At 53.9% G+C, this 67751-nt stretch overlaps 3 protein-coding genes across 7 annotated transcripts in view; 1 reads left to right on the top strand and 2 right to left on the bottom strand.

Annotated features, from left to right (window-relative positions):
* Window positions 1–8277: 8277 nt before the first annotated feature.
* On the top strand, window positions 8278–48523 carry PKN1 (protein kinase N1). 3 transcript variants are annotated; one of them, XM_050769919.1, is made up of 22 exons: window positions 8278–8520; window positions 17126–17426; window positions 19474–19625; window positions 22919–23054; window positions 26735–26880; window positions 27264–27477; window positions 28211–28405; window positions 35330–35439; window positions 35534–35677; window positions 41084–41159; window positions 41245–41386; window positions 41477–41570; window positions 44260–44339; window positions 44420–44495; window positions 44582–44673; window positions 46030–46206; window positions 46440–46502; window positions 46601–46677; window positions 46852–46994; window positions 47247–47354; window positions 47443–47523; window positions 48254–48523. In XM_050769919.1, the coding sequence occupies exons 1-22, from the start codon at window positions 8500–8502 to the stop codon at window positions 48455–48457; spliced, it is 2832 nt and encodes a 943-aa protein (XP_050625876.1). In that variant the 5' UTR covers window positions 8278–8499; the 3' UTR covers window positions 48458–48523. The 3 variants fall into 3 exon arrangements, with proteins under 3 accessions (XP_050625876.1, XP_050625875.1, XP_050625877.1); XM_050769918.1 differs by lacking the exon at window positions 8278–8520 and adding an exon at window positions 16242–16318; XM_050769920.1 differs by lacking the exons at window positions 8278–8520; window positions 19474–19625 and having other exon boundaries at window positions 17127–17426.
* A 603-nt stretch (window positions 48524–49126) lies between these two features.
* On the bottom strand, window positions 49127–52009 carry PTGER1 (prostaglandin E receptor 1). The gene is made up of 3 exons (XM_050769948.1): window positions 51936–52009; window positions 50054–51012; window positions 49127–49493 (listed from the first exon to the last, which is right to left on the bottom strand). Exons 2-3 carry the CDS (start codon window positions 50993–50995, stop codon window positions 49227–49229), a joined length of 1209 nt encoding a protein of 402 aa, XP_050625905.1. The 5' UTR covers window positions 50996–51012; window positions 51936–52009; the 3' UTR covers window positions 49127–49226.
* Window positions 52010–54432: 2423 nt separating this feature from the next.
* The window catches only part of GIPC1 (GIPC PDZ domain containing family member 1), an 18498-nt gene continuing 5179 nt past the window's right edge, over window positions 54433–67751 (bottom strand). For 2 of the 3 annotated variants that reach the window (XM_050769960.1, XM_050769961.1), the window contains 6 exons: window positions 59513–59830; window positions 57184–57369; window positions 56896–57076; window positions 56079–56191; window positions 55365–55446; window positions 54433–55240 (listed from right to left, as the gene is read on the bottom strand). In XM_050769960.1, the coding sequence (XP_050625917.1) occupies window positions 55089–55240; window positions 55365–55446; window positions 56079–56191; window positions 56896–57076; window positions 57184–57369; window positions 59513–59800 (1002 nt within the window). In that variant the 5' untranslated portion in view covers window positions 59801–59830 and the 3' untranslated portion in view covers window positions 54433–55088. The remainder of the gene's footprint in view (window positions 55241–55364; window positions 55447–56078; window positions 56192–56895; window positions 57077–57183; window positions 57370–59512; window positions 59831–67751) is intronic. The other variant, XM_050769962.1, reaches the window with a different exon arrangement.

Here is a 67751-nt window from a genome sequence, read left to right as displayed (position 1 = left end):
ACCCAGCCTCCTTTACTTTATACATTTTTTCACTTTATATATATGTGTGTGTGTGTGTGTGTGTGTGTGTGTGATTGATACAAATGGTATCAGACTGCATTATTTTGTTTCTTTCTTTCTCTTTAGTATCATTATTAAAAAATAACTAGAGGGCCGGGCGCGGTGGCTCAAGCCTGTAATCCCAGCACTTTGGGAGGCCGAGACGGGTGGATCACGAGGTCAGGAGATCGAGACCATCCTGGCTAACACGGTGAAACCCCGTCTCTACTAAAAAATACAAAAAACTAGCTGGGCGAGGTGGCGGGCGCCTGTAGTCCCAGCTACTCAGGAGGCTGAGACAGGAGAATGGCCCGAACCCGGGAGGCGGAGCTTGCAGTGAGCTGAGATCCGGCCACTGCACTCCAGCCTGGGCGACAGAGCGAGACTCCGTCTCAAAAAAAAATAAATAAATAAAATAAATAAAAAAAATAACTAGAGGCTGGGCCCAGTGGCTCCTGCCTGTAATCCCAGCACTGTGGGAGGCTGAGGCAGGTGGATCACTTGAGGTCAGGAGCTTGAGACCAGCCTGGCCAACGTGGTGAAACCCCGTCTCTACTAAAAACACAAAAAATTAGGCTGGCGTGGTGGCACACGCCTGTAATCCCAGCTACTCGGGAGGCTGAGACAGGAGAATTGCTTAAACCTGGGAGGCAGAGGTTGCAATGAGCCGAGATCGTGCCATTGCACTTCAGCCTGGGTGACAGAGCAAGATTTTGTCTCAATAATAATAATAACTAGAGATGAGATTCTCTCTATGCTGCCCAGGCTGGTCTGAACTCCTGTCCTTTGCAGTCCTCCCACCTGTGCCTCCCAAAGTACTGGGACTACAGGCCTGAGGCTTTATGCTTAGTCCTTTTTTTTTTTTTTTAAATTATTTATTTATTTATTTATTTTCTGAGACAGAGTCTTGATCTGTCGCCCAGGCTGGAGTGCAGTGGCACTATCTCGGCTCACTGTAACCTCCACCTCCCAGGTTCAAGCGATTCTCCTGCCTCAGCCTCTCTAGTAGCTGGGACTACAGGCGCCCGCCACCACGCCCGACTAATTTTTATATTTTTAGTAGAGACAAGGTTTCATCATATTGGCCAGGCGGCTCTCCAACTCCTGACATTGTGATCCTCCCGTCTCAGTCTCTCAAAGTGCTGGGATTACAGGCGTGAGCCACTGTGTCCGGCCTTTTTTTTTTTTTTTTTTTTTTTTTTGTATTTTTAGTAGAGACAGGGTTTCACCGTGTTAGCCAGGACGATCTCAATCTCCTGGCCTCGTGATCCGCCTGCCTCGGCCTCCCAAAGTGCTGGGATTACAGGCACGAGCCACCGCGCCCAGCCCATCTTGCAATTTTCTAGCTTGTCTTTCCCAATTTTACTCCAGTACCTGCCCTTCAGGGAAGCCTACACTGACTGCTTCCTCTGAAATGAGATGGCTACCCACTCTGGCCTTTGCAGGTCTGGGATACCTTTCACCTGATACCTCAAACTGCGTCCACTCATTCCTTTCACAAAGACCGAAGTAGCACAGGCACTGTGCAATTTCAGGGAAGAGTAACATGCAAAATAATCAAACAGGGCCAAGGGCCCGAAATGACTTGGGTGTGGTCTGGGAAGATTGCTCAGAAGATGTAACATTTAAACAGATAACTAAATGAACAAAAGGGGCCAGCCTTGGAGAGATGTGATAGAAGGGCATCCCAGAACAGATAACAGCCTGTGCAAAGGCCATGTGGTTAGAAGTAAGGTAAGACTATTTGTTTTTGGCTTTTATTGGAGATGGGAGGTTGTTTGCTTTTTTTGTTTCTTTGATCTTACTCTGTTGCCCAGGCTGGAATGCAGTGGCATGATTTTTGTTTTTTTTTTTTGAAACGGAGTCTTGCTGTGTTACCCAGGCTGGAGTGCATGGCACTGTCTCGGCTCACCACAACCTCTGCCTCTTGGGTTCAAACAGTTCTCTGCCTCAGCCACCCAGGTAGCTGGGATTACAGGCACCCGCCACCATGCCCGGATAATTTTTGTATTTTTAGTAGAGATGGGGTTTCACCATCTTGGCCAGGCTGCTCTTGAACTCCTGACCTCGTGATCCACCCGCCTCGGCCTCCCAAAGTGCTGGGATAACAGGTGTCAGCCACCGCACCTGGCCTTTTTTTTTTGTTTTTTGAGATGGAGTCTCACTCTATTGCCCAGGCTGGGGTGCAATGGCATGATCTCAGCTCACTGCAACCTCTGCCTCCCAGGTTTGAGTTATTCTTCTGCCTCAGCCTCCCAAGTAGCTGAGATTACAGGCGAGCACCACCACGCCCAGCTAATGTTTGTATTTTCCATAAAGACGGAGTTTCACTATGTGGGTCACGCTGGTCTCGGACTCCTGACCTCATGACCCGCCTGCCTCAGCCTCCCAAAGTGCTGGGATTACAGGTGTGAGCCAATCGCTGGCCTTTTTTTTTTTTTTTTTTTCTGAGACAGAGTCTTGCTCTATTACCCAGGCTGGAGTGCTGTGGCATGATCTCAGCTCACTGTAACCTCTGTCTCCCTGGTTCAAGTGATTTTCCTGCCTCAGCCTGCTGAGTAGCTGGGATTACAGGCACCTGGCACCACGCCCAGCTAATTTTTTTTTTTTTTAGATGGAGTTTTACTCTTGTTGCCTAGGCTGGAGTGCAATGGCGCGATCTTGACTCACTGCAACCTCCATCTCCCAGGTTCAAGTGACTCTTCTGCCTTGGCCTCCCAAGTAGCTGGGATTACAGGTGCCCACCACCACACCCAGCTAATTTTTTGTATTTAATAGAGACAGGTTTCACCATGTTGGTCAGGCTGGTCTTGAACTCATCTCAGGTGATCCACCTGCTTCTGCCTCTCAAAGTGCTGGGATTACAGGCACGCCTGGCCCAGTGGTGCAATCTTGGCTCACTGCAACCTCCACCTCTTGGGTTCAAGCGATTCTCGAGCCTCCGCCTCCCCAGTAGCTGGGATTATAGGCGTCTGCCACCACAGCTGGCTAATTTTTTTTTTTTTTTTGTATTTTCAGTACAGATGGGGGTTTCACCATGTTGGCCAGACTGGTCTCAAACTCCTGACCTAAGGTGATCCACCTGACCTAGCCTCCCAGAGTCCTGGGATTACAGACATGAGCCACTGCACCTGGCCAAGGTGAGACTGTTTGAAGAACATAGTGAAGGCTAATGTTGCTGGATGGGGGTGAGGAGAGTGAAGTGTTTGGACAGGTAGGCAGAGAAGTCTGACAAGACCATCTTGTAGACCAGGTAAGGAGTATGAAGTTTTTCCTAAGTCTTCTAGGAAACCAGGGGCAGGCATGTTTTCTAGCAGGGAGAAGCAGGGATGGTGATGGTGTGATTTAGGATTTCCAAGGCCCCTGAGTGAATTAGAGAGGGGTAAGAATAGCTGCAAGGATGTGCCGGTGCAGTTATCATGTTTTGTTGAGATTGTACAATTAGTGTGTCTCGCCCCAACGCTTTTTTTTTTTTAGTCTTGTTTTTTTAGTCTAGTACTCCCAGGCTGGAGTACAGTAGCACGATCTTGGCTCATTGCAACCTCCGCCTCCTGGGTTCAAGCGATCTCCTACCTCAGCCTCCTGAGTAGCTGGGATTATAGATGTGTGCCACCACACCCGGCTAATTTTTGTATTTTTAGTAGAGGCGGGGTTTTGCCATGTTGGCCAGGCTGGTCTCGAACTCCTGACCTCAGGTGATCCACCTGCCTCAGCTTCCCAAAGTGCTGGGATTACAGGCGTGAGCCACTGTGCCTGGCAACCACCCCCTACTCCTTTTTTATTTTTAATATTTTTGAGATGGAGTCTTGCTTTGTTGCCCTGTCTGGAGTGCAGTGGCGGGATCTCAGCTCACTGCAACTTCTGCCTCCCACGTTCAAGCAATTCTGGTGCCTTAGCCTCCTTAGTAGCTGGGACTACAGGCATGAGCCACCATGCCAGGCTATGTCTCCCCGCCCCCGTTTTTTTTGTTTGTTTTTTGAGACAGTCTCGCTCTTGTTGCCCAGTCTGGAGTGCAATGGTGCAATCTTGACTTGCTGCAACCTCCGCCTCCCAGATTCAAGTGATTCTTCTGCCTTAGCCTCCCAAGTATCTGGGACTACAGGCGTTCACAACCATGCCCGGCTAATTTTTTTTTTTTTTTTTTTTTTTTTTGAGATGGAGTTTCGCTCTATTGCCCAGGCTGGAATGCAGTGGCGCGATCTCGGCTCACTGCAAGCTCCGCCTCCGGGGTTCACGCCATTCTCCTGCCTCGGCCTCCCAAGTAGCTGGGACTACAGGTGCCCACCAACACGCCCGGCTAATTTTTTGTGTTTTAGTAGAGATAGGGTTTCACCATGTTAGCCAGGATGGTCTTGATCTCCTGACCTCGTGATCCACCTGCCTCGGCCTCCCAAAGTGCTGGGATTACAGGCGTGAACCACAACACCCGGCCTGGCTAATTTTTTTGTATTTTTAGTACAGATGGGGTTTCACCATGTTGGCCAGGCTGATCTCAAACTCCTGATCTCAGGTGATCCACCCACCTCGGCCTTCCGAAGTGCTGGGATTACAGGCTTGAACCACCGGACCGGCTACATCTCCCCTTTTAAATTGCAAAGTGTGGCTGGATGTGGTGGCTCATACCTGTAATCCCAGCATTTTGGGAGGCCGAAGCGGGAGGATCACTTGAGGCCGGGAGTTGAAGACCATCCTGGGCAACACAGTGAGACTTCATCTCTGCAAAAAAAAAAAAAAGAATTAGCCAGGCATGGTAGTGCATGCCTGCAGTCCCAGCTACTCAGGGGACTGAGGTGGGAGGATCACTTGAACCTGGGAGGTTGAGGCTGCGCTGCAGTGAGCTGTGATGTCACCCACTGCACTCCAGCCTGGGTGACAGAATGAGACTTTGTCTCAAAAAAAAAAAAAAAAAAAAAAAAAGCCTGAACTGCAACTTTATTTCCAGTGCCACCAAACTCCCCAGTGGGTCTCCATAAATAATCATTCAGTAAATGAATGCGCGAAGGGTGGAGTGAGAATTTGGCTGTTTTCCCCAGGTCCATCTGGGGAGGCAGCCTGGGACCTCGCAGGCAGGGAAGGGAAGGCCCATCCCTGTGCAAGGTGGTTCCAGACAACCCAATCCCTCGGCCCCCACGAAACCTCACTCTGCCTTGTCCTCCTCATCTGTAGAATGGGGGGGCTGGAGAACCAGAGGGCGCTACTTCGTCTCTCAGGGAAAGAGCCATAGACATCCTGGCTTGATGATTGGAGTAAGGGGCTTCTCAGCTTACTCACTTGCAAAACTGGAGCAAAAGAACTAGTTTGGGCCAAGCGTGATGGCTCATGCCTGTAATCCCAGCGTTTCAGGAGATCAGTGCAGAACTGCTTGAGCCCAGGAGTTCAAGACCAGACTGGGCAATATTATGAGATCCAGTATCTACAAAGAAAAAAAATTGAAAAAACTAACCAGATATGGTGGCGCACACCTGTGGTCCCAGCTACCTGGGAGGCTGAGGCAGGAGGATTGTTTAAGCCTGCAAGGAAGAAGCTGCAGTGAGCTGTGATAGTGCCACTGCACCCCAGCCTGAGTGACAGAGTGAGACTCTGTCTCTAAATAAATAAATATCGGGCCAGGCGCAGTGGCTCACACCTGTAATCCCAGCACTTTGGGAGGCCGAGGTGGGCAGATCGCCTGAGGTTGGGAGTTCGAGACCAGCCTGACCAATGTGGAGAAACCCCATCTCTACTCAAAATACAAAATTAGTCGGCTATGGTGGCGCATGCCTGTAATCCCAGGTACTCGGGAGGCTAAGGGTGGGAATTGCTTGAACCAGGGAGGCAGAAGTTGCGGTGAGTCAAGATCATGCCATCACACTTCAGCCTGGGCAACAAGAGTGAAATTCTGTATAAATAAACAAACAAACAAATAAATAAATATCAACTAACTAGCTTGCAGAGTTGTTTTTTGTTTTGTTTTGTTTTTGTTTGTTTGTTTGTTTGTTTTTTTGAGAGGGAGTCTTGCTCTGTCCCCCAGGCTGGAGTGCAGTGGCGCCATCTAGGCTCACTGCAAGCTCTGCCTCCCGGGTGCACGCCATTCTTCTGCCTCAGCCTCTCGGGTAGCTGGGACTACAGGCGCCCGCCACCACACCCGGCTAGTTTTTTGTATTTTTAGTAGAGATGGGGTTTCACCATGTTAGCCAGGATAGTCCTGACCTCCTGACCTCATGATCCGCCCATCTGGGCCTCCCAAAGTGCTGGGATTACAGGCGTGAGCCACCGCACCCAGCCCACAGAGTTCTTTTCTTTTCTCTTTTCTTTTCTTCCCTTCCCCTCCCTCCCTCCCTCCCTTCTTTCCTTCCTGCCTTTCTGACAAAGTCTTGCTCTGTCACTCAGGGGGTAATGCAGTGGTGCAATCTTGTCTAACTGCAACCTCCGCCTACTGGGTTCATGCCATTCTCCTGCCTCAGCCTCCCAAGTAGCTGGGATTACAGGCACACGCCACCACACTCAGCTAATTTTATATTTTTTAGTAGAGACGGGTTTCACCATATTGGCCAGGCTGGTCTCGAACTCCTGACCTCCAGTGATCCACCCACCACCACCTTGGCCTCCTAAAGGGCTGGGATTATAGGGGTGAGCCACTGCACCCAGACATTTTTTTTTCTTTCTTTTTTTTAGACAAGGTCTCGCTCTGTCACCCAGGCTGGAGTGCAGGGGCATCATGATTGCTCCCCACAGTGATGCATTCTCGGCCTCTTGAGCTCAAGCGATCCTCCTGCCTCAGCCTCCTGGTAGCTGGGACTACAGGCATGCGCTACCATGCCTGGCTGGATGGATTCTAGATCAGAATATTCTCCTCCTTCTCTCTTTCTGTTGTTAATATCCCCCAAAGAGTTGCTCAGATGAAAAAATAAGAGAGAAAACATCGCGCCCTGGTTTCCGGGACGACTGAAACCACGCAGAGCCACGCGTAGCTAAGGTACCCACAGCCCACGGCGCTTCCTCGGGTCCCAAAGGGCGCCAATGTGCAGACACCGCCGCCAGGGAGCGCTCCCCGCCGGAGCCCCGGAGACCAAGGTTTGGCTCCCTCGCCTGGTTTCCAAAGGAGTGAGGGTCCGACGGCAGCCATAAACAAAGCTGCACGCTCTGCAGACCCCGGAGATCCCCTAGAAATTCCTCAGAGGCCTCCACTCTCCGCTTGGGCACAAGTCTGCATTTATGGAGCGCCATCTGCATGCAGCAGCCCCGAAAAAGAAGGCGGTGCCCATTTTATTGTGTGGAAAACTGAGACTCAGAGGCCACAGGGATTCCCAGGATGAACAGCGAGTTGGGATTCAAACCTCTTTTAATAACAATAACGATAATAGAGGTCAGGCGCAGTGGCTCAAGCCTGTGTAATCCCAGCACTTTAGGAGACCGAGGCGGGCGGATCACCTGATCAGGAGTTTGAGACCAGCCTGGCCAACATGATGAAACCTCATCTCTACTAAAAATATAAAAATTAGCCGGGCATGATGGCGGGCACCTGTAATCCTAGCTACTCAGGAGGCTGAGGCAGAAGAATCGCTTGAACCCGGGGGGCAGAGGTTGCAGTGAGCCGAGATCGCACCACTGCACTCCAGGATGGGCAATAGAGCGAAACTCCGTCCGAAAACAGCAAAACAACAAACAATTACGATAACATTAAAAGTGACAGCAGCTAACACTTATGGAACGTCTAGAGTGTTCTCAGCTCTTGGCCTGCACTGTCTCATTGAATTTTACCAACACCTAGGAGGTGAGCGCATCATTCCCATTTCACAGATGAGGTGCCTGGAAGGATTTGGCTTCCCCAAGGCGTAAAGCGCTGGCATTTGAATGCAGATCTGCCCAGAGCTTGTCTCCAGGTAACGGGGAAACTTCCATGCCCTTGAATAGGGGACCACAGATGCAGGCGTCCCGAGCTTGCAAATGCACAGGGGTGGGGTGGGGTGGGGGGTTATTGTGTTTTTTTTTTTCAGGGGTTCTGGGAGGCCCAAAGGCCTCCGCCGCTCTCGGCTTGAACGCGGGGAACCGTTCTCCTCGGGTTCCCGCGCGCTCCAATGGGGGACCTCTCGGCAGCGTGCGGTCGTCGCAGGACCCGGAAAGAGGAATGGTGGGGAGCCGATCGGGGTGCTCCGAGCTCGGGAGACTGAGGGGGCGGGCGGGCGGGACCCCGCAGCCCCGGGGGCCTCTGGGAGCCCCTCCCCCTCGGCCCCGCCCCCTCCCCGGGCGCCGACCTCCGGGGTCACGTGACCGGGCCCGGCGGCCGCTGGGGCTGGAGGGCGCGGCGCGGGGACGCGGCGGCCTGGGCAGGCGAGGCGGGAGCCTAGCAGGCCGGAGCGGGCCGCGGGCCGGGGAGGGTCGCGCCGCGCCCGCCCCCTCCCCGCCACGCCCGGGGCGCACGCGCGCTCCTCTGGCCGCCCCTCCCTCCGCGCGGGGACCCCTGGCGGGCGGCAGGAGGACATGGCCAGCGACGCCTTGCAGGTAGGCGCACCTGCGTCTGGAGTCCCGGGGCGACCGGACGGCTCCAGGGGACCCCGCCCTCGCGCTCCCGGGGGAGCCCCCCAGCCCCCCGAACGGGACTCGGGTGGCGATGGCTAGGGCGGGGACCTCCGGAGCGCCCGGCGCCCCCTCCCTGGGCCGGGACTGTGGAGCCAGCGAGGCCCCCTTCTCGGCAGGTGGCGATGTGGACGGGGCTGGTTTGGGGGCAATCTCGGAGGCACCCCCCGCTGCACCCCCAAACTCGGCCTCTCCCAGAGAACTAGAAGGGGCGCGGCGGAGGCTCTACTTCGGGTGTCTGTGGCTGGCTGGGAGTCCCGGTGCCTCTCGTCCGCCCCCAAACTCATCCCCCTCCCCAGGGTTGGGTGCCCGGCAGGTGCCGCTCCACCTGGGGCAGGTGCCTGGCGCAGTGCCGTGGGAGGGGAGGAGGCCGCCGGGCCCGGCCCGTGCCCTTCCCCCGCATAACAAAGCTCCAGCCACCCCCGCCTCTAGACAGCTTTATAGTGTTCCAGACGCCACCCAGATTGGCACCTGTTGGCGGAAGTACCCGAGTCACTTCATTAGGTCGGGGGACTGGGGACCCCCGCTCCTACTCTTGGACTGTCAGGTGGAACCTTCTCCCGGGTGGGGAGTGCCTCAGTCAACAGGCCAGGGATGCTCCCATATATAGAATCCTACTTTTTTGCATGGTGGCTGGGCAGGGCTGGGTCACCCCCACCCTCCTAACACACACACGTGACTGGCACCAGCCTTCTGCCCAGCCAGATTCCCCCGTGCCACCTGGTGGGTATCACTGACCTGGACTCATCTTCCCCGTCTGTGACAAGCAGGGCCAGCGTGACTGCCAACCTTCTTTGGTTCAAGTGACCCAAATCTGAGAAATGTCTGTGCCTCGGTGCCCCCATTTGCACCTCACCATCCAGTTCATCGTCCTGTGGCTGTTGTGTAACTGAGTTCTCGTCTCCTTCTGCACCTGCCCCCTGCCCCTCTGTGTCTCCCCCGTAACCCCCGGTCCCTCCCACCTCCCCAGTCTAGCTGATGGCCTGCCGGCCTTGCCGAGGAGCTGGGCGTATCTGGTGTTGCCGATCACACAAGGTCAGACCTCAGGGCCGGGATGGGCCGGGGTCCCTGCCTCCACCCCCGGCCCAGGGAGGGCTGTGTAGGAATCCCCGGGCGCATGCATGCGCTTGGCGCGTCCCACACATGACCCAGACAGGCTGTGATTCCTGCAGTGAGGCTGGACCCACGCCCTGGTCCCCCCTTCCCATCTCCTCCTTAGTCTCTTCCCTCCTCCTGGTCATCCCTCTCTCATGGTTGCTTGGGCCTGCCGCCCTGTCCCTCTGTCTGTCCCAACGTGTGCCTGTCTGTTCTGTGTCCTGCAAACGGATGTCCTGTCCAGATTCCGGAAACGCCCAAGGCATTGAAATCTCCGGATGTGGGGGTCTAGGTCCCTGGCTGCTCTGGCAAGATGGGGATTCTGGGAGGCAGGTCCTCTGGGTCTGAGGTCTCCGCTCCATGGTGGGCAGCAGAGGAGCAGGGGTTCTCCATAGGCCAGGCCAGGCCCCTGAGTCCTGGGTTTGCCTTGGTGGCCCTCAGGTGACCTGTATGCCCTGGGAAGAAGTGAGTCACTCAGGGGAGGAGAACCCAGGAGCCCAGCCTCCCTCCCTCTCTGCTTTACAGACCTCAGCTGCTGGAGGTGGGGCCGAGGGAGGCCACCTTTCCTCTCTGCCTGGACTTCCCCAGTTGAGCTGACCCCGCTCTTGGCTGTGTCCTCCCTCTGCCTGCTGGGGATGGGGTGGGGCCTGACTGAGTGAGGGTGGTATTTGGTGAGCCTGGGCTTAAATTCCGACGCTGACACTTCCTTGCTGTGTGTCCTGGGCCCAGTGCCTTCGCCTCTCTGAGCCTCGGTTCTGACCTAGGAAAAATGGGACTAAGAGGGTGTTCATGGGAGAGAGAGACCGAGACCTGGCCAGCACTTGGCAGGCGGGGCTGCTGTGAAGTCATTACTGGTAAGCGTCCTGGTCAGCAGCTCAGGGTGTGAATCTGTGTCCTTACTGATTGATTTACTTGTTTATATTTATTTATTTTGGGGGAGACAGTCTGTCACCCAGGCTGGAGTGCAGCGGTGCGATCCTATGTCACTGCAGCCTTGATTTCCGATTTCTGAGACTCAAGTGATCTTCCTGCCTCAGCCTCCCGAGTAGCTGAGACAAAAGGCACAGACCAACATGCCTGGCTAATTTCCTTTTACTTTTGTAGAGACAGGGTCTCGCTCTGTTACCTAGGCTGGAATGCAATGGCGAGATTCTTGTTCACTGCAGCCTCAAACACCTGATCTATAGGACTACAAGCATGTACCACCATACCTGGTTGATTTTTTTTCTTTTTTTTTTTTTTTTTTTTAAATTGAGACTGGGGTCTCTGTCACACAGGCTGGAGTGCAGTGGCATGATCTCTGCCTCCTAGACTCAAGCGGTTCTCCCACCCCAGCCTCCTGAGTAGCTGGGACTACAGGTGCGCACCACCACGCCTGGATAATTTTTGTATTTTTAGTAGAGGCAGGGTTTCGCCATGTTGCCCAGGCTTGTCTTAAACTCTTGAGTTCAAAGTAACCTGCCCACCTAGGCCTCCCAAAGTGCTGGGATTATAGGTGTGAGCCACTGCACCTAGCCTTTTTTTCTTTTTTCTTTTTCTTTTTCTTTTTATTGTTTTGTGACAGGGTCTCTCTCTGTCGCCCAGGATGGAGTGTAGCAAGCTCCACCTTCCAGGTTCACGCCATTCTCCTGCCTCAGCCTCTCAAGTAGCTGGGACTACAGGTGCCTGCCACCACACCTGGCTAATTTTTTTTTTTTTTTTAGTAGAAACAGGGTTTCATGGTGTTAGCCAGGATGGCCTTGATCTGACCTCGTGATCCTCCCGCCTTGGCCTCCCAAAGTGCTGGGATTACAGGCGTGAGCCACTGCGCCAGGCCTCTTTTTTTCTTTTTTGAGACAAAGCCTGGCTCTGTTGGCCAGGCTGGAGTGCAATGGCGTGCCTCTGCCTCCTGGGCTCAAGCGAGCTTCCCACCTCAGGCTCCCAAGTAGTTGAGACTAGAGGCACACGCCATCACACCTGGCTAATTCTTTTTTTTTTTTTTTTTTTTTTTTTTTTTTTGAGACGGAGTCTATCTCTGTTGCCCAGGCTGGAGTGCAATGGCCGGATCTCAGCTCACTGCAAGCCCCGCCTCCCGGGTTCACGCCATTCTCCTGCCTCAGCCTCCCGAGTAGCTGGGAGTACAGGCGCCCGCCACCTCGCCCAGCTAATTTTTTTTGTATTTTAGTAGAGATCGGGTTTCACCGTGTTAGCCAGGATGGTCTCGATCTCCTGAACTCGTGATCCGCCCGTCTCGGCCCCCCAAAGTGCTAGGATTACAGGCTTGAGCCACCGCGCCCGGCCTCACACCTGGCTAATTCTTATATTTTTTGTAGAGATGGGGTCTCACCGCTATTTCCCAGGCTGGTCTGGAACTCCTGAGCTCAAACAATTCTCCGGCCTTGGCCTCCTAAAGTGCTAGGATCACAGGCAGAGTCACCACACCTGGCCAATACTTTTAAGATTTTTTGTAGAGATTTTTGTAGGTCTTGCTATGTTGCCCAGACTGATCTCCAATTCCTGACCTCAAACACTGCTCCTCCCTCAGCCTCTCAAAGCGCTGGGATTACAGATGTGAACCACCACACCTGGCCAAATCTATGACCCTTAACAGTAGGCTTCTCAGCCTTAGCACTACTGACATTGAGGGCTGGGTCATTCTTTGCAGTAGGGGCTGTCCTGCGCACTGCAGGGCGTTGAGCGGCATCCCTGGCCTCACCCTGATAGAAGCCACCTCCCTACCCACAGTCATGACAACCAAAAATGTCTCTGGATGTTGCCACATGTCCCTGGGTATGGGGAGAAAATCTCCCCTCCGTGGAAAACTGTTACTGGCTAGGCACAGTGCCTCACACTTGTAATCCCAGCACTTTGGGAGGCTGAGGCTGGCTGATCACTTGAGATCAGGAGTTCGAGACCAGCCTGGCCAACATGTGAAACCCCGTCTCTACTAAAAATACAAAACATTAGCTGGGCGTGATGGCACGTGCCTGTAGTCCCAACTACTCAGGAGGCTGAGGCAGGGGAATCGCTTGAACCCGGAAGGTGGAGATTGCAGTGAGCCGAGAACGCGCCACTGCACTCCAGCCTAGGCGAAAGAGCAAGACTCTGTCTCAAAAAACCAAACAAAACAAAATAACAAAAAAATACTACTGTTACTTCCTTGAGCCTCAGTTTCCTCATCTGTGAAGTGGTGAGATTCTTGGCAGCAACTCAGGATTAGTAGAGAGGGGTTGGGAAGATGGTGGGAGTGATACACTTGGTCTGTGGCATTCCTCCCTGGGGGCAGCTGCTCTTGCGATCCCTCACGAGCCAAGGATAACATTCCTTGGCCGGGCGCGGTGGCTCAAGCCTGTAATCCCAGCACTTTGGGAGGCCGAGACGGGCGGATCACGAGGTTAGGAGATCGAGACCATCCTGGCTAACCCAGTGAAACCCCGTCTCTACTAAAAAATACAAAAACCTAGCCGGGCGAGGTGGCGGGCGCCTGTAGTCCTAGCTACTCGGGAGGCTGAGCCAGGAGAATGTCGTAAACCCGGGAGGCGGAGCTTGCAGTGAGCTGAGATCTGGCCACTGCACTCCAGCCTGGGCGACAGAGCGAGATTCCGTCTCAAAAAAAAAAAAACAAAAAAAATTCCTTGTCTGTGAAATGGATGCTCCCAGCTGAAGGAGATAATGCCAGGGGGCTATTTCCTAGCCGGTATTTGGAATCTGGGTGCTCTTGTTTTAAATCAAGGCCCCGGCCACGGGGCAGCGACTCACACCTGTAATCCTAGCACTTTTGGAGGCTGAGGCAGGAGGATTACTTGAGGCTAAGAGTTTGAGATCAGCCTGGGCAACATAGTGAGACCCTATGTCTGTGAAAAATACAAACATTAGCCAGGTGTGGTGGCACATGCCTGTAGTCCCAGCTGCTTGGGAGGCTGAGCTGGGAGGACTGTTGGAGCCTGGGAGGTAGACACCGCAAGGAGCCATGATCACACCACAGCACTCCAGCCTGGGTGACAGAGTAAGACCCTGTCTCAAAAAAAAGAAAAAAATGTACATGACATATTCAACTTTATTGTATAGTAGCTTTGTGTTAGATGTTTTTGCCCAACTGTAGGCGTGGGTAAGTGCTCTGAGCACATTTAAGGTAGGCCAGGGTGAGCTATCATGTTTGGTAGGTAAGGTGTATTAAATGCATTTTTGACTTATGATATTTTCAACTTATGACAAGCTTGTCAGGAAGTAACCCCATCATAAGTTGTTCTTGAACGTTACTGTGTGCTTAGCAAGTGGTTTTGTAGGCCACTGATTTGGGGCATTCATTCATTCATTCTTTCTTTCTTTCTTTCTTTCTTTCTTTCCTTCTTTCCTTCTTTCCTTCTTTCCTTCTTTCCTTCTTTCTTTCTTTCTTTCTTTCTTTCTTTTTTTCTTGAGATAGAATCTCACTCTGTCGCCCAGGCTGGAGTGCAGTGGTGTGATCTCAACTCACTGCAACCTCCACCTCCCAGGTTCAAGCGATTCTCATGTCTCAGCCTCCCAAGCAGCTGGGATTACAAGCACGTGCCACTATGCCTGGCTAATTTTCAAATTTTTAGTAGAGATGGGGTTTCATCATGTTGGCCAGGCCGGTCTCGAACTTCTGACCTCAAGTGATCTGCCTCGCTCACCCTCCCAAAGTGCTGGGATTACAGATGTGAGCTACCACACCTGGCGTGGTTTTGGAAATTTTTTTTTTTTTTTTTGAGAAAGAGTTTTGCTCTTGTTACCCAGGCTGAAGTGCAGTGGCGTGATCCTGGCTCACCTTGACCTCAGCCTCCTGGGTTCAAGCAATTCTGCTTCAGCCTCCCGAGTAGCTGGGATTATAGGCATGCGCCACTATTTTTCTTTTTTTTTTGAGACAGAGTCTCGCTCTGTTGCCCAGGCTGGAGTGCAGTGGCGCGATCTCGGCTCACTGCAAGCTTCACCTCCCGGGTTCTCGCCATTCTCCTGCCTCAGCCTCCCAAGTAGCTGGGACTACAGACGCCCGCCACCATGCCCGGCTAATTTTTTGTATTTTTAGTAGAGACAGGGTTTCACTGTGTTAGCCAGGATGGTCTCGATCTCCTGACCTCGTGATCCGCCCGCCTCGGCCTCCCAAAGTGCTGGGATTACAGGCGTGAGCCACTGCCCCCGGCATTTTTTTTTTTTTTTTTTAGTAGAGACAGGGTTTCTCCATGTTGGTCAGGCTGCTCTCGATCTCCTGACTTCAGGTGACCCACCTACTTCGGCCTCCCAAAATGCTGGGATTATAGGCGTGAGGCACTGTGCTTGGCCTGGTTTTGCAAATTCTTATCCCAGTCCCCCAGTGCTGTCCCCTAATTGTGTTGGCCTGAGGGAGGTGCCACTGGGCTGGCTGGGACCCTGGACCTCTCAGCTATGGTCAATAACAGTTGGTGACTGGACTGAGAGGAAGCAGGAAGTTGGGACGGCCCGTCTGCAGGAAGGGGGCCTCGCCTCTGAAGAAGTGGCTGTTCTGACCCTGAAGGAGAAGCCGGGGACAAGGGGTGGCTGAGAGAGTCTGGCTGTAGGGACATATGCAGATAGTCGCAAGGCTGGAGGTCTGTGGGAGCATGGACGCGCTGCAGGGGCCTCGGGGAGCGTGCATACGTGTGTGAGCATGTGCACACGCATGAGCATGTGGGCTGTGCCCTCTCGGGCAGGTGGGAGTGTGTCTTGTATGGGTTCTAGAGTGAAACTCATAAGCACTTGTATGTGTTTGCAAATAAGTGCATATGTGGTAGGCATGGGAATGGGTACACTGTGAGCCCATTTTTCAGGCATACACCTGCAGGTGTAGAAGTGTGCACCTGTGTGTGGATCTTTGTTTCATCCACACACACAGGCATGGGAGTGTGCACACGTGTGAGCCTGTGTTGCAGGCACACACCTGCAGCCATAACAGTGTGCAAACACAGGCCAGGCGCGGTAGTACACGCCTGTAATCCCAGCACTTTCAGAGGCCGAGGGGGGCGGATCACCTGAGATCAGGAATTCGAGACCAGCCTGGCCAACATGGTGAAACCCTGTCTCTACCAAAAATACAAAAATTAGCTGGGCGTGGCGGCACATGCCTGTAATCCCAGCTACTTGGGAGGCTGAGGCAAGAGAATTGCTTGAACCTGGGAGGCGGAGGTTGCAGTGAGCCAAGATCGCACCAGTGCACTCCAGCCTGGTCAACACAGGGAGACTCCATCTCAAAAAAAAAAAAAAAAAAAAAAAAGAAAGTGTGCAAACACTTGTGACCCTGTGTTCTGTGCTATCCACATATGTATTTGAAAGTGTTTGCACACTCAAGTCAGCCTCCAGAGCCTGCATCCCCTCATGGATACACCATGAGTGTGTGAATGTACAAACTGCCTACACTTTGGACATTCTCTAGGGACAGGGAGCAAAGACTGTCCCTGGGCTTCATCTAGAAGAGCAGGCTTGGCCCCAGAGGTGGCTGAAGGGAAGGTCCCTTAGATGCCCTGGAGTTGGCCCCGCGCGAGGGGTGCTGGGAGTTGACAGGAAAGAGGAAGTGGCGGCCGAGAGGCCCTGGTGGGGCTGAGGTTCAGGAAGAGGGCGGAGCCCTCAGCCCGGACCCAGGATGGCGGAGGCCAGTACCCCCTCGGAGCAGGAGCTGGAGGTGGGGTCCAGGGTCCCTGTGGGGGCAGGCAGAAGGGGACCCCAAGTGGCATAGGCCAGTAGTCCTTCCCTGGGTACCTCTCTGTTTGGGAACAAGGAGAGGAGATGGGGCGCTGGCCTCAGAGTTCTCTGTTTGGAGGATGAGACTATCCAGGGCCCTTCGGGGCTCCCAGGTTGGGGAGAGACAGGAGGAAGGAGTCCAGGCTCTGCTCTTTAGGGTCCCAGTTGTTGAAGACAGGAGAAGAGCAGATGAGGGTCTTCAAGACCCCATAGTTTGGGGGTACAGCAGAGAGAAGACTTGGCCTGCCCTTGGGATGCCTTGGTTTTGGGGGTGTAGCCAAGGAAAGATGAGGCCTGCCCTCGGGATGCCATAGTTTCAGGGTACAGGTGAGGGAAGATGGGGCCTGTCCTCAGGACCCTGTAGTTTTGGGGATACAGCAGAGAGAAGACAGGGCCTGCCCTTAGGCCCTTAGTTTTGGGGAGCAGCAGAGAAAAGAATCTTCCCTTGGGACCCTCTCGTTTGGGGGAGGCAGCAGAAGGGAGACAGATCTTATTCTTGAGACCCCCTTAATGTGGGGGACCTGGTGGTGGTGGGGGTGACAAGGCCCTGCTCTTGAGACCTCCCAGTTTGGGGAGGTCAGGAAGCAGTGGCAGGGTCTCATCACCTTCCAGTTTTGAGAGTCAGAGGAGGTAGAGCAGGCCCTGTCTTGGGAGCCCCAATCCAGGGCAGAGGCTGGGCCAGGCTGGCTGCATGTGGTCTGCACCCAGAGTCCTCCTAACCCCACTGACCCTGCTGTGTCCCCTGCAGAGTGAGCCTCGCAGCTGGTCCCTGCTAGAGCAGCTGGGCCTGGCCGGGGCAGACCTGGCGGCCCCTGGGGTACAGCAGCAGCTGGAGCTGGAGCGGGAGCGGCTGCGGCGGGAAATCCGCAAGGAGCTGAAGCTGAAGGAGGGTGCTGAGAACCTGCGGCGGGCCACCACCGACCTGGGCCGCAGCCTGGGCCCCGTGGAGCTGCTGCTGCGGGGCTCCTCGCGCCGCCTCGACCTGCTGCACCAGCAGCTGCAGGAGCTGCACGCCCATGTGGTGCTGCCCGACCCGGCTGCCACCCATGGTGAGCTGGGATGCCTCTGGGGATGCGGGACTCCAGGCAGGGGCTCCACGGCTCACTGGCTCACCCATGGTCTCCAGAGCCAGGTTAACCCATCTCCACGGACCCCCAGGGAGACTCATGCCATGACCCACGCAGCCACCAACACCCAGAGAGGTGCATACAGCCATACCAGCACCCGGTAACACTCAAGACTGTGCACGCTGTCACATGAATGAGTACCTCTAGACACAGCCACGCCAACACCCAGGCAACATTCAAGGATGTACACACACTCACACAAACACCTAAAAGAACAGCCACACCAACACCCAGGCACATCCAAGGGTGCACATACTGTCACACAAATACCTCCAGACACAGCCACGCCAACACCCAGGCAACACTCAAGGATGTGCACACAGTCACACGAATACCCAGAAACTCTCACAATTACATGGATGATGCCCAAAGACTGTTTATTTTTGTTTTTGTTTTGAGACAGGGTCTTGCCTTGTCACCCAGGCTAGAGTACAGTGGTATGATCAAAGCTTACTACAGCCTCAATTTCCTGGGCTCAAACAATTCTCCTACCTCAGCCTTCCAAGTAGCTGGGACTATGGGCATATACCACCATGCCTGGCTGATTTAATTTCTTTCTTTTTTTTCTTTTTGTAGAGACAGGATCTTGGTATGTTGCCAGGGCTTGGCTAGAACTACTGGCTTCAAGTGATCCTCCTGCTTTGGCCTCCCAAATGCTGGGAATACAGGTGTGAGCCATTGCACCCAGATTGTTTTTTAATTTAAAAATTTTTTATTGGTTTTACATTTTTTTTTCTTTTTTTTTTTTTCTTTTTGAGACGGACTCTCGCTCTGTTGCCTAGGCTGGAGAGCAGTGGTGTGATCTCAGCTCACTGCAACCTCCACCTCCCAGGTTCAAGTGATTCCCCTGCCTCAGCCTCCTGAGTAGCTGGGACTACAGGCATGTGTCACCATGCCCGGCTAATGTTTGTATTTTTAGTAGAGATGGGGTTTCACCATGTTGGCCAGGCTGGTCTCAAACTCCTGACCTCAACTGATCCACCCACCTCAGGTGATCTGCCTCCCAAAATGCTGGGATTACAGTTGTGAGCCACCTCGCCCAGCAGTTTAAATTTTTTCTGCGGGGGGAGGGGGACGGACAGAGTTTCACTCTTGTCACCCAGGCTGAAGTGTAATAGCACGATCTCGGCTCACTGCAACCGCCACCTCCCAGGTTCAGGTGTTTCTCCTGCCCCAGCCTCCCAATTAGCTGGGATTATAGGCATGAGCCACCACGCCTGGCTAATTTTTGTATTTTTAGTAGAGACGGGGTTTTGCCATGTTGGCCAGGGTAGTCTTTAACTCCTGACCTCAAGCAATCCGCCTGCCTCGGCCTCCCAAAGTGCTGGGATTATAGGCGTGAACCACTGCGCCCAGCCTCAGTCATTTCTGCACCCAGGGTCCCCTCGAGCATCACACCACTCTCCAGAGACTCACGCAGACACATGCATCCGGATGTGCCAACACCCGGAGACTCAGTCATACCAACCTGGAGATCTGAAGTCACAGTTGTAGCAACAGTCAGAGATGTACGCAGAGCATCTCCCAACACCCACGATCTCAGTCATCCTAACACATGGCGTCTCACAGAGTTACACTAACACCTAGGGAGACACACACTCAGCCATGCCAACACCCTGCAGCTCACAGATGGCACCACTCCCACACCCACAGGCTCACACAAGCCACGTACGTAGTTACTAACGGGCCTCCCAGATGCAGTGGACCCAGCACCAAGGACACACTAAGACACCTGGGTGCTCGCCTGCACTCTTTCATCCTGAGTCCTGCCCCAGCCCCGAGGAGTTTCCCCGGGTGGGTGGGTGGGTAGACTGCTGGGCCCTGGTGTCCCTCTGCCTGCCTGCCTGCTGGCCCCCAGCTCCCCCTCCCCGTGCGTCAGGGGCAATGCCCAGGCTGGGCTGAGGATGAAGCCTCCCAGGCAGACCGAGGTGACCATGCGTGATGACTCTCTCCCACCTGTGACCTGTAGATGGCCCCCAGTCCCCCGGTGCGGGCGGCCCCACTTGCTCGGCCACCAACCTGAGCCGTGTGGCGGGCCTGGAGAAGCAGTTGGCCATTGAGCTGAAGGTGAAGCAGGGGGCGGAGAACATGATCCAGACCTATAGCAATGGCAGCACCAAGGTGAGGCAGCACACGCACACACGCCGTGTGCACACACCACACCTGTGCACGTACAGTCCACCCACACGTGCACACCCACCCGCATGTGTACACATCTGTCCCCGTGTGCACATGCCCACTCGAGTGTGCACCCACGCCTGTACGTGCACACACTGGCATGTACCCCCACATCTGTACATGCACACACCTACCTGCATGCATGCACTCACCCACATGTACACACACGTATACACCCACACATGCACACACCTGCATGTGTACACACCCTTGAACGTGCACACACAGCTGCACGTGCATGCACACTTGCACACATCCACATGTGCATATACCAGCATGTGTACATACACCCCCATGTGCACACACACCTGCGTATGCACACACACCTGCCTGTGCACCCACATCTGCATACACATTTGCAGCGCACACGCACATGTACACACCCACATGTACACACTCACCCACTCGTGTATCTGCACACACACTGCACATGTATACAGCTGTATACATGCACAGGTGTGAGCAGATCACAGGCTGGGGGCATAGGGTGTAGCCTACAGCTGTCCCCATGGGAGGCTGGGAGCCTTTGGATTGGGGACACACTGGCTGATGGGTGTAACCTGGTGTCAGGACTAAGGCACAGGCAGCTCATGCGGGCATATGGGAAGCGTGACTATGGGCGATGTCAGACAGACATGTGGCAGATTGTCTCCCCTCCTCCCATGGTCTCCTGCAGAGCCTCAGGCCCATCCACAGTCAGGGCAACATGCAGCCTCTCACTGCTGATGGTCTTCTGTTACAAGCACACACAATCATGTCAGTACCTTGACACACACACACCATCATAACATCTAGACACACACACACACATGCTGTCATAACATCTAGAGACACATACACACATGCTGTCATAACATCTAGAGACACACACACATGCTGTCATAACATCTAGACACACATACACACACACATGCTGTCATAACATCTAGAGACACATACACACATGCTGTCATAACATCTAGACACACACACACACCATCATAACATCTAGACACACACACACCATCATAACATCTAGACACACACACACGCTGTCATAACATCTAGACACACACACACACATGCTGTCATAACATCTAGACACACACACACGCTGTCATAACATCTAGAGACACACACACACACACACCATCATAACATCTAGACACACACACATGCTGTCATAACATCTAGAGACACACACACACATGCTGTCATAACATCTAGACACACACACACATGCTGTCATAACATCTAGAGACACACAGCGGTAACAACATCTAACAACACAGGGAGAATCCCACCACAGCCACATCTGGACACATACACACACTTACATTCATACCCAGAGACTGGTGCACACGGACGCACAGACACACACACATCCCCCATCCTGCCAGTCAGTCCCAGGAACACACAGGTCTCCATCAACACCCAGAAATTCTGACACCACAAGCACAGGCCGACCTACAGCTAGAGGATTAACGTCCAGACCCACAGGCTGGTGTGCGCCTGTCCTTCCACGTGAATGTCACATGGGAGGACAGACTGCATGGATTTTTTTTTAATGACACTATTTTATTTATTTTTTTGAGACAGAGTCTCACTCTGTCACCCAGGATGGAGTGCAGTGGCGTGCTCTCGGCTCACTACAACCTCCGCCTCCTGGGTTCAAGTGATTCTCATGCCTCAGCATCCCAAGTACCTGGGATTACAGGCATGTGCCACCACACCCCACTAATTTTTGTATTTTTAGTAGAGATGGGGTTTTACTATATTGGCCAGGCGAGTCTCGAACTCCTGACCTCAGGTGATCTGCCCACCTCGGCCTCCCAAAGTGCTGGGATTACAGATGTGAGCCACCTTGCCTGGCCTAACATTATTTTATTTATTTAATTTATTTTTTATTTTTATTGAGATAGGGGTCTGTGTTGCCCAGGCTGGACTCGAACTCCTGGGCTCAAGCATTCCTCCTGCCTTGGCCTCCCAAAGTGCTGGGAGCTCACGGACGTGAGCCACTGCGCCCCATTTATCAATTGATGGACATTTGGTTGTTTCCACGTTTTTAGCGATTGTGAATAGTTTTGCTATGAACACCCGTGTACAAGCATTTGAATACCATTCCATGAAAATTTAAAACCTAGAACAACTGTGTATCTTTTTACATGTATCTGAGCATTATACACAAAAAGAATAAGACTTTCTCACCCCCTAAGAATTTCTGCCCCCTCGGGGGTGATACTGACCCGATGAAAATGAATAGAGTAGGCCAGGTGCGGGTCCCAGCACTTTGGGAGGCTGAGGTGGGCGGATCACTTGAAGTCAGCGTGGCCAACATGGCGAAACCCCAACTCTACTAAAAAAATACAAAACTTAGCCAGGCGTGGTGGCACATGCCTGTAATCCCAGCTACTCGGGAGGCTGAGGCAGGAGAATTGCTTGAACTTGGGAGGCAGAGGTTGCAGTGAGCTGAGATCACGCCACTACACTCCAGCCTGGGTGACAGAACGAGACTTTGTGTCAAAAAAAAAAAAAAAAGCTGGGTGTGGTGGCGGGCGCCTGTAATCCCAGCTACTCAGGAGGCTGAGGCAAAAGAATCGTCTGAACCCAGCAGGTGGAGGCTGCAGTGAGCCGAGATTGTGCCACTGCATTCCAACCTGGGCAACAGAGCGAGACCTTGTCTCAACCAATCAATCAATCAATAAAACAAATTGCAGCCGAGAGAGGTTGAATGGCTTGCTGGAAGCCACACAGATGTTAAGTGACAGAGCCAGGATTCAAACCCCATTTACTACATCATCCCACTGTATCCAGGAATGCATGGAAGTGCATTCATTTACTTATTTATTTATTTTGAGACAGGGTCTCACTCTGTTTCCCAGGCTGGAGGGCAGTGATGCAATCTCAGCTCAGTGATGCCTTTAGCTCCTGGGTTTGAGTGATCTTCCTGCCTCAGCCCCCTGAGTAGCTGGGACCACAGGTGCACACCACCACACCCAGCTAATTTTTGCATTTTTTTTTTTTGTGGAGACAAGGTCTTGCCATGTTGCCCAGGCTGGTCTTTAACTCCTGGGCTCAGCAGTCCACCCACCTTAGCCTCCCAAAGTGCTGGGATTACAGGCGTGAGCCACCATGCCTGGCTTGCAAATGCGTGTTGTTACATCCACATGTGAACACTGCCACAGTCACCTGGGACCTGCATGGTGTGGCCAGACCCCAACCACCCAGCCTTCCTTTCTGACTGTCTCTGCCTCCAGGACCGGAAGCTGCTGCTGACAGCCCAGCAGATGTTGCAGGACAGTAAGACCAAGATTGACATCATCCGCATGCAACTCCGCCGGGCGCTGCAGGCGGGCCAGCTGGAAAACCAGGCAGCCCCGGATGAGACCCAAGGTGAGTCCCTTGCTTCCAGACAGCTTAGCCCGCATCTTGCCTTGCAGGGCTCAGCCTCCAGCTCCATAATGAGTCCCTTTCTGGGGCAGGGAGGTGGATCCTGTGACCCAGTGTGAGACTTCAATACATTCCTGACCCTCTCTGGGCCAGAGCTTCCCATTTTGTCCCATGCAGAGTTTGGATTACATGAGGGGTTGGTAAATTACTACCTTCACACCAAATCTATCCATTGTCTTTTTTTTTTTTTTTTTTTTTGGTCAATCCATTGTCTGTTTTTGTTTTTTGTCAATAAAGTTTTATTGGTACCCAGCCACGCCCATTTATTTACTATGTTTTTGACTGCCTGACTATTCTGAATAATGACCCTGGTACTTGGTCACAGAGAGTCACACTCACAGTCACACTGTGTCCACATGTGTCACTCACCTGGACACCAGTAACACAGACACAGTTCCAAGGAAGTTGATAGTCACAGGGATGTTGCCTTATAAACACAGTCTCAGCTGGGTGCAGTGGCTCATGCCTGTAATCCCAACACTTTGGAAACCGAGGTGGGCCGATCATTTGAGATCAGGAGTTCGAGATCAGCGGCCAACATGATGAAACCCTGTCTCTACTAAAAATGCAAAAATCGGCTGGGCATGGTGGCATGCACCTGTAGTCCCAGCTACTCAGGAGGCTGAGGCAGGAGAATCACTTGAACCCGGGAGGCAGAGGTTGCAGTAAGCTGAGATCGCCCCACTGCACTCCAGCCTGGGCAACAGAGTGAGACTCTGTCTCAAAAACACACACACAAGAAAACACACAGTCTCACTGTCACCCCTAGACCTGCTGCCACAAGGCGCTTAATCAGTCACTGGGACTTTTAGGAATAAAGTCATCCAGTCACCCATCCCTGCGACAATACCCAGAGACAAAGGAATGTGTGATCCTACCATCACACATAGTCACTGCACAATCCATGCGGGTATCCACAGTGCAGGCACACAATCACGTGCACCATCGCACTGACACACACCCCAGGCCACACTTTTTTTTTTTTTTTTTTTTTTTTGATGGAGTCTCGCTCTGTCACCTAGGCTGGAGTGCAGTGGCACGATCTCGGCTCACTGCAACCTCTGCCTCCCGGGTTCATACCATTCTCCTGCCTCAGCTTCCCAAGTAGCTGGGATTGTAGGCGCCCGCCACCACACCCGGCTAATTTTTCTTTCTTTTTTTCTTTTGAGACGGAGTCTTGCTCCGTCGCCCAGGCTGGAGTGCAGTGGCGCGATCTCGGCTCACTACAAGCTCCGCCTCCCGGGTTCATGCCATTCTCCTACCTCAGCCTTCCAAGTAGCTGGGACTACAGGCGCCTGCCACCACACCTGGCTAATTTTTTTGTGTTTTTAATAGAGACGGTGTTTCACCATGTTAGCTAGGATGGTCTCAATCTCCTGACTCCATGATCCGCCCACCTCAGCCTCCCAAAGTGCTGGGATTACAGGCGTGAGCCACCGCACCCGGCCGATACACCTTTTTTGTTTGGACAGGGTCTCGCTCTGTTGCCCAGGCTGGAATGCAGTGGTGTGATCATAACTCACTGCAGGCTTGACCTTCTGGGCTCAAGCAATCCTGCTGAGTAGCTGGGACCATAGGCATGTGCCATCACACCCAGCTTATTAAAATATATATATATATTTTGTAAAGACTAGGTCTTGCTGTGTCGTCCAGGCTGGTTTCAAACTCCTGGCCTCAAGTGATCCTCCTGCCTTACCCTCCTAAAGTGTTGAGATGATAGGCGTGAGCCACTGTGCCTGGCCCGTGCCCCTTTTCTTGACCTTGTGCTTTGGCATACATGCATTTGTGTCTGTAACTGTGTTTCTCTGCCCCTATAATTGTGTCCCTGTGCCCAAGATGACAGGGCCGTGTCTGTGTAACAGAATCTGACTCATGACAGTGTCTCTATGTGGCAGGGTGACTGCATCTTTGTGACAGAGTATGTGTTCCTCTGCCTGCAGGTGATAGTGTGCCTATGCTGGTGACAAAGTGGTAATGCCATGTGTCCCTGTGGGCGACCGTGTGACAGTGTCAGTGCGACAGTGTCTGTCTTAACTCGGGCTGCCATAACAAAGTCCCATAGGCTGAGTGGCTTAAACAACAGACATTTATTTTTTTCACAGTTCTGGAGACTGGCAGTCCCAGATCAGGGTACCAGCGTGGTCGGTTCCTGGTGAGGGCGCCCTTCCTGGCTTACAGACGGCTCCCTTCTTACTGCACCCTCACAGGGAGAGACAGCCTTAGTGCCTCTTCCTCTTCTTATTTTTCATTTTTAGTTTTTTGAGACAGGGTCTTGGTCTGTCACCCAGGCTGGAGTGCAGTGGTGTGATCACAGCTCACTGCAGCCTCGACTTTCTGGGCTCAAGTGATCCTCCTGGTTCAGCCTCCAGAATAGCTGGGACTACAGGCACACGCCACTACGCCTGGCTAATTTATTTTTTATTTTTAGTAGAGACAAGCTCTCTCTATGGTGCCCAGGCTGGTATCAAACTCCTGGCCTCAGGTGATCCTCCTGCCTCAGCCTCCCAAAGTGCTGCGGTTATAGGCATGGACCACTGCACCCAGCCTCTTCCTCCTCCGATAAGGGCACTAATCCCATCATGATAGCCCTCCCTCCATGACCTCCTCTAACCCTAATTACCTCTCAAAGGCCCCTTCTCCAAGTGCCATCCCACTGGGAATTAGGGGTTCAACATAGGAATTTGGAAGGAGGCAAACATTGAGTCTCTTAACAGTGTCTTTGTGACTGACAGCATCTGTGTGAGTGTAGTCGTATGTCTGTGGTTGTCCAGATGCCCATGAGTGTCACCGTACCTGGTTGACTGTATAACCTGGTGACTGTTCATTGGGGAATGAGGTGTGTCAACATGGGTATGACAGTATGATTTTTTTTTTTTAAATAACATGGAGTCTCACTCTGTCACCCAGGCAGGAGAGCAATGGTGCAATCTTGGCTCACTGCAACCCCCGCCTCCTGGGTTCAAGTGATTCTCCTGCCTCAGCCTCCTGAGGAGCTGGGGTTACAGGCCTGCGTCACCATGCCCAGCTAATTTTTGTATTTTTAGTAGAGACAGGGTTTCACCATGTTGGCCAGGCTGGTCTCAAACTCCTGACCTCAAGTGATCCACCCGCCTCGGCCTCCCAAAGTGCTGGGATTACAGGTCTGAGCCACCGTGCTTGGCCTATGATTTATGTGTTCTTGTCTCTTTGGGTGACAGCCCCTGGGTGACAGTGTCTAAATCTAGATAATGTGGCTGTCCCTTGGGGGCCACAGTGTGCCTGCGTCTGCCCCTGTGCAAATCCCTGGAGGTGAAGAGGGACCGTGACAATGTGACTGTTGGTAAGCCTGAGGTGACAGTGTGCCTGTGTGTCATTGCTCAGACTGTCCCCTGTAACAGGGTAACTTTTTCCCTAAGACTGGCCCTGTGAGTGATGGTGTTTGGATAGAAGAGTATGGGTGGAAGTGTGGCTGCCTGCAGGTGACAGTGCGACAGTGTCACTGTGCCTGCCCCTTGGGTGAAGAGTGATGCATCATGATGGTTTGTCTGCGGCCGGTGCCTGTTGCTGCGAATGGCTGTGTGTCTGGGACTAGGTTGGTGGGGCACTGCACGCTAGCCTTACTGCCCTGTATTCCACACTCACAGGGAGTCCTGACCTGGGGGCCGTGGAGCTGCGCATCGAAGAGCTGCGGCACCACTTCCGAGTGGAGCACGCGGTGGCCGAGGGTGCCAAGAACGTACTGCGCCTGCTCAGCGCTGCCAAGGCCCCGGACCGCAAGGCAGTCAGCGAGGTGAGGGGCGGAGCTTTCATTAGAGCTAGGGCTTTAGCAGGGGGCGGGGCTTCAGCCAGCGGCGGGGATTTCTCCAGGAACGGCCCTGGTTTGAGGGGTGGAGCCTTAAAGGGTATGTGACCTTTATATGGGGTGGGGCCTCAGCCGGGGTAGACTGCTGTGAGAAGCGGGGCATCAGCTAGGAACAGTGCCACTGTGAGGGGCGGGGTCTCTGCAGGGGGTGGGGCCTAGTTTTCCCAGAGGTGGGACCAAATTGGTTTGAGGTTTAGCCCTCTAGGGAGGAATTCAGTGCGAGACTCAGTCAGTCTGAGGACGGGCCATAGGGCTGCACTTGGGGAGGGGCAAGCCTGGTCCCGTCCCCAGCCCCACACTTCCCACCGCAGGCCCAGGAGAAATTGACAGAATCCAACCAGAAGCTGGGGCTGCTGCGGGAGGCTCTGGAGCGGAGGCTGGGGGAGCTGCCCGCCGACCACCCCAAGGGGCGGCTGCTGCGAGAAGAGCTCGCTGCAGCCTCGTCCGCCGCCTTTAGCGCCCGCCTGGCCGGGCCCTTTCCCGCCACGCACTACAGCACCCTGTGCAAGCCCGCGCCGCTCACAGGTGGGCCTGAGACCTGCCCCACTCCTGCAGCCCTGGGCCTCTGACTGCTCTGATTTCCCCATTCCTGTGACCCCCGACTTGGATCTCCACCCTCCCCAACCCTGGACTCCCATCCCATTGTCTCCTCCCCTCTCCAGTAGACAGCCCGTTGCACCCTGGACTTCTCACCCTACTTTGCCCTCTGATTCTGAGCTCTTGCCCCCTCCCCACCTCTCAGTTTCTCCATCTCTCTTCACCTGGCCCAGTATTTTTCCCCCAGCCCCTGTCCCCCAGCTCCACCTCAGCCTCACAACGCTCAGGCCTGAGCCTCCTATCCCCCTGCTGCAGACCAGCCAGCCCCACCTTCCACAGACCCCTCAGCCATCTACCCCTCCAGACCAGCCCCACCGTAGACCCCTAGCCCATCTCAGGCCTCAGGTCGTCCACCGAGTCCTCCCCTAGAACCCCTAGTCCTACCCTGTTCCTGCTTGCCTGAGCCCCGGCCTGCACCCTGAACCTCCCTTCTGCCCCTAAACTTCCGCATCGGAGCCCGTCCCGGAAGGACTGCTTGTCTCATGTTCTCCTATTCCAGCACGGACATCCCGGCCTCAGGCGCTGTGCTCCACCCTGGTTGTCCCTCACTGGCTCCCACTTGTACTATGGCTGCATCTCGATGTGTCCCCTCCCCACTGTGGTCCCCTCCACTCAGCCTGCCCCAGAAATGGCCCCCCTGCTGAGCTTTCCCCTCCTGCAGGGACCCTGGAGGTACGCGTGGTGGGCTGCAGAGACCTCCCAGAGACCATCCCCTGGAACCCTACGCCCTCAGGGGGTGGACCTGGGACCCCAGACAGCCGCCCCCCATTCCTGAGCCGCCCAGCCCGGGGCCTTTACAGCCGCAGCGGAAGCCTCAGTGGCCGGAGCAGCCTCAAAGCAGACGCTGAGAACACCAGTGAGTGGCATCGTGGGCCCTGAGAAATGGGGTGGCATGGGGGACCCGGAATGCCCCATATTTGTAAACCTTTAAAAAATAGGCCAAGGGTCGGGTGTGGTGGCTCACGCATGTAATCCCAGCACTTTGGGAAGCCAAGGCAGGCGGATCACTTGTGGTCAGGAATTTGAGACCAGCCTGGCCAACATAGTGCAATGCAGTCTCTACTTAAAAATACAACTTGGCCGGGCGCGGTGGCTCAAGCCTGTAATCCCAGCACTTTGGGAGGCCGAGACGGGCGGATCATGAGGTCAGGAGATCGAGACCATCCTGGCTAACACGGTGAAACCCCGTCTCTACTAAAAAAATACAAAAAACTAGCCACGTGAGGTGGCGGGCACCTGTAGTCCCAGCTACTCGGGAGGCTGAGGCAGGAGAATGGTGTAAACCCGGGAGGCGGAGCTTGCAGTGAGCTGAGATCCGGCCCCTGCACTCCAGCCTGGGCGACAGAGCAAGACTCCGTCTCAAAAAAAAAAAAAAAATACAACTTAGCTGGGCATGGTGGTGCACACCTATAATCCCAGCTACTTGTGAGGCTGAGGCAGGAGAATTACTTGAACCCGGGATGTGGATGTTGCAGTGAGCCATGATCACGCCATTGTCCTCCAGCCTGGGTGACACAGTCAGACTCTGTCTCAAAAGAAAACAAAAACAACAAAAACAAACAAAACAGGCCAGGTGCAGCAGCTCACGCCTGTAATCCCAGCACTTTGGGAGGCTGAGACAGGAGGATCACTTGAGGCCAGGAGTTTGAGACCAGCCTGGGCAACATAGCAAGACCCTGTGTCTACAAAAAATAAAATGTAAAAATTAGCCAGATGTGGTGGCCCACACCTGTAGTCCTAGGTATTCTAGAGGTGGGAGGATCACTTGAGCCCAGGAGCTCCAGGCTGCAGTGAGCTGTCATTGAGCCATTTCACTCCAGCCTAGATGACAGAGAGACCCTGTCTCTAAATTAAAAAAAAAAAAATCAAGGTTATTTAGATTTAAAAAAAAAAAAAAGGCTGGGCGTGGTGGCTCACGCTTGTAATCCCAGCACTCGGGGAGGCCGAGGCGGGTGGATCATGAGGTCAGGAGTTCAAGGCCAGCCTGGCCAGCGTGGTGAAACCCCGTCTCTACTAAAAATACAAAAAAATTAACCAGGCGTGGTGGTGGGTGCCTGTAATCCCAGCTACTCGGGAGGCTGAGGCAGAGAATTGCTTGAACCCAGGAGGCGGAGGTTGCAGTGAGCCGAGATCACGCCACCATACTCCAGCCTGTGCGACAGAGCAAGACTCCATCTCAAAAAATAATAATAAATAAATAAAATTTAAAAAAGGAAAAACCAAACAAGAAACCAATATATCATACTCATTAGGATGACTATTTTACAAACCCAACAAAACAAACAGAAAATAACAGCTGTGTTAGGATGTGGAGAGAAATCAGAACCTTTGTGCACTGTTGGTGGGAATGTAAAATGGTGCAGCCCTATGGAAAATATATTGGCATGGCCGGGCGTGGTGGCTCACACCTGTCATCCCAGCACTTTGGGAGGCTGAGTGGGGGCAGATTACATGAGGTCAGGTGTTCGAGACCAGCCTGGCCATCCTGGCAAAACCCCTTCTCTACTAAAAATACAAAAATTAGCTGGGCATGGTGGTTTGTGTCTGTAATCCCAGCTACTCAGAAGGCTGAGGCAGGAGAATCGTTTGAACCCAGGAGGCAGAAGTTGCAGTGAGCCGAGATCGAGCCACTGCACTTCAGCCTGGGTGACAGAGCAAGACTGTCTGAAAGAAAGAGAGAGAGAGAGAGAAATATTGGCAGTTCCTGAAACGATTAAAAACAGAGTAAGCAGGCCAGGCACAATGGCTCACGCCTGTAATCCCAGCACTGTGGGAGGTCAAGGTGGGTGGATCACCTGAGGTCAGGAGTTCAAGACCAACCTGGCCATCATGGTGAAACCTCATTTCTACTAAAAATAAAAAGTTAACCGGGCGTGGTGGTGGTGTGCGCCTGTAGTCCCAGCTACTCTGGAGGCTGAGGCAGGAGAGTTACTTGAATCCAGGAGGCAGAGGTTGGAGTGAGCAGAGATCATGCCACTGTACTCCAGCCTGGGTGACAGAATGAGACTCTGTCTCAAAAAAAAAAGAAAAAAAACAACAACCAAGAATAACCATATGATCCAAAGCTACTTCTGGGCATATCCCCAAAAGAATTAAAAACAGGGCCTCGGACGTTCCATAATGTATACATATTTCAAAACAACATGTTGTACATGATAAATATATAATTTTTGTCAGTTTTAAAAATAGTGATAGAAAAATATTCTTTAAAAAAAGGGTCTAGGAGATATTTGTATACCTGTGTTCACAGCAGCACTATGAAAGCCAAAAATGGAAGCAACCCGGTGTCCACCAGTAGATGAATGGATAAACAAAACGGGGGCCGGCCGTACAATGGAACATTACTCCGATTTAAAAAGGAAAGAAATCCTGCCAGGCGCAGTGGCTCCTGCCTGTAATTCCAGCACTTTGGGAGGCGAGGCAGGTGGATCACTTGAGCTCAGGAGTGCGAGACCAGCCTGGGCAACATGGTGAAACCCCGTCTCTATTAAAAATACAAAAATTAGCCAGGCATGGTGGCGCACGCCTGTAATCCCAGCTACTAGGGAGGAAAATCGCTTGAGCCCAGGAGGCGGAGGTTACAGTGAGCCAAGATCATGCCACTGCACTCCAACCTGGGTGACAAAGTGAGACTCTGTCTCAAAAAAAAAAAAAAAAAAAAAAGGAAAGAAATCCTGTATCATCCTGAAACATGGATGAACCTTGAGGACATTAGTCTAAGTGAAATAGGCCAGTCCCCAAAAGACAAATATTGTATGATTCCAGTTATATGAGGTTCCTAGAGTAGTCAGATTCATAGAGACAGAAAGTAGAATGATGGATGCCGGGCAGTAGAGGGAGGGGAATGGGGAGTTTATTCTTTAATGTGGACAGAGTTTGGGTTTTGTAAGCTGAAAGTTCTGGAGATGGATGGTGGTAATGGTTGCACAGCAACGTGAATGTACTTTATGCCACTGAACTGGACACTTAAAAATTATTATGATGGTAAATTTTATGTTATATGTATTTTACCATAATTTTGTTTTTTCTTGAGACGGAGTCTCGCTCTGCTGCCCAGACTGGAGTGCAGTGGCACGGTCTCGGCTCACTGCAACCTCTGCCTCCTCAGTTTGAGTGATTCTCTTGCCTCAGCCACCCAAGTAGCTGGGATTACAGGCATGTGCCACCATGCCTGGCTAATTTTCTAATTTTTGTATTTTTAGTGGAGATGGGGTTTCGCCATGTTAGCCATAATTTTTTTTTGAGATGGAGTCTTGCTCAGTCGCCCAGGCTGGAGTGCAGTGACGCGATCTCGGCTCACTGCAAGCTCCACCCCCCGGGTTCTCGCCATTCTTCTGCCTCAGCCTCCCGAGTAGCTATGACTACAGGCGCCCGCCACCTCGCCCGGCTAATTTTTTTTGGTATTTTTAGTAGAGACGGGGTTTCACCGTGTTAGCCAGGATGGTCTCGATCTCCTGACCTCGTAATCCGCACGCCTCAGCCTCCTAAAGTGCTGGGATTATAGGTGTGAGCCACCGCGACCGGCCGGCCATAATTTTTTTAAAAGAAAATTTGATTCCTAATCTCGCAGCTAAAGAAAGGACAAAGAAAGAAAATTAATACATGTGTACCAAAAAAAAAAAAAAAGGGAGTGTAGAGAAGAGTAACGGGAGAGCAGACACCCATGTTACCACCACCTGCGTTAGCAAATAGAATATGGCAGCCAGGGGCCACAGCTCCTGCTTGGAATCGCAGCACTTTGGGATTTGCAGGAGGATCACTTGAACCCAGGAGTTCAAGACCAGCCTGGGCAACACAGCAAGACCTTGTCTTTACAAATAATAAAAAAAATGGGGCACATGTCATCAGGCCCTCCTGAGTCTGTGTCACAGAAAAAAAGAAAACTAAAGGGAAAAAAAGCGAAGACAGACCAACCAAAAATTAACCAGACGTGGGCATGGTGGCTTATGCCTGCGGTCCCAGCTACTTGGGAGGCTGAAGTGGGAGGATCACTTGAATGCAGGAGGTCAAGGCTACAGTGAGCTGTGATTGCACCACTGCATTCCAGCCTGGGCAACTGAGCGAGACCCCATCGTAAAAAAAAAAAAAAAAAAAGGCCGGGCGCAGTGGCTCAAGCCTGTAATCCCAGCACTTTGGGAGGCCGAGACGGGCGGATCACGAGGTCAGGAGATCGAGACCATCTTGGCTAACACAGTGAAACCCCGTCTCTACTAAAAAATACAAAAAAATAGCCGGGCGAGGTGGCGGGCGCCTGTAGTCCCAGCGACTTGGGAGGCGGAGGCAGGAGAATGGCGCAAACCCGGGAGGCGGAGCTTGCAATGAGCCGAGATCCGGCCACTGCACTCCAGCCTGGGCGACAGCGCGAGACTCCCTCTCAAAAAAAAAAAAAAAAAAAAAAAAAGGAAAAGAAATAGAATATTTCCAGCTCTCCAGAAGCCCCCTCCTGTCTCCTTCCCAATTCCAGCTCCTTCCTCTGCCATAGAGGTGACTACTGTCCCGACTTTTATCATTTCCTTGCTATAATTCATAGTTGTACAATTCCATGTTTGCATCTCCAAAAACTTTAGTTTAATTTTGCCTGGTATTAGAACTTTATATTGATAGGCTCATACAGACTGTATTCTATCACATGGCTTTTTTCATTCAACATTGTTTCGGGGCTAGGCATAGTGGCTCAAGCTTGTAATCCCAGCACTTTGGGAGGCCAAGGTGGAGGGATTGCTTGAGCCAAGGAATTTGAGCCCAGCCTGGGCAACATGATGAAACCCCATCCTATAAAAAAATGCAAAAAAACAAAACCAAACAAACAAACAAAAAAAGCATTGTTTTGGGAGACTCATCCATTTTGTTGTGAGAAGCTATAGTTAATTCATATTTATTCCTGCTTAATAATCCATTATGTTAGACTGAGCCATATCGAATTGCCTTTTTCTGAAACCAAAAAAAAAAAAAATAGTTAAATATCAGCAATTTTGTACTTCAGCTACTAAGAGTGTATCGCAGTTTTAAAATATTAATTCTCCTGTTAATGGACTGTGGGATGCCTCTATTTTGGACTGTTATATATACTTTCTATAAATGTATCTACTGATGTATACATGCATGCATTTTGCTAGGGTAAATTCTTAGGAAGGCCTGGGCACGGTGGCTCACACCTGTAATCCCAGCACTGTGGGAGGCCAAGGCCAGTGATCACTTGAGTTTGGGAGTTCAAGACCAGCCTGGCCAACATGGCAAAACCCCATCTCTACTAAAAACACAAAAATTAGCTGGGCATGGTAGTGTGTGCCCGTAGTCTGAGCTACTTTAGAGGCTGAGGCACGAGAATTGCTTGAACCCAGGAGGTGGAAGTTGCAGTGAGCCGAGATTGTGCCACTGCACTCCTGCCTGGGTGACAGAGAGAGACTCTGGCTCAAAAAATAAATGAATAAATAAATTCTTAGGAGTATGTTGCTGGGACTTCCATGTAGAATAAAACTGAATTTGGATCCCTGCCTCACCTCACACCATGGTAAAAAAAAAATCAACTGGATTAAAGGCTTCAATGTCGGCCGGGCGCGGTGGCTCACGCCTGTAATCCCAGCACTTTGGGAGGCCGAGGCGGGCGGATCACAAGGTCAGGAGATCGAAACCACAGTGAAACCCCGTCTCTACTAAAAATACAAAAAATTAGCCGGGCGAGGTGGTGGGCGCCTGTAGTCCCAGCTACTCGGGAGGCTGAGGCAGGAGAATGGTGTGAACGCGGGAGGCGGAGCTTGCAGTGAGCCGAGATCATGCCACTGCACTCTAGCCTGGGCTACAGAGCGAGACTCCGTCTCAAAAAAAAAAAAAAAAAAAAAAAAAAAAAAGGCTTCAATGTCAAATGCAAAACTTCACAGTTGGAGAAAAGTAATGGAGAGGAGGATTTATTTTAAAAAGATAGCAGACAGCCAGGCCTGGTGGCTCATGCCTGTAATCCCAGATACTTGGGAGGCTGAGGCAGGAGAATATCACTTGAGGCCAAGAGTTTGAGACCAGCCTAGTCAACATAACAAGACTCATCTCTACCAAAAAAAAAAAAAAAAGAAGAAAAAGATAATAGACCTGCCCCTTTCTGCCAGCATTTTCTTTCTTTTTTTCTTTCTTTTTTTTTTTTTTTTTTGAGGTAGAACTTTACTCTTGTCGCCCAGGTTGGAGTGCAGTGGCGTGATCTCGGCTCACTGCAACCTCCGCCTCCTGGATTCAAGTGATTCTCCTGCCTCAGCCTCCCGAGTAACTGGGATTACAGGCATGCGCCACCACACCTGGGTAATTTTGTATTTTTAGCAGACACGGGGTTTCACCATGTTGGTCAGGCTGATCTCAAACTTCTGACCTCAGGTGATCCACCTGCCTCAGCCTCCCAAAGTGTTGAGATTACAGGCACAAGCCACTGTGCAAGGCCATTTTTCCTTTCTGTTTTCTTTCTCTCTTTCTCTCTCTTTCGTCTCGCTCTGTCACCCAGGCTGGAGTGCAGTAGCATGATCTCGGCTCACTACAACCTCTGCCTCCTGGGTTCAAGTGATTATCCTGCCTCAGCCTCCTGAGTAGCTGGCATTACGGGCGTGCGCCACCACGCCCAGCTAATTTTTTGTATTTTCAGTAGAGATGGGGTTTTGCCATGATGGCCAGGCTGGTCTTGAACTCCTGGCCTCAACTGATCTGCCTGCCTCGACTTCCTAAAGTGCCGGGATTACAGGCATGAGCCACCTTGCCTGGCCGCTGCCAGCATTTTCTGACTGGGCCCTCTCCCCCATTTCAGGTGAAGTCAGCACTGTGCTTAAGCTGGACAACACAGTGGTGGGGCAGACGTCTTGGAAGCCATGTGGCCCCAGTGCCTGGGACCAGAGCTTCACTCTGGAGCTGGAGAGGGTGAGCTGCGTTGGAGGACAACAGGGCCCGGAGGAGGAGGCGGCGTTCCATGCCTCTGGCACCCTGAGTGATGGCCCTCTTCCTCTCCCTGCAGGCACGGGAACTGGAGTTGGCTGTGTTCTGGCGGGACCAGCGGGGCCTGTGTGCCCTCAAATTCCTGAAGTTGGAGGATTTCTTGGACAATGAGAGGCATGAGGTGCAGCTGGACATGGAACCCCAGGGCTGCCTGGTGGCCGAGGTACAGCCCACCCCTGATCCTGAGAAAATGCTGCTTCTCCCTCACTCCCCCATTCCCAGTTTCCTAGAAGGGGAAAATCTGTTTTAGGTCTGGCTCTTCCAGAAGGGGAAGATACGATTTAGGTCAGGCTCTTCTAGAAGAGGAAAACACATTTTAGATCCAGCTCTTCTAGAAACAGAGGATATGTGTTAACTCTGCCTTTTCTAGAAGGAGAAGATATGTTTTAGGTCAGCCTCTTCTAGAAGGGGAAGAGATGTTTTAGATCTGCTTTTTTCTAGAAGGGAAAGATGTTTTAGATCAGGCTTTTCTAGAAAGGGAAGATAGGCTTTAGATCATACTATTCTAGAAAGGGAAGATACATTTTAGATTTGCCTTTTCTGGAAGGGGAAGGCATGTTTTAGGTCAGGCTTTTCTAAAAGGGGGAGATATGTTTTAGATCTACCTCTTCTAGAAGGGGAAGATACATTTTAAATAGATATCTTGTAGAGGGAAAGGTATGTTTTTGATCAGGCTCTTCTAGAAAGGGAAGATAGGCTTTAGATCTGCCTGTTCTAGGCTGGGCGTGGTGGCTCATGCCTGTAATCCCAGCGCTTTGGAAGGCCGAGGCAGGTGGATCACCTGAGGTCAGGGAGACCAGCCTGGCCAACATGGTGAAACCATGTCTCAACTAAAAATACAAAATTAGCTGGGTGGCGCATGCCTTTAGTCCCGGCTACTCGGGAGGCTGAGACAGGAGAATCGCTTGAACCCAGGAGGCAGAGGCTGCAGTGAGCTGAAATCCCACCACTGCACTCCAGCCTGGGCAACAGAATGAGACTCCATCTCAAAAAAATAAAATAAAATAAAAGATCTGTCTGTTCTAGAAGGGGAAGGTACATTTTAGATCAGGCTCTTTTAGAAGCATAAGATATGTTTTAGATCTGGTTTCTCTTAGTACAGAAAGATAGTTTTAGATCAGGCTCTTTTAGAAGTGGCAGGTATGTTTTAGATCAGTGTATTCTAGAAGGGGAAGATACATTTTAGATCTGTCTCTGAACCTTGATAGAAAAGCACACCTTGGCCGGGTGCGGTGGCTCACACCTGTAATCCCAGCACTTTGGGAGGCCAAGGCAGGTGGATCACTTGAGGCCAGGAGTTCCAGGCTAGCCTGGTCAACATGGTGAAACCCCATCTCTATTACAAATACAAAAATTAGCTGGGCATGGTAGTGGGGCACCTGTAATCCCAGCTACTCGGGAGGCTGAGGCAGGAGAATTGCTTGAACCCAGGAGACAGAGGTTGCAGTGAGCTGAGATCATGCCATTGCACCCCAGCCTGAGCAACAAGAGTGAGACTTTGTCTCAAAAAAAAAAAAAAAAAAAAAAAAGAAGAAGAAGAAGAAGAAGAAGAGAACTTCTAATTAGCCACATCAGTGATATAACCTTAGCTGGGATTGGTTTTGTTCTGAGGCAAGATATTTAAAAAAAAAAAAAAAGAAGAAGAAGAAGAAGCTGATTTCCAAATTTAGAAATGTTTAAAGAAAAAAGGAAATAAATTATAAAATTTCATCCAGCCGGAAAAGTGATACAAAACCTGGCAACATATCGTGGTGATTGTTACCAGCCACAGTCAAGAGAAAGCGATTCCTTCCACAGCCGTGTGAGGGTGAAGGTCTGAATTGGGGTGGCCTCCCCTTGGCATTGTTGACATCTGGGGCCACATCATCCTCTGTGGTGGGGCTGTCCTGTGCACTGGAGAATGTTTAGCAGCACCTCTGCCCACTGCTTACAGGATGGCAGTAGCACCGGCTCCCCCTAAGGTTTGGCAGCCCAGAGGTCTCCAGACATTGTTTAGTGCTCCCTGGCTGGGAACCCCTGGTCCGAATGACATTTCTAGCTGAGTTCGCCTAGCATAAGCCAGACTCTGTAGCGAGTGCTTTGGCGACGTGAACTTTTTAATTCTCACAACCAACTAGCAAAAGAGGGACTGTTATTACTCAAATTTGACAGAGGAGGAAACTAGGGCACAGAGAAGGAAAGTGACTTGACCCCTCATTTAGCCAAATTATCCTAAAAAACTCTTAATCTTCCGCTGACCTATATGTGTACCCCATTTTACATATATACATAATAGATTACTTATATATGTATAAACACATATTATCTATTATTTACCCACCTACCTGTCCATCCATCCACTCTGTCTGTCTGTCTATGCATTCATCCATCCATCTTTTTTTTTTTTTTTTGAGACGGAGTCTCGCTCTGTCGCCCAGGCTGGAGTGCAGTGGTGCAATCTTGGCTCACTGCAAACTCTGCCTCCCGGGTTCACGCCATTCTCCTGCCTCAGCCTCCCAAGTAGCTGGGACTACAGGCGCCCGCTACCATGCCCAGCTAATTTTTTGTATTTTTAGTGGAGACAGCGTTTCACCATGTTAGCCAGGATGGTCTCGATCTCCTAACCTCATGATCTGCCCGCCTCAGCCTCCCAAAGTGCTGGTATTACAGGCGTGAGCCACTGCGCCCGGCCCAGCCATCTTATCAATGCATCCTTTATCCATTGATAGATATACCTATATTATCTATCTGTCTTATCTATGTATCCATCTATATTACCTATTTATCTAATCCATCTATCCATTTATCTATCTCTCTATATATTATCTATCAACCAATCTATTTTTCCATGCATCCGTCTCTATTATCTGTCAGTCATCTTATCCATCAATCTTATATATGCATCATCCATCCATCCATCTCTATATATTTCTCTCTATATACATCTACCCATTCCTCTATCTTTATCTATCCCTCTCTATCTGTGCCTCTAATTTTTCTCTCTGTAGCTAGATCTATCCATCCATCTATCTATATTATCTATCAACTAATCTATCTTTCCATTTACCCATCTGTCTATATTATCTATCCATATTATCTATCTATCCATCTATATTATCTATCATCTTATCCGTCCATCCATTTATCTTATCTATGCTTATCCCTCTATCCATCCATCTCTGTATATTCCTCTATCTCTATTTGTATCTACCCATTCCTCTCTCTGGCTCTATCTATCCCCGTCTATATCTATCTGTTCCTCTCTCTATTTTTCTCTCGATAGCTGTATCTATCTATCCATCCATCCATCCATCCTTCTATCTGTATGTATCCCTGCTTCTATCAGCCTCTCTCTCTTACTCTATCTGTAACTACCCTTCCATCCATGCCCCTCTCTATCTACCTGCATCTATATGTGTCTCTTTCTGTGTCTATTTATCCATCTCTCTATATCCATATCCCCAAGCAGAGGTTCTCCCCTGGTCTGATCATCAAGCACCACTGAAAGAAAGGGGCTGGTCCAGGCACGGTGGCTCACGCCTGTAATCCCAGCACTTTGGGAGGCTGAGGCTGATGGATCATTTGAAGTCAGGAGTTTGAGACCAGCCTGGCCAACATGGTGAAACCCCGTCTTTACCAAAAATACAAAAATTAGGCTGGGTGTGGTGGCTCACGCCTGTCATCCCAGCACTTTGGGAGGGTCAGGCAGGCAGATCACCTGAGGTCAGGAGTTCAAGACCAACCTGGCCAACATGGAGAAACCCAGTCTCTACTAAAAATACAAAAATTAGCTGGGCGTGGTAGCACATGCCTGTAATGCCAGTTACTTGGGAGGCTGAGGCAGGCAGAAGAATCGCTTGAATCGGGGAGGTGGAGGTTGCAGTGAGCCAAGATCGCACCACTGCACTCCAACCTGAGCAACAGAGTGAGGCTCTGTCTCAAAAAAAAAAAAAAAAAAAAGCTGGGCATGGTGGTGGGTGCCTGTAACCCCAGCTACTCAGGAGACTGAGGCAGGAGAATCTCTAGTGTCTGGGAGGTGGAGGTTGTGGTGAGCCCAGATTGCGCCACTGCACTCCAGCCTGGGCAACAGAATCTCAAAAAAAAAAAAAAAAAAAAAAAAAGGGAACTTTCTGCAGCTCTGTTGTTGATGTACCCACAGTGGCTGAGTTCTGTTGTAGATGGAAATGTTCTCTCTCTGAAACGCAACCCGTGCGACCAGGGAACCAAAGTTTGGTTTTTTTTTTTTTTTTTTTTGTTTTTTGAGACGGAGTCTCGCTCTGTCGCCCAGGCTGGAGTGAGTGGCGCGATCTCGGCTCACTGCAAGCTCCGCCTCCCGGGTTCACGCCATTCTCCTGCCTCAGCCTCCCGTGTAGCTGGGACTACAGGCGCCCGCCACCACGCCCGGCTAATTTTTTGTATTTTTAGTAGAGATGGGGTTTCACCGTGTTAGCCAGGATGGTCTCGATCTCCTGACCTCGTGATCCACCCACCTCAGCCTCCCAAAGTGCTGGGATTACAGGCGTGAGCCACCACGCCCGGCTCAAAAAGTTTTAATTTCACTGACATTTTCACTAATTTAAATTTAAATCGCCACATGTGAAACCGTACCAGACACTGCAGTTCTGTGACTTCGGCATCTTCTAGAAATTGTGTTGGAGTTGGGAGAATTAAACTTGACGGGTGACTTCCGTAGATGGGTGGGCACCAGCGTTGCCTGGGGACTTGTTGAAATATTGAGTGCTTTAAGGCCGGGCGCAGTGGCTCACGCCTATAATCCCAGCACTTTGGAAGGCCACAGTGGGCAGATCACTTGAGCCCGGGAGTTTAGGACCAGCCTGACCAAGATGGTGAAACTCCGTCTCTACAAAAAATACAACTATTTGCCAGGCATGGGGGTGTGTGCCTGTAGTCCCAGCTACTCAGGAGGCTGAGGTGGGAGGATCGCTTGAGCCCGGGAGGTGGAGGCTGCAGTGAGCCGAGATTGCACTACTATACTCCAGCCTGGGCAATGGAGCAAGACCCTGTCTAAAAAAAATTATCTATCTATCTATCTATCTATCTATCTATCTATCTATCTATCTATCTGTATAGATGTATCTCTCTCTCACACACACACACACACACACACACACACACACACACACACACACAGAGCGCGCTTCCTCCACTCCGTGTTTCTGGCTCAGTAGGTCAAAGGGGGGGCCTGGAAACCTGCGTTTCTAGCAAGTTCCCAGGTGTTGCTGCTACTGCAGGTCTGGGGTCTGGGAGCACATGTGGGGAATCGGGGTGTGGGATGGTGTGGCGTCCGTTTGTGGTCGCTGTCTGTCAGTCTTGTTGGATCAGATGCTCTCCCCACCTCTAGAAGGGGACCCGGTTGTCTGCTTCTTGCTTTTCCAGGACGTCCCTTCAGGAGGGGAGCCGTGGGTGGCACTGATGGCCTCTTCATTGTCACCTGGTACTCGGGTTGAATCTGATGCCACCTGACCAGAACCCCACTGGGGCGTGCACACCCGTGCTCCTAGGGGCTTCCTTACCAAGCTGTCTGCCTGCAGGTGGGCAGGGGTCCTCACCGTTTGGTCCCTTCCCCCAGGTCACCTTCCGCAACCCTGTCATTGAGAGGATTCCTCGGCTCCGACGGCAGAAGAAAATTTTCTCCAAGCAGCAAGGTGAGAGGGTGCTCCAGGCCTCCTGGGGGAGAGGCCGGGGTCCTGGGAGTGTCATGGAGGGTGATGCCTGCCGCCGTCCCCCCAGGGAAGGCGTTCCAGCGCGCTAGGCAGATGAACATCGACGTCGCCACGTGGGTGCGGCTGCTCCGGAGGCTCATCCCCAATGCTACGGGCACAGGCACCTTCAGCCCTGGGGCTTCTCCAGGATCCGAGGCCCGGACCACGGGGTAAGGAAGGAGGGCCCCGGGGTCCCGGCCGCCCCTTGAAGCCTGCGAGAGTCCTGGGCCCCAGACACACCCTCCTCTCGTCTGCGGCAGTGACATATCGGTGGAGAAGCTGAACCTCGGCACCGACTCGGACGGCTCACCTCAGAAGAGCTCGCGGGATCCTCCTTCCCGCCCATCGAGCCTGGTGAGGGTCCCTCCTTCTCCCCCGCTAGGCCTGGCCTGGGCAGCGTCAGGGGTCCTGCTCCAGGCTCAGAGACCACTAGGAACTTCCTTGGAGCCCCGCAGCATGTCTGTGGCAGAACCAGGGCCCAGATCTCTATGCTGGTTAAAACCTGTGCCCAGATCTCCATCCTGGTTAACAAACGTCTCATGCCTATAATCTCAGCACTTCTGGGAGGCTGACATGGGAGGATTGCTGGAGCCCAGGAGTTTGAGACCGGCCTGGGCAACACAGTGAGCCACGGTGAGCCATGATCCTGCCCCTGCATGGCAGCCTGGGCTACATAGGGAAATCTTATCTCAAAAAATAAAACAGGCCGGGCGCAGTGGCTCACACCTGTAATCCCAGCACTTTGGGAGGCTGAGGCCAGGAGTTCAAGACCAGCCTGGCCAACACAATGAAACCCCGTCTCTACTAAAAATACAAGAATTAGCCGGGTGCGGTTGTGGGCACCTGTAATCCCAACTACCCGGGAAACTGGGGCAGTTGAACCTGAGAGGCGGAGGTTGCAGTGAGCCAAGATCATGCCAACTGCGCTCCAACCTGGGTGACAGAGCGAGACTCCGTCTCAAAAAATAAAAATAAATAAATAAAACTGTGAGCTCGGGGGCTGGGCCGCCTGGGTTCCCATCCCTGCCCTGCCACCTCTTGGCTCTGCGCTTCACCTCTCTGTGCCTCAGTGCACCGCTTTGCAAAACGAGCATATTTAAAACTCATGTCGATGACAGAGTGATCGAGAGAGTGCTGTGCTCTAGGCAGAGGTTACCGCAAGCTGGGAGCCACAAGGGGACCTGCCGGGTAATGGAAATGTTCCTCGTCTTTATCTAGGTCAGAGGTCAGCATGCATTTTCCGGAAAGGGCCAGAGAGTCAATATTTTTGGCTTTGTGGGCTAGACAGTCCCTGTCTGCTTTGTAGTTTGAAAGCAGCCACAGACGATTTGTACACCATAAGCGTGTCTCTATTCCGGTAAAACCTTATTGGTAGTTCACACGGAAGTTTGAACATCATTGAACTTTCATGGGCAATGAAATATTCTTCCTCTTTTTTTTTTTCCCCCAACGATTTAAAAATGTAAAAATCACTTCACCTGTGGTCCCAGCTACTTGGGAGGCCGAGGCAGGAGGATGACTTGAGTCCAGGAGTTGGAGTCCAGCCTCAACACATGGTGAAACTCCATTTTTTTTTTTTTGAGATGGAGTCTCACTGTGTTGCCCAGGCTGGAGTGCAGTAGTGTGATCTGGGCTTACTGCAGCCTCCACCTCCTGGGTTCAAGGAATTCTCCTGCCTCAGCCACGCGAGTAGCTGGGACTACAAGTGTGCGCCACCACACCTGGCTAATTTTTGTCTTTTTAATAGAGACGGGGTTTCACCTTGTTGACCAGGCTAGTCTTGAACTCCTGACCTCAGGTGATCTGCCCGCCTCAGCCTCCCAAAGTGCTGGGATTATAGGTGTGAGCCACTGCGTCCAGCCACTGCATCTCTTTTAAAAAAAAAAAAAAAAAAAAAGGTGAAAGCTGGCCGGGCGCGGTGGCTCAAGCCTGTAATCCCAGCACTTTGGGAGGCCGAGACGGGCGGATCACGAGGTCGGGAGATCGAGACCATCCTGGCTAACACGGTGAAACCCCGTCTCTACTAAGAAATACAAAAAAACACTAGCCGGGTGAGGTGGCAGGCGCCTATAGTCCCAGCTACTCGGGAGGCTGAGGCAGGAGAATGGCGTGAACCCGGGCGGCGGAGCTTGCAGTGAGCCGAGATTGCGCCACTGCACTCCAGCCTGGGCGACAAAGCGAGACTGTCTCAAAAAAAAAAAAAAAAATTTAAAAATTTAAAAAAAAATAAAAAAATTAAAAATGGACATTGTCGAGCCAGGCATGATGGGACTTGTAGTCCCAGCTACTCGGGAAGCTGAACAATTCTGTAATCCCAGCACTTTGGAGGCTGAGGCGGGTAGATCACCTGAGGTCGGGAGTTCGAGACCACCCTGACCAACATGGAGAAACCCCATCTCTACTAAAAATATAAAAAATTAGCCTGGCTTGGTGGTGCATGCCTGTAATCTCAGCTCTTTGGGAGACTGAGGTAGGAGAATCACTTGAACCCGGGAGGCGGAGGTTGCAGTGAACGGAGATCGTGCCATTGTACTCCAGCCTGGGTAACAAGAATGAAACTCAGTCTCAAAAAAAAAAATTAGCTGGGTGTGGTGGTGTAAGCCTTTAGTCCCACCCCCTACCTTCAGGAGGTGAAGGTAGAGTTGAAGGCTGCACTAAGCTATGACTGTGCCACTGCACTCCATCCTGGGCGACAGAGCAAGACTCTGTCTCTAAAAAAAAACAAAAAAGAAAATTCGGGCTGGGCGTGGTGGCTCACGTCTGTAATCCCAGCACTTTGGGAGGCCGTGGTGGGTGGATCACCTGAGGTCAAGAGTTCCAGACCAGCCTGGCCAACATGGTGAAACCCCATCTCTACTAAAAGTACAAAAATTAGCCAGGCGTGGTGGTGCAGGCGTGTGGCTGGAGGAGAGTGAGTGAGGGGCCGCATGGGAGGAGAGGTGAGGACAGAGAGGTGGGGGGCAGATCTTGCAGGGCCTCAGAGGCTGTTGTGGTTATGAGGGCATCTCTGACTCCCCTTACTCTGGCCTCTTCTCCGCCACAGAGCTCCCCGATCCAGGAATCCTCCATCACTCCCAAGCTGCCTTCGGAGACCCAGGAGACCCCAGGCCCCGCCCTGTGCAGGTGACACCACTCCCCGGCCCCCTGCCCACCACCCACCCCTGCCTGCTGTCCTTGTCCTCACCAGTGGCCTCTCTCCACAGCCCTCTGAGGAAGTCGCCTCTGACCCTTGAGGATTTCAAGTTCCTGGCGGTGCTGGGCCGGGGTCACTTTGGGAAGGTGAGGTGGAGGGCAGGGGATTGGGAGACACCCCCCCCAGGTCCCTGGCTGGCCACTAAAGCCACCCCTGCCCACTGTGGTTCCAGGTGCTGCTCTCCGAATTCCGGCCCAGTGGGGAGCTGTTCGCCATCAAGGCTCTGAAGAAAGGGGACATTGTGGCCCGAGACGAGGTGGAGAGGTGGGGACCTGCCGTGGTCCTCTGGGGACCTCTGTCTTCTCTTTTGGGAAATGACAGAGCAGTTCTCTCCTTGGAGCTGCAAGGAGAGTGACTCATAGTGGTCACTAATGCCAGGCACGGTGGCTCTCGCCTGTAACCCCAGCACTCTGGGAGGCCGAGGCAGGTGGATCACTTGGGCTCAGAATTTCAAGACCAGGCTGGGCAACATGGCGACACCCCCATCTTTACAAAACATACAAAATAATTAGCTGAGTGTGGTGGTACGTGCTTGTAGCCCCAGCTACTCATGAGGCTGAGATAGGAGGATCACCTGAGCCCAGTAGGTCAAGGTTGCAGTGAGCTGAGATCACACCGCTGCACTCCAGCCTGGGCAACACAGTGAGACCCTGTCTCAGAACAAATAAGTCACTAATACCTACTAGCCTAATACCAAGATAATAATAGCTCTTATAAAAGTTATTCGTTTGTTCCTCCATGTTGCCCTATAAGGTAAATACTGATGGCACAGAGAGGTTGAGCAATTTACCCAAGGTCACACAGCCAGTAAGCAGCAGGTCCAGGATTCAAAGCTAGAGACTCAGGTTCTGAAGCCTGTGCCCTTCGTGGTGCAAACATACTGCCTCTGCTTTGGGGACAGGATCCTGGGTTCAAATCTCACATCTGCAGCATGGGCTTGGAGATCCTGGGGAGGTCACTTCTCCCTTCAGAACCTCAGCCTCTTTGCCAGGCACTGTGGCTTACGCCTGTAATCCCAGCACTTTGGGAGGCCGAGGTGCATGGATCACCCGAGGTCAGGACATCGAGACCAGTATGGCCAACATGGTGAAACCCCGTCTGTACTAAAAATACAAAAATCAGCCGGGTGTGGTAGTGGGCCTCTGTAGTCCCACCTATTTGGGAGGCTGAGGCAGGAGAATCACTTGAACCCAGGAGGCAGAGGTTGCAGTGAGCCAAGATCGCGCCACTGCACTCCAGCTTGACTCTGTCTCAAAAAAAAAAAAAAACCCCTCTTGATGTGGAGAAGCGGAGTGCTGCTGCCTTCCACACACACGGTTGTCAGGTGCTGTCTACACAGTGCCTAACCCCTCTAAACATTCGGTACAGGCACTGAGATTGTCCTTGGTCTTCCCAGCATTCTTTTGATAATCAGGAACCCAACTCAGAAACAAGTAAAGAAATGTATTGGTCTGCATCAGAAAAGTCCAGGAGTGTGCTGCCTTCAGGCATGGCTGTATCCAGGTGCTGAGATGACATTTCTCAGTTCTGCTTCCCTCTGTATGGGCTTTGCTTGCCGTCTGGGAGTTGGGGATAAGCGGCGGCCATGGTCTCTGACTTCTGTCCCCCACCCCTCCCCAGCCTGATGTGTGAGAAGCGGATCTTGGCGGCAGTGACCAATGCGGGACATCCCTTCCTGGTGAACCTCTTTGGCTGTTTCCAGACACCGGAGCACGTGTGCTTCGTGATGGAGTACTCGGCCGGTGGGGACCTGATGCTTCACATCCACAGCGACGTGTTCTCTGAGCCTCGTGCCGTGTGAGCCTGGCCCCCCGGCCCGGGCCCCGCCTCCCTCCACAGCGTCTGACATTTCAGTCCCCTCGAGAGGCTGGCAGCCTGCTTCTCACCCCTCCACCCTCAGGCCTTGCTTCCCCCAGCCTCCCAGAGCTTTGGGGAGACTGGGGGGGCTTTTGAGGTTGTGGGAACCAGGCTTATGTGACCCTCCCTGCTTGCAGGGTGGCCCCACCCCTCAGCAGCCTCTCTCTCTGCAGCTTTTATTCCGCCTGCGTGGTGCTGGGCCTACAGTTTCTTCATGAACACAAGATTGTCTACAGGTGTGTGTGTGCGCGCGCATGCATGTGCACACTGCCCGTTGTGGGGACAGGGCCCAGACCCCCGCTCATCCCTCTTTCCATCCCCCAACCCCCAACAGGGACCTGAAGTTGGACAATTTGCTTCTGGACACCGAGGGCTACGTCAAGATCACAGACTTTGGCCTCTGCAAGGAGGGTGAGGGACTGGCCTCGGGATTAGACAAAGGAGCGGGAAGGAATGGGGTCCCTAACCCTACTTGGGGTACCCCCCACCCTGACCCTGGGACAGGGCTGGCTGTGTGGACAACCCCACATTGGGCTGAATGACTCCTCTGGCCCCCATAACCTCACATGGCCTTGCTGTCCCCAGGGATGGGCTATGGGGACCGGACCAGCACATTTTGTGGGACCCCGGAGTTCCTGGCCCCTGAGGTGCTGACGGACACTTCATACACGCGGGCTGTGGACTGGTGGGGGCTGGGTGTGCTGCTCTACGAGATGCTGGTTGGCGAGGTGAGACCCCACCCCTGTGTGTCTCGGATCTCACTGGAAACTGCGTGTGCCCTAGGGTGGGATCCAAGTCTGCCTCCACCAAGTGCTGTGTGACTGAGGGCTGCTCTGGCTCCCTGGCCTCAGTTTCCACCTCTATAAAATGGGACATTTCCCTGCCCGAGTTAGCCAGCACCCAAGAGCTGCAGCAGGCCGGGCTGGGTTTGGAGCAGCCAGAGGAGAGGCCCCATTCACCCCGGGCCTCCCTCTCCCCAGTCCCCATTCCCAGGGGATGACGAGGAGGAGGTCTTCGATAGCATCGTCAACGATGAGGTCCGCTACCCCCGCTTCCTGTCCGCCGAAGCCATCGGCATCATGAGAAGGGTGAGGACCCCTGACGTGGGGCAGGCCTGGGGAGGGGCACTGGGGCCCAGAAGGGGACAGATCCTGACACAGTGCTCCTTCCTCCAAGCTGCTGCGGAGGAACCCAGAGCGGAGGCTGGGATCTAGCGAGAGGGATGCAGAAGATGTGAAGAAACAGCCTTTCTTCAGGGTGAGGTTCCCCACAAGGACCTCAGTGACCCCGGCCCTCCCCCCGGTGCCGATTCATCACCCCACACCCGACGTCCCCCAGGCCTAGCCGCTTTGCCTCAAAGGCCTCGTTGCACCTCCAGGGCAACATCGTCACCTCCTTTGACACCCCGATTTCCCTCCTCCACTTTTGTTCCCCCCAGGGACCCTCCTAATCCCACATCTCCACTTTCCTCCGCCTCTTTTTTTTTTTTTTTTTTTTTTTTTTTGAGCCAGGGTCTCACTCTGTTGCCCAGGCTGGAATGCAGTGGCTCAATCTCGGCCCACTGCAACCTCCGCCTCCCAGATTCATGCGATTCTCCTACCTCAGCCTTCTGAGTAGCTGGGATTACAGGCACACACCACTCCACCACAGCTGGCTAATTTTTGTATTTTTAGTAGAGACGGGATTTTGCCACTTTGGCCAGGCTGGTCTTGAACTCCTGGCCTCAAGTGATCCTCCCACCTCAGCCTCCCAAAGTTCTGGGATTACAGATGTGAGCTACCACGCCTGGCCTCCACTGTTTCTTAATCCCGCTTCTCCACCAGGCTATCGCAGGTGATCCCTCCTGAGCCCCAGTCCCCCCACCCCACTTTTCCCTATATGATGACTCCTCTCCGGGGTCCCCAAGCCCTAGGACTGGTCCCCACTGCAGCACGCCCCCTCCTCAGCCTCCCAGGCTGACCCTCCCCTCCGCTTCCCTCCCCTGCAGACTCTGGGCTGGGAAGCCCTGTTGGCCCGGCGCCTGCCGCCGCCTTTTGTGCCCACGCTGTCTGGCCGCACCGACGTCAGCAACTTTGACGAGGAGTTCACCGGGGAGGCCCCCACACTGAGCCCGCCCCGTGACGCGCGGCCCCTCACAGCCGCGGAGCAGGCGGCCTTCCTGGACTTCGACTTCGTGGCGGGGGGCTGCTAGCCCCCTACCCTGCCCCTACCCCTGCCCAAGAGCTGTTAGTTTTTAAAAAGGCCTTTGGGATTTGCCTGATCCATGCATCTTGCGTGTCTTCTTGTGTGCAAGTCATTGGCGGTGGGGGTGTGCTTGGAGGTGTGGACGTTTGGGGGGCAGGTGGCTGGTTGGTCGTGGGAGTCTCCAGTGATGGGGGTGTCATTTAAAGAGGATCAAGGGGCGGCGTGGACTCGGAGCTGTTCTTATGGGGGGGGAGCGTGGGTAAGCTGAGATGGGAGGCGGTCGGTATTGTGTTGGGGGCGCCCAGGGACATGGGGCAAAATGGTTTGGGGACAGGGTTTTGGTGCTGTATTGGAAGAACTCAAAGCCACAGTGAGCAGAATGGTTTCGGAAGTCCGTTAGGGCGGTGGCAAGGTCAGGAAACGCCCCCCACACCCTCTCGCTCTGCTCCCAGCACAGCCCCAGCCCCCGCCGCCCGCACGGTGCGCTTGCTCCTGCGGCTACGGCGCCCACGGTCAGGCACCCTCGAGCCTCCTAGAACCGCGCCCCGGTGTCTCCGCGCCATCTTGTGGTAGGCCCCGGAACTGCACCCACCCTGGAAGCGCACTTGGCGCCTCTGCTGCCCCTTGCGCGGCCCCAGTGGATGCCGAAGCCCCGACGGGACTCACCGCTCTGTCTGGGCTCGTAGAATGGCTTTTTATTCCTCAAAGGCTCTTCGCCGCGCACCTGGGCCCGGCCCCAGGGTGGGTTGGCTTCGTCGTTGGGCCTCCGGTTGTGCTTAGAAGTAGCTGAGGCCGCTGTGCCGGGAGCTGCGCAGCGAGCTGGCCTCCCAGGCGCTCGGGGTTAGGCCCAGCCCCGCGGGGCCGCCCTTGGCCCCGGCCCTCGGGGGCAGGAAGCGAAGCAGTTGGCGCAGCACGGCCTGGCGCAGCAGGATGTACACCCAAGGGTCCAGGATCTGGTTCCAGGAGGCAAGGCGCACGGCCAGGAACAGTGGCCGCTGCAGGGAGGTAGAACTCCAGCCCCCGACGGCCAGCGCCACCAACACCTGCGGGGGAAGCCGGTGTGAGCCGTTTGGCGGGCGCAGGCGCAGGGGGGGCGCAGGGATGGTGGGGGCGTGGCTGGAAGGTAAAAGCCTGGGAGGAGGGGCGAGCCGTCGCAGGCAGGGTAAATGGGGATCCAGGTGGGAAGGGGATGCGGAAAAAAAGGAGGGAGGCAAAGAAACAAACGCCTTCAGTGGGTGGGGGCTCCGGCCGGAGAGGAGTCTCAGGTGTCCCGGAAAGAGGAAAAACGAGGGGGTTGGGTGAAAGGACTAGGGAATGAAGCGCGGGGGCTTATAATGGTTGGGCAGGAGAGGAGGCTTGTGTGGGTCGGGGTGCGCTACAAAGACCCCAAAAAGGAAGAAGAGAGGGGGGCTAGGAGGAAGGATGGCAGGTCAGATGGAGAAGGCCATGCTGGCTTTTGGGGCAGGTGGGATGGGGCCTCCAGGGGCCGGGGCCTTGGTTGGGTCCAGGAGGGAGGCCCAAGGTGTCCTGGGACGACCAAGGGCGGAGGGTGTTGAGAGGGAGCGGGAAGAAGCGTGGCTCGAGGGGCCGGTGCGCCCCTCACCAGCATTGGGCTCCAGCAGATGCACGACACCACCATGATACCGACAAGCTGGCCCACCATCTCCACGTCGTGGCTGCGAGCTCTGCGTGCCGAGCCGCGGCTCTGGGAGCCGCCAAAGGCTGTGGAGGCTGAAGCGATGGATGAGGCGGACGAGGCGGAGGCCGAGCGGGGTCCGCGCGCCCCCCAGCGACGCCGGCTGTCGGGGCCCGAGGCCGGGGGAGGCCCTCGGGAGCGGCGTCGCCAGCGGGCGCGTAGCAGGGCCAGGCCGCTGAGCGTGTTGCACACCAGCGCGGCGAGGAGAGCGACCAGGCCGAGGCCGGCAAAGAGGCCGGCGAGCAGTGCCTGGCGCCAGCCGCCCGAGGGACCCAGGCCGATGAAGCACCACGTGCCCGGGTACTGCAGCTCGTAGCGGCCCACGCGCGCCAGCGGTAGCAGCGCGACGGCTAAGGCCACCGCAGCTACCGCGGCCAGCGCCAGGCGCGCGCGGGAGACCGAGACCCGCGCGGCGTGGAGCAGCGGCCGCGTGACGCCTACGCAGCGCTCCACCGCCATGCCGCAGCCCAGCAGCAGCGGGCACAGGCCGAAGAAGACCATGCAGCCGCCCAGGAAGTGGCAGGCCCCGCCGGCCGGAGCGCGCCCCGCAGTGTACAGGCGCAGCACTAGCGCGCCCGGGATCACGTGGCCTGCCAGGTCGGTGGCCAGCAGGCTGGCCACGAACAGCAGGAAGGTGGCGGCCGAGCGGCGGCGTCGCAGGCGGCCCGCGGCCTGCGCCAGCAGCGCCAGCGCCAGCAGGTTGGACACAGCGCCCAGCGTCATGGAGAAGATGGGCAGCGCGGGCGAAGCGCCCGACGGCGGCACAGCCGACGCGTTGGGGACCCAGGGCGCCGCGCATGTGGTCGCCTCGCCCGCCAGGCTCAGGTTGAGGGGCCCGCAAGGGCTCATGTCAGGCGCCGGGAGTGCTGGGTAGAGGAGAAGAGGGCAGAGTGAGGCTGGCTGGGCCCGGGCGGGGACCAGCCCACGGTGCCATCTCAGAACATCAGGCCCGTTTGACTCCCTGGCGTTCTCAGGCAGCCCCTCTGCCCATGGCAACTCCAAATGACCTGGCCACTCCATTTGGAAACCCTCCTCCCTCTCTTTTGCTTCTCACCGCCCCATCTCCTGCTCCAGGGCCTCCCTCTGTCCCCACTGGCCCCTTCTCTGTCCTTCATGGTTTCCTGCAAGATTCCCCTGAGCCCTGCCCTCAGGCATCTCTGCCAGTGCCTCTGGGCCTCACAGATCCCCCTCTGACCCCCACCTTCCATTTTTACACCGTAGCAAATTCCTGGGGCCTGTGGCTCCATCTGATAGCTGTCACCCATGTCTGCCCCTGTGGTCCTACCTGACTTTCCCCATGTCAGCTTTACTGCAGTCCCATCCTCGAGATACCCCAGCCCCATCTCTACCACCATGGGCACATCTCTACCCACGGTCATGTCCCTGTCCCCCATGGACCCATCTCCGACCCCACATGGCACAGCTACATCTATGGCATGGACGCATCTCTACCCCTGCCCCATGGACCTGCCTCTGATCCACTGTGGTCTCTCGCCAGGCCCCACTGCGATCACCTCTGCCTCACCCTGGCTGCCCACGGTTCCACTCCATGTCCCTGCCCCCAGAGGCCATGACCATCCACTCTTTGATATCCTGGTGGTGAGGGTGGAAAGGGCGGAACTGTCCACCAGGCCAGATGGGAAGGGAGGATGGACAGACGATAAGACAGGGACACACAGATCGGGGGGAAGAGCCCAGGGACACAGGATGGACAGACAGGTGGCCATGGCCCCACCCCTTCATGCCCTCCTCCTCCCCAGCCAGGGACCCTCACGTGCAACCCGCTTACCCAGCACTGCCTGGGATGCGGGGTCCCCATCACCGGCCGCTCAGCCCTGCTGCCCACTGCGCCCTGGCTCTCCGGCAGGCCGCTTCCTCCCTCCCTCTTCCTGGGGCGGCTCCTCGGCTCCTCCCGCCGCCCTTGCTGGCCTCCAGGGGCCGCTCCACCCCGCGCACGCCCGCTTGGGGCCTGGAGTGGCAGGGACCCCCCTCTCTGCTCCTGGCAATGGATGGGGGCCACTCTGGGCCCCAGCGGCTCCCTCCATGAGGAGGGAGGCTCCCTGGAGTCGTTCTGGCCCCCTGTGACCCCCTCCTCCCAGCAGGGCGGGAGTAGCCCCCTTCCCCCGAGGCTCGGGCCTCTTGCCTCATTAATAAAGTGGATAAAATCTAAACACTGGAAAATGTGAGTGTCGTCTGGGGCAGGCTGGGGCAGCTGCAGGGGGTGCCACTGCCCCCCTCCCTAGAGCTTTGGGACTAGGGGGGCTAACTCCAATTCTTTGGGGGCAGCAATGCCCCCCTGCCCTGCTAAAGCCTTCATGGACATTGGGGTAGGTGCTGGTGGGCAGGGCCTTGGGCAGACTGGCTTGGGTCAGGCCCAGCCTGGCCAGGGGATCCGGCTACTATTTATATAGGGGCTTAAGCCCCGGCTAGGGCCACAGCGAGTCATATCCTGGGAGGCGAGAGGAGGCGGCTGAAAGGGGGCAGGGGAACCAGGAGGCCTGGCGACCTGGGGACTCTCCCCAGTGTCTGGCTCCTGCTTTAAGATGGGCTGAGTGACACCTGGGACACACGTCCTAAGCCACAAAGACGCGCCTTCTGCCCTGGGTAGGGCCACGCTGGCGGCCTCACACCCTAAGACAATCCCGTCACTTACCACTCAGTTTCATCCTGTCCCCATCTCAGCACAGCCAGCTTGCTGCCACCACATCCCTGAACTCAGGGTCTTACCCCCAGCGCCGGGACACACCCAGAGTTACTGCCTCAATTCCAGCCCCTCCCCTCAACACCCCAAAATGCAGCCCTCTGAGATGACCACCCACATCACCCTCCTTAGTGCTGGGAAACAGGGTCTCACTTGGCATCGAGAGACAGATACACGTGCGCGCGCACACACACACATTGCCAAAACTGCCCCTGGTCACACTCCGTATGACTTGTAATGACCCCCCAACAATCCCAGATAGGCCCCGCCGGCACACTCCGTACACCTAAGGCACAAGAAGTGACACCCCCTGCCCCTGGACACCAGAGACCTAGCTGGCCACCCCCACCCTCACCCCAAAACAGCAACGCCCTGAGACATACACACCTGCATCCCTAGACACCTCGAGACCTAGCCAGCACCCCCACCCAGGAAACAGCAATACCCTGAGACATACCCTAACACCCCTGAACACCCCGAGACCTAGCCAGGCACCCCTCCTTGCCCCAGAAACAACAGCACCCTAAGACACACACACCCACATCCCAGGACACCCTGACACAGTCACTCCATTGCACTCCCCACCACCAGACACTGCCAGTTACACCTGCGGTTGCCCTGGAACACAGAGCCAGTGATCACATTCCTCACCCACAACACAGCCCTCCCTCACCGCGTCACGAGCCATCAACACTCTGATAAGATGCACAGTCCTACCCAACCCCCGAGATGCACAGAGCCACACCTTCACCACCACAGCCGGCTCCCAGCACAGACACCCAAGGAGCCCACAGGTGCTCAGGTCTGCCCCGAGTCACCAGGACAGTGGCTCCCCTACTCCACCCGGGTCTGCACACCAACACCCAGCCCCGAGGGTCTTCCCTTTTTCCCCCCTTCCCCTCTTCCTGGTGGCCCAGTGCCAGCCTGCCTATTGGAACGAGGATTGCAAGCTGGCCTCAGACTTCCCCACAGCCTCTCGGCTCACCCCCAAACATTCCTGTGGGGCCCTGTGGCCCAGCATCCCTTGCTTCAATCCCTTCCCTTGTCTCCAGGTCTGGCCAGGGTCCCACCCCGCCTTTCCCTGATCACCCTCAATCCTTGAAGATGAGTGGGTTGTCAAAACAAGTATGCCGGGTTTAGTAAGCAGGGTGCCCCATGGATGCCTGCATGTCCAGCATTGGGCCGCGTGGGGTGGGGGCTGCATCGTGTCTGCCCCCAACTTCCCGGTGTAGGGGTGGGGCTCTGGCAGGCCTGAGGTTCCATCTATTTCCAAGCCAAGTTTCAATGCCCTGGTACTCCCCCCAGTCCAGGGGTTGTCACCGGCTGCAGACGGCAGCCTTGTGAAGCTCCAGGGGGCGGGAGGCCTTGTGGGAGAGGGGGCAGGATTTGAACCCTCAGTAGTCCAGGAAGCTCTGGCCCTGCCTGGAAGCCTGGTGGCCTGCAGCCAGAAGGAACAGTGGGAGGGGGCAGGCGGCCTGGTGCCAGCTCCTAATTCAATTTGGAGCCTGCGGAAGATGGATTTCAGCTGCTGAATTCTTTCTCAGCCCCGACCCTCCCCCTCTCCCACCCGGAAGCCACACAGGTCCAACAGCAGATAGATTCTTTATGTTCAAGACAGCAAATTCAGATACAAAAGCCCACCGCCATCGTCCCTCCCTCCCTCCTGCTCTGGGCCAGGGATAGGCCTGGAGGGGGGAGATGGGAGTTGGGGAGGAGGTTGGGGGGTTCACAGCAGACTCATGTCAAATGCGGAGGTAACAGGCTCCACGGGGAGGGGGCTCCTCTCAGGAGGGGCGAGGGCATTATTGCATTTGCTGGGGGGAGGGACAACCCTCTCCCCTATATTCCCTGCGTCAGGAAACTAGGAAGGTCATGACCCCCGAGCAGAACCCAAGGCCCCAGGGAGACGGAGGGACCAGTTTGGCAGCTGATGGTGGAAAGTGGTGGAGGCGGGGGTGGCCGCCCAATTTGGCCGATCCCTCCCTTCCCCGTGCCTGACCCGGCTGAGGTAGGTGGGGAACAGGGCACAGGGGGGCCGGGGACCCCGGACAGATCGGGAACCGGGGAGGGGATGGTACCGATTGGAGCGGGGCAGGGGGCCCGGCCCCACCTCCCCTCCCCATCATCCTTGGGCTGCTGAGCTAGGCTCAGGCTGGAGGCTTGAGTCCTGATGTCAGTGTCCCTGCTGGGGGCCCCCACCAGGTTGGGCCCGGGTCATCATCGCAGGGTCCGGGGGGAGTCCTAGTAGCGGCCGACCTTGGCGTCCCCGATGGCGCCCCAGACGTCAAAGACGAATTCGTCAGGGAAGGCAAAGTCACCCAGCCGTTCGTCCAGGGCCTCGGCCAGCTCATCCGGGTTCCTTTTGTCCTTTCCCAGCTCCACCATGGTGGCCGCTATTGGCGGAGGGGGCAGAATGGAGGCACAAATGACACCAGGGACCAAGGGACTCAGGGTGGATTCAGCCAGCACCAGACCTAGATGCCGCCCCCCACGCCCCCGCAGGCAGCCCTCACTTACCCAACTCCGTGTCCCTGATACCCATGTAACTCTCCAGCAGGTCATCCACCTTCTCAATGGCCTTCTCTTCAAAGGCGGAGGGCTGGGGGCCAGGAGGGGTGACAGCGACATCATAACAATGTGAATATACATTGTAATTGGACTGACCGCCCTTGTCACCACTTTACATATATTCCTATTTAGACCTCAGGACAACCCTGAGAAGAAGGTATCGGTGTTCATCTCATCCCCATTTTACTGATGGGCAAACTGAGGCCCGCGTGCCCAAGGAAAGTCCCTGGGAGCTGGGAAGTGGCAGAAGTGGACTAGAATCCAGGCTGTCTGCCCAGAGTCCCCTCAGCTAACAGATAATGCTGCCTACTATGAAAAGGAAGTGAGGGCTGGGGGTGGTGGCTCACGCCTATAATCCCAGCACTTTGGGAGGCCAAGGAGGCTGGATCACCTGAGGCCAGGAGTTCGAGACCAGCCTGGCCAACATGGTGAAACCCCGTCTCTACTAAAAATACAAAAATCAGCCGGGCATGGTGGCGGGCGCCTGTAGTCCCAGCTACTTGGGAGGCTGAGGCAGGAGAATTGCTTGAACCTGCGAGGCTGAGGTTGCAGTGAGCCGAGATCGAGCTACTATACTCCAGCCTGGGTGACAACAGCGAGACTCTGTCTCAAAAAAAAGAAAGGGAAGGAATGCTGGAGATAGGGTCCAGCTGGAGCACTCACCAGATCCTCCACCGTGGCAGGGCCCCGGGATCGGAGCCGCAGGGTCCCTCGGCCAGTGCCCAGTTGTGGGCCAGAGCCAGGGCGGCCACCCGCTGAGCGTTGGCTGATCATGTCTGTGGGAGGTAGGAGAGGGGTGCGTGTGGGGGAAGCTCGGTTTTAGCACGCTCTGGGCAGGAACTTGGCCCTCCTGGCTTTCGACACCACCCCAAACTTCTCCAAGCTTCTGCAAGTTCCTGGGGGCTGGGGCCAGGGCAGGAATCCTGACTCAGGCCTGGCATGGATGTGGGGCAGAGCAGGGGGGACAGCTGGGGGCCAGGAATAGGAAATGCTAGAGGGGAGACTGGAGGGGCCACTTCTGCCCCCAGGGGCTGGGACAGGAAGCGGGTGTACCCCAGCCTGAGTCTCCAGCTGCCTGAGTCCATCTCCTCTTGGCCAAGGGGGTATGGCTCCCGGGCCACAGAGCAGCCCTACCTGCCCGGGGAAGTGATTCAGTCCCCCACCCCCATCTCAGGGGCCTGGGGCCCATTCCTTAGAGTTAGTGAAGCCAGATGGAAAAGTGGGGGGGCTGGTACTGAGCGGCCAAGTCTGACCTGTTAGGGGTGGGGGCTGGCCAGGGGTGAGGACACCTTCCTCCTTGCCCCCGCCCTTCTCTCCGGCTGGGCCAAGGACCAGCACCTCGTCTCGGGACCGGGAGGAGCTGCACCCACTTCCCTTTCGGCTGCCCAGGCTCGGGCGCCACCTGCTGGCCGCTCCCGGCACCACCGCCTGCGCCCGTGTGAGCAGCGCCATTGGGGAGGTGCAGGGGGCGGCTCCTCACCGAAGGCCTTGCGAGGCTCCGTGAGCTTCAGCGTGAAGGTACGGCCTCGGGGCAGCTCCTTGAGCAGCCGGGCCACCTCGTAGTGCCGGCAGCCCAGCAGGCTCTGCCCGTTAATGGCCTCGATCATGTCGCCCACGCTGATGAGGTGGATGTGGTCGATCACGCTGCCCTCCTTGATGCGCTGCGGGGATGGCGAGTCATCAGCCCTTGGGGCTCTGCCTTGGTTTCCAGGGTCCCGTGGCCCACCCTCACTCCCAGGCCTCCGAGGTGCCCCGTCTCCCCAGGCACCTTGATGAAGGCGTAGCCAGCCCCGTTGTCCGTGATGGTGAGCCCGAGTGCATCCTCCGACTTGAACACCTCCACCTCCTTGCGCTGCCCCTTCACGTGGGCGAAGATGAAGTCCTCCAGCCCGATCTGGCCCCCCAGGAGCTTGTCCATGTCCACTTTGTGGGTGTTCAGGGTGCAGAACATCACCTGCAGGGGTGGGAGACGCTGAACCCTCTCCCCCTCCCTCCCCCTTTGCTAATCACCACTGGAGGGCGAAGGGAGAGAGCTGGGAGAGGACTAGGAGCATTCCATCCCAGTGCCCGATCACCCACTGAGCCAGGGCCGGGGCAGGGCCCGCATTAGCGTGTCAGCTCTGCTAGGACTAGGATTTAATTTTCCTTTATTTTTTTAAATTTATTTTTATTTTTTTTTGAGACGGAGTCTCGCTCTGCCGCCCAGGCTGGGGTGCAGTGGCCGGATCTCAGTTCACTGCAAGCTCCGCCTCCTGGGTTTACGCCATTCTCCTGCCTCAGCCTCCCGAGTAGCTGGGACTACAGGCGTCCGCCACGTCGCCCCGCTAGTTTTTTGTATTTTTAGTAGAGACGGGGTTTCACCGTGTTAGCCAGGATGGTCTCGATCTGCTGACCTCGTGATCCGCCTGTCTCGGCCTCCCAAAGTGCTGGGATTACAGGCTTGAGCCACCGTGCCCGGCCTCCTTTTATTTATTTTCAGACAGGGTCTTGCTCTGTCACCCAGGCTGGAGCGCAGTGGTGCAATCATAGTCACTGCAGCCTCAATCTCCCAGATTCCGGCAATCTTCCCACCTCAGCCTCCCAAGTAGCTGGAACTACAACTAGCCATGCCTGGCTAATTTTTGTATTTTTTGTGGAGATATGGGGTCTCACTATGTTGCACAGGCTGGTCTCCAATTCCTGGGCTCAAGTGATCCTCCTATCTCAGTCTCCCGAGTAGCTGGGACCACAGGCACACGCCACCACACCCACATAGTTAAAATAATTTTTTTTAGAGATGAGAGCCTCATTATGTTGCCCAGGCTGGCCTGGAACTCCTGAGTTCCAGTGATCCCCCCTACCTCAACCTCCCAAGTAGCTGGGACTATAGGTGTGCACCACTGTACCCAGCTAGGATTTCTGTCCTAGCAAAAATTCATTGCTGTGCCGGGCGCGGTGGCTCACACCTGTAATCCCAACACTTTGGGAGGCCAAGGCAGGTAGATCACGAGGTCAGGAGATCAAGACCAGCCTGACCAACATGGTGAAATCCTGTCTCTACTAAAAATACAAAAATTAGCTGGGCATGGTGACAGGCACCTGCAATCCCAACTACTTGGGAGGCTGAGGCAGGAGAATGGTTTGAATCCAGGAGGTGGAGGTTGCAGTGAGCCAAGATTACACGATTGCACTCCAGCCTGGTGACAGAGCAAAACTCCATCTCAAAAAAAAAAAAAAAAAAAAAATTCATTGCTGCTTTCAGGGAATGGAGCCTGGCACACAGTGAGTGCTCAGGAAATACTTGTGGAGGACACAGAAACTCACTCCACTTATGGAGACCCCTGCATCTACTTGTTCAAACCCACTATTGCCATCCTTGCCCCCCTCCCATCCATCCCCACAGTGCTTGGTGCCAGGCAAGCCAGCCTCCCAGAGTGTTGGGATTCTCCAAGGAATCACAGAGAAGTGCATCTTGTATCTGGCCTCCAGCCTCCACCATCTCCTGGGGCACTAGCCTCCCAATGCCTGATGGGAACTCAGCATCCAGGTTTGGCCTCCAGTTCTCCATACTTCACTGGGGCACAGGCCTCCTAATGCCTGATGGGAACTCAGCGTCCAGCCCTGGCTGTCAGTCTTGCACAATAGACTGGGATGCAGGCCTCTCAATCCATCCATCCAATCAATACATCCAGCCCCGGCCTCCCACAGTCCATTGAAGCTCAGGTATCCCAGTGCCTGCTGGGAACTCAGCATCCAGCCCTGGCCATCAGTCTTGCATAATCTACTGGGGGTACAGCCCTCCCAGTGCCTGATGGGATGTCAGCATGCAGCCCTGGTCATCAGCTCCCACAATCCACTGGGGCACAGGCCTCGCAGTACCTGAGGGGAACTCAGCATCCAGCCCTGGCTTCCAGTTCCCCACAGTTCACAGGGGCACAGGCCTCCCAGTGCCTGATGGGAACTCAGATCCAGCCCAGGCCATTGGCCCCCGCCACTGAGTGGGGCACAGGCTTAGCATCTGCAGCTTTGGCATCTGAACCCCAGCTCACAAATGGGATGCAGGCCCAGGCCTCTGGCCCACCATCAGGGACCCTGGTGCCCGATTCCCCAGTGGGTACCTCGGCAGTTGGCAGGCGGAAGGCCTCGGCAATCTTGCCATACAGCTCCTTGACGTTGGTGAAGCCCTCGATGCGGCCAGTGGGACTGCCATGGGCCAGCTGGGTGTGGAACACAAGGCGGGGCCGCAGGGCTGGGGGAGGGGGGGGCAAGCCCATTTGGGGCCCCCCCGCCCCACCTCCGCCCAGGGGCCCTGGCTCCCCCACGCCCAGCCCGCCACGGCCTGGCTCAGCCTCCTCATTTTCCACTAGAGGGGGCGCCTTTTTCCGCCGCCCCAGTCCCAGCGGCATGAGCAGCGAGAAGTGGGGTCACCAGAGGATCTGTAGGAGAGGAAGTGGGGCTCAGGGTCTGGGCAAGGGCCTTGGGTGCCCCTCCCACACTACTCAAACCAGACAGGCCCAAGAAAGTACTCAGAGAACAAACTGGCCTCGGTTGAAATCCTCATCTCTTGTATAGTGATGGGACACTTTTATATAAAAGTAGTAACGGGGCTGGGTGCAGTGGCTCACGCCTGTAATCCCACCACTACGGAAGGCTGAGGTGGGCGGAGTACTTGAGGTCAGGAGTTTGAAACCAGCCTGGCCAACATGGTGAAACCCCACATCTACTAAAAATATAAAAATTAGCCAGGTGTGGTGGTGCGCACCTGTGATCCCAGCTACTCGGGAGGCTCAGGCACAAGAATAGCTTGAACCTGGGAGGTGGAGGTTGCAGCGAGCCGAGATCGTGCCACTGCACTCTAGCCTGGGTGACAGACTAAGGCTTTGTCAAAAAATAAACAAATAAATAAATAAAATAAAATACTCACACCTGTAATCCCAGCACTGTGGGAGGCTGAGACGGGAGGATCACTTGAGGTCAGGAGTTCAAGATTCCCGACCAACATGTCGAAATCCCATCTCCACCAAAAATACACAAAAAGTAGCCAAGCACGCCTGTAATCTCAGCAATTCAAGAGGCTGAGGCGTGAGAATTGCTTGAACCCAGGAGGCGGAGGTTGCAGTGAGCCAAGATCACACCACTGCACTCCATCCTGTGCTAAAGAGCAAGACTCTATCTCAAGAATAGTAACAGCAGCAGCTAGGATTATTGCTTTGTGACCTTGTTTGCTTGTTTCGTTTGTTGTTGTGACAGGGTCTTGCTCTGTCACCTAGACTGGAGTGTAGTGGTATAATTAAAGCTCACTGCAGCCTTGATCTCCCAGGGTCAAGGGATCCTCACGCCTGTCTCTCAAATAGCTGGGACCATAGGCACATGCCATGAAGCTCAGCTAACCTTTATTTTATTTTTTTGAGATGGAGTCTCACTTTGTCCCCTAGGCTGGAGTGCAGTGGTGTGATCTGGGCTCGCTGCAACCTCCGCCTCCCGAGTTCAAGCGATTCTTGAGGAGATCCCGACCTTTTTTTTTTTTTTGAGACTGAGTCTTGCTCTATTGCCCAGGCTGGAGTGCAGTGGTGCAATCTCAGCTTACTGCAACCTCTGCCTCCCGGGTTCAAGTAATTCTCTTGTCTCAGCCTCCCGAGTAGCTGGGATTACAGGTGTGTGCCACCACACCCGGCTAATTTCTACACTTTTGGTAAAGATGGGGTTTCACCAAGTTGGCCAGGCTGGTCTTGAACACCAGACCTCAAGTGATCCACCCACCTCAGCCTCCCAAAGTACTGGGATTACAAGCATGAGTCACTGCACCTGGCTAACGCTCAGCTAATGTTTTAAAACTTTTTGCAGACCAGGCGTGGTGGTCTAATCCCAGCACTTCGGGAGGCCGAGGTGGGTGGATCACGAGGTCAGGAGTTCAAGACCAGCCTGGCCAACATAGTGAAACCCTGTCTCTACTAAAAAAACACAAAAATTAGCCGGGTGTGGTAGCATGTGCCTATAGTCTTAGCTACTCAGGAGGCTGAGGCAGGAGAATCATTTAAACCTGGGAGGCGGAGGTTGCAGTGAGCTGAGACTGCGCTATTGCCTGGGTGACAGAGTAAGACTCCATCTCCAAAACAAAAAAAACTTTTTGCAGAGATGCAGGGGGGTGTCTCAATATGTTGCCCAAAGTGATCTCAAACTCCTAGGCTCAAGCAATCCTCCTGCCTCAGCCTCTCAAAAGTGCTGGGAGTACAGGAATGAGCCATTGTGCCCGCCTGTAATCCCAGCACTTTGGGAGGCCGAGGTGGACAGATCACCTGAGGTCACGAGTTGGAGATCAGCTTGGCCAACATGGTGAGACCCCGTCTCTACTAAAAATACAAAAATTAGCTGGCCGTGGTGGCAGGCATCTGTAATCCCAGCTACTCGAGAGGCTGAGACGAGAGAATCACTTGAACCCGGGAGGCAGAGATTGCAGTGAGCTGAGATTGCACCACTGTACCCCAGCCTGGGCAACAAAGCAAGACTCGGTCTTAAAAAAAAAAAAAAAAAAGAGTCAGGGTCTCTTCTTGCTCTGTCCCCCAGGTAGGAGCGCAGCGGGCTGATCATGATAATGGCTCACTGCAGCCTTGACCTCCTGGGCTTAAGCCATCCTCCGTTCTCAGCCTCCCAAGTGACTAGAACTACAGGCGTGTACCACCACACCCAATTATTATTTTTTTAAATTTTATTGTAGGCCTGGGGCAATGGCTCACATCTGTAATCCCAGCACTTTTGGAGGCTGAGGTGAGCAGATCGCTTGAGGTCAGGAGTTTGAGACCAGCATGGTCAACATGGTGAAACCACAAAACCACATCTCTACTAAAAGTACAAAACTTAGCCGGGTGTGGTGGCACATGCCTGTAGTCCCAGTTACTGGGGAGGTTGAGGCAGAAGAATCGCTTGAACCCAAGAGACGAAGGTTAGCAGTGAGCAGAGATCGTGTCAATGCACTGGCTCCAGTCTGGCTGACAGATAGACTCTGTCTCAAAAAAAAAAAAAAATATATATATATATATATAGTAAGGAGTGGTTTTTTTTTTTTTTTTTTTTTGATACAGAGTCTCACTCTGTCACCCAGGCTGGAGTGCAGTGGCATGATCTCAGCTCACTGCAAGCTCCACCTCCAAGGTTCACGCCATTCTTCATTTTTTTTTTTTTTTTTTGAGACGGAGTCTCGCTCTGTCGCCCAGGCTGGAGTGCAGTGGCTGGATCTCAGCTCACTGCAAGCTCCGCCTCCCGGGTTTACGCCATTCTCCTGCCTCAGCCTCCTGAGTAGCTGGGACTACAGGCGCCCGCCACCTCGCCCGGCTAGTTTTTTGTATTTTTAGTAGAGACGGGGTTTCACCATGTTAGCCAGGATGGTCTCGATCTCCTGACCTTGTGATCTGCCTGTCTCGGCCTCCCAAAGTGCTGGGATTACAGGCTTGAGCCACCGCGCCCGGCCTCACGCCATTCTCCTGTCTCAGCCTCCAGAGTAGTTGGGACGACAGGCACCTGCCACCACGCCTGGCTAATTTTTTGTATTTTTAGTAGACACGGGTTTCACCACGTTAGCAAGGATGGTCTCGATCTCCTGACTTCGTGATCCGCCCACCTCAGCCTCCCAAAGTGCTGGGATTACAGGCGTGAGCCACTGCGCCCGGCAAGGAGGAGATCTTTCTATGTTGCCCAGACTGGTCTGGAACTCCTGGCTTCAAGGAGCTTTTGGCCTCCCAAAGCTCTGGCATGACAGGTATGGGCCACCGTGCCCAGCCTGTGACCTTCCTTAACCCTCACACCACACTGTAACATAAGGATCACATTATGCAGTAATTATGCTCACTGAACAGATGAGAAAAATGAAGCCTCAAAGCGACTAAGCTTCTGTTTTCCTATCAGCCACAGTCACTAACACTGTGTGCAAAAAATTTCTGACTCTCCCCTCTTTGGACCAAACAGGTAGATGGCGCTTCCTGACCTCCTTGTGACTGGGCAGCTAAATGATTATTTCTGGCAAATGGGTTGTGAGAGGAAGTGGCACTTGACATTTCTGGGCTGAGGCATTTAAGTGCTGGAGCCTCCAGAGATCTCTCTCCCAGGCAGGGTGATGAGCCACATTTGATATGGTGGCGACTCTGAAGCCAGACCCTGAATGACTACAGTGAATGGCGCCCCCTGCTGAGCCACAATGGAAGTGCAGCAGGAAGAAAAAGCAAATCTTTGCTGAATTCAGTCACTAAGCATTTTGGGGTTGTTTTCTACAGCAAAACTTGTCTTGATGGACATACATTTTTTTTTGTTGTTGTTTCTTTCTTTCTTTTTTTTTTTTTTTTGGAGACAGACTCTTGCTCTGTCACCCTAGCAGGAGTGCAGTGGTGCAATCTCAGCTCACTGCAACCTCTGCCGCCTGAGTTCAAGCAATTCACCCGCCTCAGCCTCCCAAGTAGCTGTGACTACAGGAGTGCACTATCATATTTGGCTAATTTTTGTGTTTTTAGTAGAGACGGGGTTTGTCATGTTGTCCAGGCTGGTCTTGAACTTCTGACCTCAAGTGATCCACCCGCCTTGGCCTCTTGAAGTGCTGGGATTACAGGCGTGAGCCACTGCACCCGGCCTGTTTCTTTATTTCTCTCTTTCTCCATTCTCCACTCCCTTCAAACATTTTTTTTTTTAAGTACTTACTATATTTTACGCACCATTTTAGATATTGTCTTCAATAAAAAAAGCAAGATCCTTGACTAGGGCCACCATGTTCAGTTACACAAGTTGTGCACTGTACAAAATTACTAGACCAAGGTGACAAGTAGGACTGAAATTTGGCCTACACACTGCCTGCCAAGCTACATTTCTTGGTGTGGTGTCTGCCAGGAGGAAGAAATGTCTTTCTTTCCTTTTTTCTTTTTTTTTTTTTTTTTTGAGACAGAGTCTCGTTCTGTCTCCCAGACTGGAGTGCAGTGGTGCACTCTTTGCTCACTGCACCCTTCACCTCCCAGGTTCCAGCAATTCTCCTGCCTCAGCGTCCCGGGTAGCTGGGACTACAGGTACACGCCACCATGCCCGGCTAATTTGTTTTTTTTTTTTTTTTTGAGGCGGAGTCTCGCTCTGTCGCCCAGGCTGGAGTGCAGTGGCACTATCTCGGCTCACTGCAAGCTCCGCCTCCCGGGTTCCCGCCATTCTCCTGCCTCAGCCTCCCGAGTAGCTGGGACTACAGGCGCCGCTACCCCGCCCAGCTAGTTTTTTGTATTTTTTAGTAGAGACGGGGTTCACCCGGTTAGCGAGGATGGTCTCGATTTCCTGACCTCGTGACCCGCCCGTCTCGGCCTCCCAAAGTGCTGGGATTACAGGCTTGAGCCACCGCGCCCGGCCCCCTGGCTAATTTTTTTTGTGTTTTTAGTAGAGATGGAGTTTCACTATGTTGGCCAGGCTGGTCTCGAACTCTTGACCTCGTGATCCGCTCGCCTTGGCCTCCCAAATTGCTGGGATTACAGGCGTGAGCCACTGCGCCCGGCCGAAGAGTTGTCTAATTCACTCACAGATGCTATATAGGCTAGCTGGGGCTCTGACTATGACCTCCAGAAGTGGACAGTCCGGAAGAGGAAATGCACAGTGAGAAGGGAAATGAGTAAATGTCTAATATAATTTTTTCCCTTTATTTTCCTTTTTTTTTTTTTTGACAGAGTCTTCCTGTGTTGCCCAGGCTGAAGTGCAGTGGTGCAATCAGAGCTTACTGCACCCTTGCCCTCCTAGGCTCAAGTGATCCTCCCATCTCAGCCTCCTGAGTAGCTAGGACCACAGGTGCTTGCCACCATGCCCTGCTAATTTTTTTACTTTTATTTTTTAGAGACAGGTCTTGCTATGTTATCCCAGCTGGTCTCAAATTCCTGGGCTCAAGTAATCCTCCTGCCTTGGCCTCCCAAAGAGCTGGGATTATAGGCATGAGCCCACTGTGCCCAGCCTCATATAATTTTTAATAGTGATATGGAGACAAAGCAAGACAAGTTCTACGGATAAGATCAGTGAGGGTGTCTCTGAGCAAGTGAAGCTGAACTTGAGACCTGAACGACAGGAGGAGGCATTCATGCAATGATTTGGGACAAGAACGTTCCAAGTAGAGAGAACAGCCAGTAGAAAGGCCCTGAGCTGGGGCTGGGCATGGGGGCTCAAGCCTGTAATCCCAGCACTTTGGGAGGTCGAGGCTGATGGATCACATGAGGTCAGGAGTTCGAGACCAGCCTGGCCGATATGGCAAAACCCCATCTCTACTACAAATACAATACACAGGTGGGCGTGGTGGTGCACACCTGTGATCCCAGCTACTCGGGAAGCTGAGGCGGGAGAATCACTTGAATGCAGGAGGCGGAGGTTGCAGTGAGCCCAGATCACACCACTGCACTCCAGCCTGGGTGAAAAACTGAGACTCCATCTCAATAAAACAAAGAAAAGCCCTGGCCAGGCACAGTGGCTCATGCCTGTAATCGCAGCACTTTGGGAGGCCAAGGCAGGCAGATCACGAGGTCAGGAGTTTGAGACCAGCCTGACCAACATGGTGAAACCCTGTCTCTACTAATAATACAAAAATTAGCCAGGTATGGTGGTGCATGCAAACCCTGTCTCTACTAAAAATACAAAAATTAGCTGGGCATGGTGCCCCATGCCTGTGATCCCAGCTATTTAGGAGGCTGAGGCAGGAGAATCACGTGAATCCGGAAGGCAGAGGTTGCAGTGAGCTGAGATCGCGCCATTGCACTCCAGCCTGGGCGAAAGAGTGAGACTCCGTCTAAACACACACACACACACAAAAAAAAAAGAAAAGAAAAGCCCTGAACTGGGCATGCAATTGGCATGTTTGAGGAACAGTGAGGAGGCCTGTGGGGTTGGAACAGTGAGTGAAGGGGGGATAGTGAGAACATGAGGGCAGGGAGGTAACACGGTTGCTATGTTGTCTTGATTTTTTTTTTTTTTAAAGATGGGGTCTCACTTTGTCGTCCAGGCTGCAGTGCAGTGATATGATCACAGCTCACTACCGCCTCAAACTCCCAGGCTCAAGCAATCCTCCTGTCTCGACCTCCTGAATAGCTGAGACTACAGGTGTTCACCGCCATGCCCAGCTAATTTTTATTTCTTGTAGAGATGGGTCTCACTACATTGCCCAGTTTGGTCCTGAACTCCTGGGCTCAAGCAATCCTCCCGCCTTGGCCTTCCAAAGTGCGGGGATTACAGGCATGAGCTACCACACCCAGCCTGCGATGGTTTGGATAAGGTTTACCCCACTGAAACTCATAAAAATTTGATCTCCAAAGGGGTGGTGTGGTGTTGGGAGGTGGGGCCTAGTAGGAGGTATCTGTGTTATGGAGACAGATCTCTCCTGAATGGCTTGAAGCAGCTCTGGAAGCACTGAGTGCTTGCTCTCAAGAGCCTGGATTAGTTATCTAGAAAATACAGTAGTTGGCCAGGTGCGATGGCTCATACCTGTAATCCCTGCATTTTGGGAGGCTGAGGTGGGAGGATGACAAGGTCAGGAGTTCGAGACTGTCCTGGCTAACACAGTGAAACCCCGTCTGTACTAAAAATACATAAAAAATTAGCCGGGCGAGGTGGCGGACGCCTGTAGTCCTGGCTACTCGGGGGGCTGAGGCAGGAGAATGGCGTGAACCTGGGAGGCGGAGCTTGCAGTGAGCCGAGATGGCTCCACTGCACTCTAGCCTAGGCGACAGAGTGAGACTCCATCTCCAAAAAAAAAAAAAAAAAAAAAAAAGGAAGAAAATACATGAGTTAGGCCGGGCACAGTGGTGGTGGTTCACGCCTATAATCCCAACACTTTGGGAGGCTGAGGAGGGTGGATCACCTGAGGTCAGGAGTTCGAGACCAGCCTAGCCAGCGTGGTGTGAGCGAAAGGAGGCTGGTGTGAACCACTGCGCCCAGCCTGTATTTCTTTATGTAAAAGGGACTTCCTGGTGCCTCCTATCCAATGGTCTCTTCCAGGGGATCATGCTGGATTCAGCTTGGCCGCATCCAATCTTTTCTTTTTTCTTTCTTTTTTTTTTTTGAGACGGAGTCTCGCTCTCTTGCCCGGGCTGGAGTGCAGTGGCCGGATCTCGGCTCACTGCAAGCTCCACCTCCCGGGTTCACGCCATTCTCCTGCCTCAGCCTCCCGAGTAGCTGGGACTACAGGCGCCTGCCACCTCGCCCGGCTAGTTTTTTGTATTTTTTAGTAGAGACAGGGTTTCACCGTGTTAGCCAGGATGGTCTCGATCTCCTGACCTCGTGATCCGCCCTTCTCGGCCTCCCAAAGTGCTGGGATTACAGGCTTGCGCCACCGCGCCCGGCCCAATCTTTTCTTTTTTCCTTTTTTTTGAG

Source organism: Macaca thibetana, chromosome 19 (assembly GCF_024542745.1).
Source record: "Macaca thibetana thibetana isolate TM-01 chromosome 19, ASM2454274v1, whole genome shotgun sequence".
Classification (NCBI taxonomy): Eukaryota; Metazoa; Chordata; class Mammalia; order Primates; family Cercopithecidae; genus Macaca; species Macaca thibetana.
This window is presented reverse-complemented; position numbering and strand designations above follow the sequence as displayed.

Coding starts and splice junctions, on each gene's coding strand:
- PKN1 (XM_050769918.1), top strand. CDS start 16,280: ATGGCGGAGGCCAGTACCCCCTCGGAGCAGGAGCTGGAG. Junction 41,387..41,476: donor TCCGAGGCCCGGACCACGGG/GTAAGGAAGGAG, acceptor CGTCTGCGGCAG/TGACATATCGGTGGAGAAGC. Junction 44,674..46,029: donor GCCCGAGACGAGGTGGAGAG/GTGGGGACCTGC, acceptor ACCCCTCCCCAG/CCTGATGTGTGAGAAGCGGA.
- PTGER1 (XM_050769948.1), bottom strand. CDS start 50,995: ATGAGCCCTTGCGGGCCCCTCAACCTGAGCCTGGCGGGCGAGGCGACC. Junction 49,494..50,053: donor TCTGCTGGAGCCCAATGCTG/GTGAGGGGCGCA, acceptor CTTCCCCCGCAG/GTGTTGGTGGCGCTGGCCGT.